At 39.8% G+C, this 72,089-nt stretch overlaps 1 protein-coding gene and 1 long non-coding RNA gene across 2 annotated transcripts; one reads left to right on the forward strand and one right to left on the reverse strand.

Moving 5' to 3' along the window:
- Window positions 1-1,098: 1,098 nt before the first annotated feature.
- Window positions 1,099-19,238, reverse strand: LOC105018513. Its single transcript, XR_828589.3, has 4 exons — window positions 19,164-19,238; window positions 18,686-18,758; window positions 18,438-18,493; window positions 1,099-1,225 (listed from the first exon to the last, which is right to left on the reverse strand). It is a non-coding gene; the product is annotated as an uncharacterized LOC105018513 (long non-coding RNA).
- An 8,604-nt stretch (window positions 19,239-27,842) lies between these two features.
- On the forward strand, window positions 27,843-41,724 carry det1 (DET1 partner of COP1 E3 ubiquitin ligase). Its single transcript, XM_010884009.3, has 6 exons — window positions 27,843-28,151; window positions 35,846-36,637; window positions 36,758-37,111; window positions 37,339-37,529; window positions 37,729-37,920; window positions 40,825-41,724. The coding sequence occupies exons 2-6, from the start codon at window positions 35,909-35,911 to the stop codon at window positions 41,012-41,014; spliced, it is 1,656 nt and encodes a 551-aa protein (XP_010882311.1). The 5' UTR covers window positions 27,843-28,151; window positions 35,846-35,908; the 3' UTR covers window positions 41,015-41,724.
- The last annotated feature ends 30,365 nt before the right edge of the window (window positions 41,725-72,089 follow it).

A 72,089-nucleotide genomic window follows, 5' to 3' on the forward strand; every position in this document is an offset into this window, starting at 1 on the left:
CACACTTGTTCTGACAGGGTGACTTATGAAGGAAGCAAACTGGTAGTGCAAACAGTGGACAATATTAAGCTAAAAGTACACAATCAGAATTGTGTAATGGTGTTAGGGTAAGGAGACAAAACGGGGTCTGCAGCCCCCGAGGACCCCTACTTCTCATGGCTATGCAGAGAGATGTACCACCCTATGTAGAGAGTAACACAGTGCTAATAATACAATGGTGTGTGGGACCAGGTCACTGAGGTAGACTGTGACTTGTTGTCAGAGACAAAATATACAACAACAAAATCACTAGTCTTCCACAGTGTCCAGGACCAAAGTGAATGTAAACTAATATAAAATAGCAGACATACTATGCAATCAATTAATATAAATTGCGATACTATGCAGACAAACTAATACCAAATAATTGACATACGATGCATTTATACAATAAACTAATATTGTAATACAATAATTAAGATATTATCCATACAGTAAACTAACCAGAATAGTAGGATTGTACAGTATATTTATGTTATGAAGACATTTGTGATGACGATTACAAGCATATAAAGCAAATAAACAATCCAAATTTGTCAAGGAAAACATGCATGGATCCCCTCTAGAGTGTTTATAATGTGGTTGTATCTGAAGCCCTTTCCACAAACAGCGCATATGACACACACACACACACACACACACACACAAACATACACATACAATGCACACACACAAACACACACAAATCCACAGCCTTTCATTTCTAAAGGCTATCACCTGTCCACACACCCTCTACCGTTACCCCAGTCTCTGAGTCCCCAGCCTCTGAGAAAGACAGTTATTCAACTAGGGACAATTTCCCAGTTTTAATAAAAGAGATAAAAGTAAAATTGCATCTATTGGTTTTCTAAAGCTCAGCCACTGATGGTAGAAGCATTGGGCTTAGAGGAGGGGGAGGACAGAGGATGTAATTGTGAAGGGCAAAATCAGAAGTCTGCATTTTATGAGACATTTGTCATTCAAGCCGAAGACAAAGATGACACAATCTGACCGATGATATGCAATGAATCACAAATCTCCTAAAATAGAACAAAGTAGAAGATTATTTCTTACCTTTCATAGTCCTTGCATCCTTTATACGTTTTGCTTTAGAATAATCTCAAGAATAGTTTATTTCAGTTTATTTTGATGGTGTGTTCCTACATCACAAGTCGACTTTCCCACATTGCCTCACTACTCCTTGTGGCTGATGGAAAAGGAAAACAGATTGGAACACATCATTCCTCAGAATTGGCCTTGCAGGATGCTTAACACGGTTGATCCCAGCATTCTTGTTTTTTACACAAGTGTTTCAGTCAAATGTGAATGGTGTAACGTCTATCCATTTAGCAGAATGTCATAAGAAAGGTGAAGTATAGCTAAACATACACAGAGCTGACCTTCCATCAGGCAGATAATGAGTGATTATGGAGATAGCCGAGCAGAGACTTCGACATGCTGTTGATCGCTGTCTGTCTGTCTTTGTCCCTGTCTGCCTCTGTCTCCATATCTGTCTGTCCCCGTCTCTGTCTGTCGCTGTCTCTCTGTCTGTCCCTGTCATTATCCCCGTCTCTGCCTGTCCCTGTGTCTGTCTGTCCCGGTCTCTGACTGTCCCTGTCCCCATCTCTGTCTGTCCCTGTCTGTCTGTCCCTGTCTCTGCCTGTCCCTGTGTCTGTCTGTCCCGGTCTCTGACTGTCCCTGTCCCCATCTCTGTCTGTCCCTGTCTGTCTGTCCCTGTCTCTGACTGTCCCTGTCCCCATCTCTGTCTGTCCCTGTCTGTCTGTCCCCGTCTCTGACTGTCCCTGTCCCCGTCTCTGTCTGTCCCTGTCTCAGTCTGTCCCTGCCCCCGTCTGTCTGTCCCTGCCCCCGTCTGTCTGTCCCTGCCCCCGTCTGTCTGTCCCTGCCCCCGTCTGTGTGCAAGGCCACTACTCGTCTACTGAAACATAACTCTGTGTGGTGCAGTGGGTAGGATGCCTGGCTATGGAACTGAATGTTGCTTGTTCAAGACATGGCCCAGATGTTTTGTGTAAATTAATAATGTATGATACATTTTTGTAGTCTTCGTAACATATGTTACGTTTTAGCCAATTTGTAATGTACACTTAACAAAATTTTAAAAGCAACACTTTTGTTTTTGCCCCCATTTATCATGAGCTTAACTCAAAGATCTATGACTTTCTCTATGTACACAAAAGGCCTATGTCTCTCATATATTGTTCACAAATCTGTCTAAATCTGTGTTAGTGAGCACTTCTCCTTTGCCGAGATAATCCATCCACCTCACAGGTGTGGCATATCAAGATGCTGATTAGACAGCATAATTATTGCACAGGTGTGCCTTAGGCTGGCCACAATAAAAGGCCACTCTAAAATGTGCAGTTCCATCACACAGCACAATGCCACAGATGTCGCAAGTTTTGAGGGAGCATGCAGTTGGTCCACCAGATGTCCACAAGATTGCCCACCAGACCAGTTAATCTGCATGCTCGCCGTTCTCATCGGGGTCTGACTGCAGTTCGTTGTCGTAACCGACTTGAGTGGGCAAATACTCACATTCGATGGCATCTGGCACTTTGGAGAGTTTTTCTCTGTACAGGGGAGATGGCAGTATGGCGTCATGTGGGTGAGCGGTTGGCTGATGTCAACATTGTGGATCAAGTTGCCCATGTTGGTGGTGGGGTTATGGTATGGGCAGGCGTGTGTTAAGGACAACGAACACAGGTGCATTTTATTGATGCCATTTTGAATGCACAGAGATACCGTGACGAGATCCTGAGGCCCATTGTTGTGCCATTCATCCACGACCACCACCTCATGTTGCAGCATGGTAATGCAGGGCCCCATGCTGCAAGGATCTGTACACAATTCCTGGAAGCTGAAAACATCCCAGTTCTTCCATGGCCAGCATACTCACCAGACATGTCACCCATTGAGCATGTTTGGGATGCTCTGGATCGGCGTTTATGACAGCATGTTCCAGGTCCTGCCAATATCCAGCAACTTCACACAGCCATTGAAGAGGAGTGTGTTGCACTGCGTTAGGCAAATGGTGGTAACACCTGATACTGACTAGTTTTCCGACCCCCGGACCCCCCAATACAGTGAAACTGCACATTTTAGAGTGGCCTTTTATTGTGGCCAGCGTAAGGCACACCTGTGCAATAATCATGCATCTTGATATGCCACACCTGAGAGGTGGATGGATTATCTTGGCAAAGGAGAATTGCTCACTAACACAGATTTAGACAATATTTGAGAGAAATAGGCCTTTTGTGTACATAGAGAAAGCCTTAGATCTTTGAGTTCAGCTCATGATAAATGGGGGCAAAAACAAAAGTGTTGTGTATTATACGTTTTGGTAGCGCATTTTGTTCAGTGTATTATACGTTTTGGTAGCGCATTGAAATGCGCACTGACACATATCACCCAAAATTTGGTGCCATAGATTTACATATAATAGTTTACGTATTCCAATGAGACTATGTTGCTCGGTCTGTTCCTGCCCTGTCTGTTCTTGCCTGTCCCTCTCTGTCCTAGTCTGTCCTTGTCTGTCCCTGTCTGCCCCTGTTTGTCCCTCTCGGTCCTTGTCTGTCCCCGTCTGTCCTTGTCTGCCCCTGTCTGTCCCTCTCGGTCCCTGTCTGTCCTTGTCTGTCCCTGTCTGTCCTTGTCTGTCCCTGTCTGCCCCTGTCTGCCCCTGTCTGCCCCTGTCTGTCCCTCTCGGTCCATCTCGGTCCTTGTCTGTCCCCGTCTGTCCTTGTCTGTCCCCGTCTGTCCTTGTCTGCCCTTGTCTGTCCCCGTCTGTCCTTGTCTGCCCCTGTCTGCCCCTGTCTGTCCCTCTCGGTCCATCTCGGTCCTTGTCTGTCCCCGTCTGTCCTTGTCTGTCCCCGTCTGTCCTTGTCTGTCCCCGTCTGTCCTTGTCTGCCCCTGTCTGCCCCTGTCTGCCCTTGTCTGTCCCTGTCTGCCCCTGTCGGTCCTTGTCTGTCCTTGTCTGCCCCTGTCTGTCCCTGTCTGTCCCTGTCTGCCCCTGTCTGTCCCTGTCTGCCCCTGTCTGTCCTTGTCACTGTCTGTCCTTGTCACTGTCTGTTCTTGTACTTGTCTGTCTGCTCTTAACTGGCACCTTTACTTGTCTGTATATGTCCAGTATGGACTAGAATGGAATAGAAGCAATAAACGGTCTGATTCTGATTCACTAACAGAAGGAGAGTGGCACCATGGATGTGCGCTCACGCACTCTCTCTCTCTCTCCCTCACACACACACTCACACACACAAAACACACAGAGAGACCTTTTAGTGACCTCAATAAAACCAGGTGACATTTGAAAGGGAAGGAATAACCCAGTGGATCTGGAGATTATTTGCGTTTCTGCCCAATGGAGAGTTATTATACTGTATAGTGGCTAATGTTATTCCCTGATGTTACACAGTGTGTTAGGCCAGAGGTCACCAGGTGCGCAGGCCCCACAATCTGGTTTTCACGCAAAACCGAAAAAGAGAGATTCTGTGATACAACTTCGGTTTTTTGGAAATTGACACATCTACACAACAAGGCTGCTGCAACTTGATCAGCTGTATGCAGTGGGCTACATCAGGAAGTAGCATTAGCTGCTGGGGGTAGAGGGATGGGACATTTTGTTTAATTAAGACAACACATTTTCTCCATTCTTTACCCTTTGGCCTATTATAAAACAATTGCAATACATTTAGCCTGAATTTGGGGCGTTTTATGTACGTCGCAGGCAGGGTCTGAAATTAACACCGGCCACTCGCCAAATGTGGGTAGATTTTATGTTTGTAAATCTCAGAAGGCCATCCACCACACTGGTGGGTACATTATTTTACCCAATTTTTTCTTCATTGTAATCACAGCGGCGGACAGCAGCGCAGAAAAGTTTAAAACTAAATATTTTTAAGACGATTTTTTTTACCAAGTTTAGCGCATTTTCCATCGGGCACAGTTTACTATTGCACGAGCATCAGAGCAGAGAAACAACATCCTGTGTTCTTTGAAGTATCAAGCTAATGAATGAGGTCAGAGAACAGTATGATGTGCAGTTCGCGAACGATTTGTTCATTTTGAACAAATCTTTTTAGTGACTCTGGACTCACAAGTCCTGACTTGTTCAGTTGTATCGTTAATTCGAATGTTTGACAGCAGATTACTACAACATGATCACTTACTTCATACTTGGTCCTCCAGCTCAGTTCTCTGATCAACTTCTATGTGCATTTGCAGAGAAAAATTGATCAAGACAGGAACATAATAAAGGCATGTTTATAACTGATAATTGAACGCAGACTATAATAATTAATATAGTTAGTTGATTACTGATGCGATGAAAAACAAGATGAAAACAAGCCTGCTTTTGCCTAAGTAAAAAAGACTTTTGAACGACTGACTTGGTCAGTTTCATCGTTTAATTGAACGGTTGTTTCGTTCTTTTGAACGAGTTCAACCCAACCACGGAATACGGTGTTAGTTTTACGTTCACAAAGAAAAATAGATCAAGACCATAGCATAATAAAGACATGTTTGTAACAGATAATTAGACAAGGTGGTATTAATGTAGTTGATTTTTGATTGTAATGATAAACACAGATGAAATCATATAATGAGAATTTTCCTAACTAAAAAATACCCATAAACGACTGACATGGTCAGTTTCATCGTTCAGTTGAATGGTTGTTTCGTTGTTGTTTAACGTCTGCCAGGGGAGGTCTACCCCGACCACTGGCTTCCAGCTCAGTAGCCTACTCTCTGTCCAACAGCTGTTAGTTTGAAGTTCTCAAAGAAAAGTTGATGTAGAAAGTAGCATTGTAAATACATGTTTGTAACAGATAATTTGACACATAGCCTACAGTAAATAAAAGCGTTTGCTTAAGTAAAGAAGACACGTAAACGGCATTATGATGAGCATTCGTTGGCCCCGGGGTCGGCTGTAGGCATTACTGACATAAATGAATGAAATGACTTGAAAGAATCGTACTTTTTACTGAACGATTCGACAAGATCCGAGTCAGTAGAAAGAGTCGAACTTCCCATCACTAGAGAACAGGATCTGGCTGTGTTTGTGCACGCGCTACGTTCGTGTTGACCTGTTAGTAAGTGGCTGTCACATTGATATGAAGGTAGCCATCGTCTGAGCGACAACCCAAATTAAGAGGCTAGCTAGATAATTGTCACAACTCCATAGCTACAATGGATTTACGTCATGCAGGCGTTTTAGTATTTTGCCTTCAAAATAAAAGTCTGCGGTGAAACATTATATTCATTCGCCAACAAAAATAAGACTTCGGATTTTCGTTTGTGATGTGTATTGTGTACTACGTAGGTTAAAATATAAATTAACAAATTACTATTTAAATAATGCATATTATAAGGTGGAGAACACTGAGAAATGGTTAGAGTATGTTAATGTAGAGAACTTTTCTAACATATTAAAACAGATTTTGATGTTATTGTTGTTAATTTGCTTTTACTCGTTAGCTTTGGAGAAGGATTGTGTTATAAAATGGGAGGCGATTCAATTGAACAGTTTTAGAGAATGTTTAATTGAGGGGAGTATTTATAGGTTATTATTGGGGAATGATGTTAAGAAAGTATTGTCAAATAATGTTAAGTTGAAAAGGAAGATAGACTGGTGTAAGGGGATGACGTTATTGCAATACATAAAAAACATGTTTGTAGCATCACATAGAAAAATTAAGTTTTGTGAGTATTGGAGGTTTGGAGATGAAGGAGTTTCAAGAGGCTGGCTACAGTATGGTGCTGAGGCTGGGTGACGAGTTCTTCTATGTGTGACCAGTATGCTTAACATAAAAGCAGAAACAACTATTTCGTCATTGGAAATAAAACGTTTGTATTCAACATAAAACCTTATCTCAATTAAATGTAATGAAATTACAATATATATATATATATTTTTTTTTTTTTACAAAAAGGCCGGTAAAACATGTGCTTGGCTGGTGGAATTTTTGGCAGCACATGTAAGCCTCTTGTTAAATAGCATGGTGGTTAGAGATTGAGACTACAGAACAACAGATCCAGTGTTTGACACCTATCATAGTCAAAACCCATTCTGCCTCAGGACAGAAAAAACGATTCTCTCGTCTTTTCACTTGACGAAAAAGGCAGTTATAGTCACCTATATTGATAGTTATTGTGTCCACGTCATACACAAATAGTAAGCTTTTAAAACGACCAATGGCAAAAACCACACAGTTTATAAATGCTATTTATGGTGGAGGTAAACTTACTAAGAAACGTTAGTCAGTTTAACACAATGCTTAATGGTGTGTAGCGACATATTCAAACTCGGTGAGACGTTAATGTGTGATAAAATGATCTAATGTCGAAATGCTCAAATTCGAATCCAGGGAGTCAACACTCATCATTACTTCCTATTGCGGGCCAGCTGAACAAGGCTTGCCTTGTTTCTTGTTCATCTACCTGTCCCCTTGGCATGTGTGCCAAAAAGTTAATTTCGGGACACTGGTCGCAAGGGTCAGGAGATCATAACAGGTTGGGCACATTGAGCCCAGACAAAAGGGAAGATCAGTGGTGCCCACTAGGCTGCCAAACCCAATGGGATGGTTGATTTAGTGCTGAGGGAGCTAAAATTTACAGTTGTATCAAATTGCCATGAAATCTGTCATTCAACGTCACAGAGCAGCTGGGTGGAAACAGATTTTTGGTGAATATAATATCTTACTGACAGTTAATATGCAACAGAAGTGATGTTCCTAATTTTATTTAAATACCCATCTACTGACTAAATAAAATATTGTACTACAGTGTTATATTGAATCAGCTTCATCATGGCACGTACGCTAATGAGTAATTAAAAACACAGAATGACTACACAAGTATTATAATCCAAACAGAAAGCTTGATCGTATCAATATCATACTGCTTAAAATAAAAACAGTGTTATGTTTTTTTAAATTAAATTAAAATAAGAAATACAACCCTGTTTCCAAAAAAGCAAGGATGCTGCATAAAATGCAAATAAAAACAGAATGCAGTGATGTGCAAATAATTTATCCCTGTATGTAATTGAAAATAGTACAAAAACAACATCAAATGTTGAACCAGAGAAATTGTATTGTTTTTGGAAAAATATATGCCCATTTTGAATTTAATGCAGGCAACACGTTTCAAAAAAGTTGGGACATGGGCGCATTTATTGCTTTGTTGCATCTCCTCATTTAACAACCCTCTGTAAGCATTTGGGAACTGAGGAGACCAATTGCTGTAGTTTTTAAAGTGAATATATAGGACTTCAGCTGCTCAACAAAATGAGGTCTCCTTTGTTGTATTTATGGTTTCATAATGCACCAAGTGTTTTCAGTGGGTGACAGGTCTGGACTACAGACAGGCCAGTTTAGCACCCGGACTCTTTTACTACAGCACCATGCTGTTGTAATAGGTGCACAATGTGGTTTGCATTATCTTGCTGAAATAAGCAAGGCCTTCCCAGAAAAATACGTTGTTTGGATGGCAGCATATGTTGCTCCAAAACCTGTATATACTTTTCAGCATTAAGGGTGCCCTCACAAATGTGCAAGCCGCCCATGCCATGTGCACTAATGCACCCCCATACCATCACGGATGCTGGATTTTGAACTGTGTGCTGATAACATCCTGGATGGTCCCTCCAGATCTTATTTATATATGGTTTCTTCTTTGCATGGTAGAGATCTAACTTGCATTGTGGATGCAGCGATGTACTGGTTTCAAAGACAATGGTTTTCTGAAATGTTCCTGAGCCCATGCAGTCATGTCCACTACAGAATCGTGTCTGTTTGTAATGCAGAGTTGCCTTAGGACCCGAAGATCATGGCCATCCAATAATGTTTTTTGTCCTTTTCCCTTGTGTACAGAGAATTCTCCCAATTCTCTGAATCGTTTAATGATATTATGTACCGTAGATGATAAGATCCCCAAACGCTCTGCAATTTTATGTAGAGAAACATTATTCTTAAATTCTTTGCCTGCTGCAGTCTTTCACAGAGTGCTGAACTCCTCCCCAACGTTACTTCTGAAAGACTCACCCTCCAGGATGCTATTTTTATACACAATCATGTTACTGACTTGTTGCAAATTAACCTATTTAGTTGTGAGAAGTTCCACCATGATATTTTATTGTATTGCACAACTTTTCTTTATTTTTTTTATTGCCCCTGTCCCAGCTTTTTTTTTTTTTATGCGTTGTTGGCATCGAATTCAAAGTGGGCATATATTTTTCAAGGAACAATACAAATTTTCAGTTTACAGTTTCAACATTTGATATGTTGTCTTTGTAATATAGGGTTTAAATGATTTGCACATCTTTGCGTTCTGTTTTACTTTCTATTTAACACAGCATCCCAACTTTTTTGGAAAACAGGTTGTACAACAAAATGCAATAAATGAGAATTTTGTCAAATATTTTGTCAGACTGTAATGGGCAAATTAAATCACATCCCCTCCAAATTCACATGAATTGAAAGTGACAGAGACCAAAGAGGTTGGACAAGGCAGAATACTGCTGCATGGATGTTTTACCAGTAAAACTTGAGGAGTTATTATTAAGGCAGGGATAAATGAGGTGGAGGTTTTTTCTTACAGGACTGTAATACCATCATATATATTTTGTTTGGTCCTGTTTGACCTACAGTATGCTCAAAAATGTGACCATTACATGATCTGTATTCTGTTCTCTACGAGCATGGAAGAGAACAAACACTTGTACAGAAGCCTTGGGAAACTCAAGAAGTTATGGTCTGAAGACTAATAATCTTTAAAAACTCTGATACACCGATGTTGCCTACTTTAAATTGTTGGTTTTCTAGCAAAACATTTTTAATTAACTGGATCTTTTCCTAACATATTTACTTGTATTTATTTGTAATGTAAATATATGTATATATATTTTGTTTTGGGTGTTGGAAATCTATAAATAGTCAGGGAGCGCAGAGGGGTGGTTGATCTTGTATTTCTAATTTACAATAACTATCAAAATCACCTGCCTGCTTTAACAATGACAGGATTGACAGGTGCTTTCAGGTAGCGGAGCCGTCACAAGTTAAAGTTACACTGCCCATTTATTTTATATAAGGCACTGCTTGGCTTAACACACACAATGAGAAGGCAACAATTGGACAGCGGTACTGGGAATGGCATAGGACAGAGAGTGACAGGCCAGCGTCGGGCTCAGAAGCAATGGTTAATCTGAGGCTTCAGCTGCTCACTACCACTGACATACAGAACAGACAGATGATGTATATTACTTTCAGACTTACATTGAACTAGGGAAATTAGCTCTCATCAGCTACGGTTTTTCCCATTAAAAACTATATTTGATATAATTGGGATTGCTGTTCACATGAATGCTGCAGACTCTTTTTTTCTGAGTGGCAGAACCTGTCTTTTCATGCACTTATACATTTACTCAAGGAAAGAGGGGAGTCGAAAATGCAGTTCTTTTATATCTCCACTCAGGAGACCTGGCTGAAAATAATAGGGCCTGTATTGAATAGTAATGTATTATTAAAGCAAGTTAAATTATGCTCTCCAGTTGAGGATGGAAGCCATTCATTCTGTACAATTAGACTGATGAGACACAGCATGCAGAAAGGAGCTCTATGACCAACCATAGGGAGCCGATCAGCAGTACATTCCGCTCGTAGGCCAGTTGAATTAAGACTAATGTTCAGTTATGGCGCTCCTGTCACTCTCTAAAATGTAATACAGTGAGAAAATACCATTTAATAACAGACTATGCTCCTTCATATTGGATGAATACCCAAATGTAAAATATATTTTAAAACTGTACCTATATTATTGAATAATTAAGCAACTAGTTCATTCTGATTGGCAATCTACTATAGTTGAACATTGATTTGGCTTCCCACGGTGAGCACATCCATTTTTCTGTCTACATAACCATGGAACAGAACTGATTTAAGGCAGCAGAACAGGCTGGCCATCTGAAAACAGATGATTTGTTTAATTGGCTTTTCACTCTGATAATCTTATAACAGATTCCTCTGTCTGAGCAGAGGAAAAAGCCCAGTGACAGGCAAATGTAATATACCCAAGAATACACAGGTAAACAGTGGTTGCTGTCTGAGTCATGGAAAACAAAATGTGTATAGGAAAATAATATGAATATGTTGTTACTGAAATAAATACTGTAAGAATAACATGCTATACATGCAACCTTCCAATGCATTTCGGTAAGCACCCAGGTTAGAAAAGTTGGGGTAGCAGAAGGCAATAAAAACAACCATCATATTACTGTTTTTCACCTTGTGAACAAATAAAGATCCATAAAATCGGATAATCCCCTTCCAGCCTGTCTATAAACCTTAAGGGGGCTCACATCTCCCATGCTCTCAAATTTCTAATTCCATTATCTTCTAATAAAATGACCCTGTCTTTTTAGAGAGGATGGTGTATACACTTCAAATGGCTGTCCATTCAGACCTTAAATTCATTAGTTGAACATCCCTCTAAAGGCTCTAGGAGGGAGGTGTGCCGTTACGGCCTCAGAACCAGCTTCCTCTTTTTTTCCTCCAGGCACGTGCCCTCGTTCACACTGTGTTGAGTAGCAAGGCTAATGGTGATGGTGACTGGGGGATGGAAGCTTGGCGTGGACATCTCCTGGGCCATCTATCAATGATTAAGACCATCATATCAACAAAACCAGCTCTGAAAAATGTAAAGACAAACAGTATCCACACGCCTTTCCTGGCAGGCGTGTGGATACTGTTTGTCTTTACATTTTTCAGTGATGGTCTGTTGAACTAGCTGAATTGTGTGCATTGTCACGTCCAATACGCAAATGGCTGAGGACTATTCAAGTAAGAAACACTGTCAAAGTGCAACGGAATCTACATCAAAATCCTCTTGGTTGCATTCTGATTTGAAATGAATATAGATTTTTGAATGAACACAATTATTTCTCTCCCATCACTTGCAGGACAGATTTGTGGTTAGCCCCAACAAGCAACATCTATTTTGACGACAGAAGTTACTCATGTAATGGCACATGACATAATTGCTATTGTTGTGAATCTGCTATGAGGAGAGTGAGGCTGCCAGGAAAGGCAGAAAGACAGATCTACTGTAATTACAGCCAGTAAGAGCATATGATTTGTGGTAATTGCCCTGACAAGGTGCTGAGCGTAGCTCCACTTAATTACCTGAGCATGCTCTTTTCTAGGAGCCCTGTGGGAAATGGGTTTTCATTTTTTCATTGCTGAAATTGGAAGGAGGTGGGGGTGGGAAATATGTTCTGCTCCCCTCTGTGTCTGTCAGTGACAGAAAAAATCTCTCATACAGTAAGCGTGTGTCTATTCTGAAGTCTTCTGTCTTTTAGATGATGTACAGGGAGACACACATGACCTGCTTTCATTATCACTTCAATGAATACATGTAACCTGTTTTCTTTATCAATTCAATTAATAAACATAACCTTCCTTATTGATTCAATTAATACACTTTACCTGCTTTCCTTATCAATTCAATTAACACACATATCCTGCATTCATTATCAATTCAATGAATACACATAACCTGCTTTCATTATCAATTAGACCAATCACAGATAACATAAAACTGCACTATGGGTTTTCTCTGAATATTTATGGTCAGAAGGGGTTTTGTAGTATTGAACAAGGACAATATTATTTTTTAACCAAGGCAGCAACAATGAAGTGGCTAAATTAGAATCATAGAGACACAAAACAACACAAAACCTTAGTAGTCCTTCTGTTGCAAAGTCAACTAATCAAATTTTCTATACACTATAAAATGCCATTTACTGATCTTGAATGTCCATGGCCACTACTGTGAAAATTGAACCAGAGTTGGCTACCCACAACTGGTGCAATCCAGTAGAACAGCAATATAAATGTCAGTCATGGTTTTAAAAGGATAAAGCATATTCAGGTAACCGGGCAGATTTTGAGGCATATTCCAGTAGCTCGCTCCCTATCCCCTCAAGACATACTGCAATTACTATCAAAAGCATTTCTAGACCATTTTCATAGACGTTACATGGAAGGATTACTATATTCTGTTTGATCTGATGGCGTTCTGTCAGAGCCAATGTGTCAGCGGCATTTGATCGGGGAAACGATCACTACTCATTGGTACAAGTATAGCGCAGGTTAAGTTCAGTAACCCCATGCTACGGGACCTTCCTGTGGAGAGGTGGCCAGCGGTGGGATGCTGCGTCTGGGGAGAGGGAGTCTAGTGGTGGGGGATAGGTGTGTTTGGTATAGGCTTTGTGACTCAAGGCCCCTCGCTGGGCTCGTCTCTGATGTTGAGTCTCTGCCCCAGTTTGATATTGCCCATCCTCCATCATCTCCTACCTCGCGCCTCATCCGCCAATCTGCCCATCCTCCCTCCGACTGCACTAGCGATGCCTTGATGTGCAGTTCAAGTCAATACACCAGGACACTGTGGCTTTTAGTATTCCAGCCGGCTCCTCCAACCGGGTTGTGCACCTGTGTACCACTCCGAACAAAGGTGGATGGCAACCAGAGATAGGAGCCATCTGTAGGATAACACCTGTCAGATCTTTAGGATCACTCCTTGAAAGTGGCGGTAACCAAAGCAACCTTAAGAAAAATGATTGAATGCAGTCTGAGCTGAGCTGGGTTTACACGCTTCATGCCAAGGCACGCTAATCATCCACTGAAACACAGACCAAAACTGAGGCAATAGAAAAGTGACACAATACTATGTCGATTAATTTACTGATACATCATCTTAATTTGAGACAGTTTGCTAAACGCGGGAAAAGGCCCCAAAGCAACATGAGATTTACATTTTTTTATGTAGATTATATTTGTCATTTTTGTTGTTCTTAATTAATTGAAAACCATGTCAGAAAATTCAAACGTCAGAAGCCTTTTCGAACATAGCCTTTTCGTCCTCAGCCATATGCAGCGTTGGGTAGGTTACTTTTGAAATGTACTCCGTTAAAAATTACCTGTCAAAAACTGTACTTAGTAACAACTCTTGATTAACCCACTCAAACGATGTAACGTAATCTGATTACATTTGATAACTTCTGGGATACTTTCATATTAAAAGAAATAATAAGCCAAATAGGAACAGCCAATTGAACAATACATACTGCTGAATCAATCAACTTTACAGTTTACATACCTAGGCATATACATCATTTTTTTCATTTCACCTTATTGGTTATGTACTGTGTTTGTGAAAAGTATTCAAACCTCTTTGAATAATCAAAATGTTGTTGTAATTTGGACTTGGATAATTCATTAAATAGAAATACATTACATCAACAAAAAAAATCTACAAGCAATAGGCTACCCAAAATTGCCAAAACGAAAAAATGTATTTGAGTCAATTTATATGAAAATGGAAAACTGCAAATTCAGACCCCATGCCGTGACACTCCAGTGTCCTTTTATTGTCCTTGAGATTCTTCTAGAACTGTGGCAAACTCAATCGATTGGACATGATTTAGAAAGACAAAAAAAAAAGTCACATTATTCTATGTAAAGACCAAAACATCCTTCGCTTTTCAAGTGTAAACTTTATGTTTTGACCCACAACCCAACACCGCAACAAGCTTACAGAAATCCGTGAGATCCGCAAGCACGTGCGCAAACGTGGACATGCGCACAGAAATACATTTTACCCACGAGAACAGAACCTGCAATTATTAGGGCCAATAGCCATTCATTTTTTAAACGCAATACTCTTAAATAAATTGAGATTAACACATGCATTCTTAGCATAGTCGATGTCATCAGCAGACAATGTTAATCAATTATCTCAGTTTTCTGAGGTCCAGAACAAGCAGAATCACATGGCCTACTTGTGCATGGGCATCGAATGGAAATCATGAGTGGTTATCCCTGGGCCGAGTGCTTGTCAACACACCTTTCCTTCTCCAATATCGTTATAAATTCCATAAATGTTTTTCTCTTGAAGGCAATGTAATGGTACAGCTATTTGTAGGCAAATAGTAGCCAACTCCCCTAAAGTCCTATCTGAAAACGTAAAAAGAAAAAATACCATGTAGGCCTTCGGCATATTATTGTTTCGAGAATAGTAGATTACTAAACCCCATTTTCTATGGGTAGGCAAATATTAAGATAGGCATACTCAGTTTCTAACTGCGAAATCCTGAGATAAATAAGTGCTTCGGTCACTAATCTCACTTATCTGGTTATGTGCGGCCAGCTTTGCGGGTATACCGATCACACACAGATCTAGGCACAGAACGTTAGGGTGGGAATACTATATTTAAGACAATAAAATAAAAACATCTAACACGGAAGGAGTCATAACTACTTAGCGCACGTATTCTTTTGCACATTTAAAAGTAAGCCAAGAAGTATTATTCATTTTTCCAAAAGTATTTGTAATCGATTACAATATTTTTGCTTGTAATTTAAAGGATTACAGTTACAGTTTTTGTAATCCATAACATGTAACGGATTACTCGTAATGCGTTATTCCCCAACCGTTGCTATATGTTTAACATTTCCTGAATTGCAAGTAAGTTCTACCGTAGCGGGGAGATCATATGAAGATCCTACGTCTATATTTACAATGCACCAATGGAAGTGATGCACTGTTGGCATGTCACTTCACGCCCCCAACCTAGACCTTTAAAGATAAGTGGGAATTCAATTGTTAAATCGATTCCAATTTAGAATATACTAGAAATGTTTTGTAAAAGTGAGGGACAGGCACAGAACAGATGTTCTGAATTAGTAATTTTAACAATATCAAATTACCATCTTGGACCCTCAAGGGTATAATTTACTGTGTTTCATAGACAAAGCTGAATCCACCACATCTTTGCATATATTGTACACATCAATGTATAAATATTACACAGATAAAGATAATGTAAATTGCTTCTATAGCCACAATTCAACTGTAAAATGTAATTAAAACTGTTGATAAAAACAGACTGTATCAGCCAACACCCATGACCCTTCATTGCACATCTATACATTCCACTTGTAATATACATATCCTTAACTCTTCTATTTGCACTACTGGTCTGATTGTAACCACATTTCGTTGTACTGTAATTGTACTTGTTCAATGAAAATAAAGTTGATTCTAATCTAGTGTCTCATACAATGTCCTTCAGAAAGAAACAAAAACACTTTTTACCCATGACACACAAGCATGGCACCATTACATTTTCCTTTGTGTTGGTAAAATGTTAGAAAGACATGCTTACTATGAAGCATGTAATAATCCATGTTATGTCTATCAAACGTAGCTCAACCTAATTGTTAATGGTAAAGAATATATTATCATCACGTTAAACTACATAAGAAACAGACAAATTAGTCTTATAAACTAATCAGTGTCATGTTAAGCCTGGTCTGTCAAACGGTCTGTATGGACTCTCTCACTCTGCTGCTTGGGGCACCTGGTTCATTCTTTGTTGTGCAGAGAACAGCGTTTATCCTTTAGACCCTCCAGTCATCTCAGTCTTTGAGGGCAGGATTGTAGGCCTGCTGATTGTGATTGCACTTCAAACCAGCGACAAATGGCACCCGCCTCACACGGGTCTTACCATGTTTTGTTGTTACTCTAGAATGTCCCTGACATTCATTTTTTTTATTTTTCTATAAAACAGGGGAGGTCTCATGTAGGGATAGTCCTTAGCAGCAGATTGCCTATTTTCTGAGGTTAGCTGCCAAGAGGAACAAAACACCATTCCATGGTGAGGTCCAGGCTGATGCTTTCAATGCTACTGGTTCCACATATTCATTTACACTATTTAGAAATTCCTTAAAGGTCCACCACAGTCAAAAACATAACATTTTATTTAGGTATGATATTTCCACTGAAATAATAACTAGCTATTTGAGTGTGCTCACAAAAGGTGATTGGGTATGTACTTTAGCAGCAGAAGATGATTGCTAGTGGACAATCCAACTGGCTTTATTTTCTATTAAATACATGTATTTTTATAATACAAAAGCTTACAGTCTCACAATCTGTCAGAAAAGGAAAAGACTTAGTTACTTTCTATGCAGGTTTAGTTTCATTTATGCCATGTGTGGGGTTCACACATCAGTGAATTCAGACAGGTGTTTTACCCTTGAGATAGCAACTGGTGATGAGTCAACATTCCTCTCAGTGCATACTACTCCTTTATCCCTGCATGCACTAGTTGGACATTATTAAGTCGTAACTAAGCTGCATCTAATTGCATTAATTGGAGATACTCACAAACCATCTTGTTTGAACACCTGCTGTAAACTGTTTTCTTTCCTGGGTCCAGATTGCCTATGTAGTGTAGGGCACATTTGTGGTCCCATTATGGGGAATGTGTTTTTTCATGTAAATGTAGAATCATGACGCTTGACATACAACCTGTCAGCCAGACTGTTCATTATAGTCACAATGCAGAACCATGGGAGATTGGAAATAAGGCTATTTGCCACACAAATTATGGAGAGCTGTAAGGCACATCTTTATAGCAAGGTATGCACGAAGTTACAAGGGCGACCTAAACTGTAAATCTGTACCGAATAGGAACATTTTATTGCACTTATCTTTAGCAATGTTTTATTTTGCAAAATAAATCCTCCCTTCGACTAGAATATCCCTGAATATTTGGACCAAATCGCAGTGCTGAAAATGATTAGCCACGCACTGAACGCTTCCTGCTCCACTACTCCACCACCACGGCGCTGTCCATGCTGAATGTGCATACAGGTTTTTTAAGTCGCTTCGAGCTCTAAAGAGAAGCACATACTTCCGTGTAACATACCTACATTTAGAAATATTAATACGGAGTGCCTAAATTAGCAAAATTGCTTTTCATGGTTGACCACAAAGTAAACGTAATTCCATAGTTTAGGCTGTTAGAGATAATCTCTACTCAGCTTTGGTAATTTACTAGCCAAAACTAGTTCAAAAGGTAACTCTGACATGAGACGGAAATACTTACACAACTCAAACAGAGATTCGAGGTTGCATGGGAGCATGCGGTCCCATATTAATGCAAATAAATGTCAAGTTGTCTGGGCCTATAAAATAGAATGATAAATGATGTCTGTCACAGACGCACGCACGCACACAAACGCACGCACGCAGATACACACACAACCCCCCCACACACACACACACCCGCACGCACACACACTCACACACACGCACACGCGCGCGCACACAAACACAGCCAATTCGCCAGTCCGCCAAAAATAAAATGTGCCCGCACACAGAATAAAAGGCAACCTGGGACATGATTATTCATCACATAAAATTAAAATGTAACCTAACCAACACGCTGATATCGGCATTGTTAAGTATATTAGTTATACAAGCACCTCAAATTGTACATTGATTATTGCCTAGGTAAATACAATTACATTAACCTTATTTATTTTCACGTGGGGAGAATGTATTACCTAATCGGAAGCCACGAGTATCGGAGAGGAACCAGAGAATATTTTCAGACTGTAGCCTATAACAGAAACAAAAAGCAGATTTTCTATCATTGTTTTTCTGTTTATATAACACATGAGACATCATATTGGTAATCCAGACTGACCTGTCATATGCCTATTCTTCCAGGATGCTAACAATCTTACAATATACATTATTATTTCTGATATAGCTACCTTCAGAAACAATTTCAGTACCTGCTCTACAGTACCTGTTGATATGATCGGCGTCCCGACGGACTTAATCTCTTGCGGTCTCAACACTTGTCCCGTGCTGGCTAATATCTGAAAGTGTGGTAAGCAAAAAAACAAAAACATATGAAAAGTCAAATTTGTGAAATAATCCAATGATCAACAAAGATGGATTCGCCTACAACAGCCTATATAAATGTGAATGCATTTAAACTAATTTCTGCTAATTTCAGTTTACATTCACAAGACTCAACTTCATTACATTGTAGACTATAACAAAATCATTCTTGAAAATCAACCATAATATTAGCCTACTCGTTTTTATTTGGGTCAAAGAATCCGCGAAGGGTTTTTCAGGCGGTTTGCAAAACAAGATGTAGCCTATAGTCGAGATCGTTATAAAGGCCTATGTTTTTTCTTTAACTATTGCTCATTTCGTATGTTATCAGTAAGCTTATATGAAACAGCAAGAGTCGGAAAGAGGTAAGAGATAGTTACCTTGGCGATGCTGTCCGCGTTGCTCCTAGAACTGGAACCGCCGGCATTGACAGTTCATCTTTGTGCCATGTGCTGTAAGACAACCTCCTCAGTTTATCCTAGGGACCTATCCCTTTAAATCCGACTCACCATCACAGGTGGCCTGTCAATTTCAAGAACGTGACGTCAGATTACGGGGAAATAAATAGAAATCCACTTTTCATAACAAAAGTCCTAAATAGGGTTATTTCAGAACGAGATGATAACAGAATCTGATCATAATATTTAGCAAAAATGACCTACCTGCAAAAAGAACATCAAATAAACAGCTTCACATTCTGTTATGAAATTGGTTGTACATTTAATATAATCAAGCAACAAGGCCTGAATTGGTGTGGTATAAAGATGTCTTTTTTTTCAGTCTATTCTTTTCATGTGTTTATATTACATTATAAACTGGCGATTCAATCCCTAAATTCAAACTGGGTCAAAGCTGTAGTAAACTGGTCATGCACCACATGACCACTTGGGTGTCTTGCTATTATAAACTTCTTTGCATCTCAAGAAGATGAATAAAAAACAATATTATGGAATCTGACTACTATATGGTAAATAATGTAACAGGTTTGACATCCTACTTGAAATATAAAATAACAGTGTTGACCATAACAGGATTGACAATTTCATTTTAAATCACCTGTAAATCCCCCCTGGCATGGGGGAACAGAAGCTTGTTGTGTTCAACAGGGAGGAAGAACTGAATGCAAGACCAATATTAAGAAAAATATTTTTTAAATGGAATAGTTTCACCATAATACATTCAGTTAAGGGCTCCCCTTAAAATGAAGGATTTACAATAATACATTATTACAATAAATAATAATTGGCAGAATTGACTTTTATAAAGTAACAAAAATAACTACTGTTTTACAATGATGGTGAATCTTGGAGTGGCTTTAAATTTTTCTAGGAGTCACATGCAGGCCTTTGCCAAAATACAGAATGTTATTACTTCAGCAAGGAAAAAAACAAGATTTCCCAAATTCTCAGTGTGTTCTATATTAAAGGGCACCTCACTTAATCTTACACTTTCAGAATGAAAAGAAGTCAAAACCATTACAGCATGCACAAACTCATAAAAAGGTTACAAAAGGTTTCTCCTGCTTTCCCTGCAGGTGATCCCTCTTTGAAGGAAAGCCTTATCTGGAACCAGAAAGGGTACTCCCTGGAATGGTAAACAGGTTATCCCACAGAGATAGCTGAAAAAATGTTTTGAAACCATTTATTCTCTGAGAGTGTAACTTTTACAATAGCAAAGAGCCCTCGTTTTATTTACAAACTGCTTGAAGGCATTATCAACTGTATTTGAGGTTTCTCCCATTATTTTTAATACTCATAACTATTAAGATTTCCATACCACCTGTTCTTTTCAGTGATTCCATTACCAGAAGATATGACATAGCGACATTATGTTCAGTACTTTACAAATTACCAGAGGGAATCAGGTGTAGCAACAAATATTTATTTTACAATGCTTTAGTCATTTATTATGTAATTTCACAATTTTAATTCATTGTGTTTGGACCTCCATCCAAATCGATCTTATATGTCTCTTTTTGAATAGGAATCCTTCATAAAAAAAAATCTCTCCTAGTCAACATCACCTTCACAGCCATAATAAGTGGTAATAAACTGCTCTATGTACAACAAAGAAATTGGAAAATTAAGTTAGACTTTTCTTTAACATGAATTTTACCCACTTATCAGATGACAGCTGAAAAAAGCACAGCCATTGTACATTTCCATGATTTTGAAGGAAAAAAGGCTACACAAGAGGTGTATTATCCGACACAAACGTGCCCATTGTGCTGAACACTATTGTGCTCTCCTCCCAGACTGAAAAATGATTATCTGAAATACTTAATTTGTGTCACCATGGTGTATGTGTTTGTGTCTGAGTGCGTGCGTGCACACAAGCCTGTGTGGGTTTGTTTTATTCATGGAAATCTGAGTGCTTAGAATACTGTATCTTGACAAATGTTTCCTTAGAAATACAGGTAAAGCGTTTTTTTTTTTCTGGGACATATATTTGAGGGTAATTTGAAACCACACAATGGCTTTTGTTGTGTTATTCCCAAGCTTGTTTGAGCCATGTTGCAGGGCTACTGAACAATGACATTTACAAGACTTAGGAGTGCTATATAGGGACAGCGGAAAAATATCTCTGTCTGTAGTTTTGTATGTTGTACATACAATGTTTGGCAATAACGGCATTGTTTTAATATAGAAATGCCATCACACAGTGGGGATAACCATTAAACCAGATTTAATAATCTGTGAAGGTCAATTGAATGTTGTTGGGATGTTTTCACCCTTCAGAAGCTGTTATTATTAATTTAATGGTTCTAATAAGCTGGACAGCATAACAGCAAAAGAGTTGTTGGGGTAAACTGACTATAAAAAACTAAAATGTAATCAATTTGATAACAGACTGAATATTGTAATCACAGACACTTTTGTAATTAGAAGATAACTGGGAATAGACTTTCAAAAGTAGACAGAATATTTGCCTGGGGTTTGATTCCCATGGGGGACCACATTGGAAATGTGCACACCCACTACTGGATGACACACTGGATGAGGGCATTAGAAAATGTTCAACATTTATAATAAGACACCTAATTTGCCTTTGAAGTAGAAAGTTAGCCAACTGAATGTAATCACAATATGTTACTGAGTTGGGATAATCCACAAAAAACACGACGCTAAAGGGTAGCCAAGTTCAGTGGCACTAGCAGATGTCGATCAGTGTTATGCAAACCTGCACAGAGCAATTCTTCGTTTTCCTAAATAGCATATAAGCAATTCACTGTGTTCAGTGAGATGGAGGATGTGTTCATCCATACCGATGACCCACCAAGAAGCCCTGAACACCTGGCACAAAGTGTCTCTTTTCCAGGTAACTGCGCTCATCAGATAATGACCTCTCCCTGGGTTAATACTTACAAACAAGGGATCGCTTTCAGGCAAAGCAGGGCTTACTGTCAGACTTTTAGACAGAGAGATTTTTAAACCATGACATAAACATCAGAAAAGTAAAAGAGTGCAAACAAACAGAATAGTCACATCAAACCCTAGCTGAGGTCAGAGTGGTAGTGTGCAATAGATGGACAAGTTCCAGTTGCACTAATGCATCTTATACACTCAGCGGCCAAGTAATAATAGAAAAGTGCCCATTACTCTTCTCAGCTGTATTCAGAAATGGCAGAAATTGCCACCCTCTACATCGATGGAGAAGTTGTAGCGCAGACATGCGCAACAGTTACATCCCCCACTGTGGTCCCCTTAGCTTTTGCCTGGAGAGGTAAGAGGGGTGTTCAGCTAGAGCCAGGCGCTAGTGCTTGACCTGTCACTGCCTCCTTTTAAGGTTTTTTGAAAACCCCTCTCATTTATCTCCAATGACCTGAATGCAGAGGTTAGCTTGAAATAGGTGCTGATAAAATGGTCATTGTTCTGTTGTTCTCTTCACTACACAGACCTTACGTGCTTCTTAAATGCTTAAAAACGTATGTAAAACTGAAAACCTATAAGGAAAAACTATAAGCAAAAGATCTATAAGGAAATATAAGTATTCGTATGACTACATTCAAGACAGCAGTGTTCCTTTTCTGCCTTCTTTATTTTTAATACATTATTAATTCAGCAGTCAGAGATTTCTGTGGTAAACCAGCATTTAAAATCATGCCATACTTGAAGAAAATTGAAAATGTTGAACAGTAGGGTTCCCTATTATACAAGAACACGGATAGAGCTTGGGGGGCTAAAACTATGTTCAGCCAGGAAATGGGGTTCTGAAAAACATTCAGAAACAGAAATATGTCCTGTGATGCGGATTTGTTCAAGAATCATTCAAACACTTAATTTAAAATCGAAGCTGCAGGTTCGGAAAGCATTTTTGTAAGTAGGTTATTTTAAGAAATGAAATTCAGACAGTAAAATGTCATGAAAATGTGATCATGTTCAAATTATATTTGGAATTCCATTTAATAATACACATTTTATGACTGCATACTAAATCCTCAAGTACTAAATCAATACAATAGTTAAACTTCAATAACTGCATCTAACAATGAATACTAGCAATTATCCTTAATCCAAACTGTCCCAATAGCAAATTTTGCATGTTTTCCATTCACAACAAACTAACAAAATGTACCTCCTTTGAAAACAAATTACACACTCCTACATAAAATGAATAGATGGTTTTTGTTTTGATAGAACAAAAGCCATACACCATTGGAACTGATTATCTGTGCATGCCTGAATACACTTACCTAAAGGATTATTAGGAAACCATACTAATGTTTGACCCCCTTTTGCCTTCAGAGCTGCCTTAATTCTACATGGCATTGATTCAACAAGGTGCTGAAAGCATTCTTTAGAAATGTTGGCCCACATTGATAGGATAGCATCTTGCAGTTAATGGAGATTTGTGGGATGCACATCCAGGGCACGAAGCTCCCGTTCCACCACATCTCAAAGATGCTCTATTGGGTTGAGATCTGGTGACTGTGGGGGCCATTTCAGTACAGTGAACTCATTGTCATGTTCAAGAAACCAATTTGAAATGATTCGAGCTTTGTGACATGGTGCATTATCCTGCTGGAAGTAGCCATCAGAGGATGGGTACATGGTGGTCATAAAGGGATGGACATGGTCAGAAACAATGCTCAGGTAGGGCGTGGCATTTTAAAACATCCCCCACACCATTACACCACCACCACCAGCCTGCACAGTGGTAACAAGGCATGATGGATCCATGTTCTCATTCTGTTTACGCCAAATTCTGACTCTACCATCTGAATGTCTCAACAGAAATCGAGACTCATCAGACCAGGCAACATTCTTCCAGTCTTCAACTGTCCAATTTTGGTGAGCTCGTGCAAATTGTAGCCTCTTTTTCCTATTTGTAGAGGAGGTGGGGTCTTCTGCTGTTGTAGCCCATCCGCCACAAGGTTGTGCGTGTTGTGGCTTCACAAATGCTTTGCTGCATACCTTGGATGTAACGAGTGGTTATTTCAGTCAAAGTTGCTCTTCTATCAGCTTGAATCAGTCGGCCCATTCTCCTCTGACCTCTAGCATCAACAAGGCATTTACGCCCACAGGACTGCCACATACTGGATGTTTTTCCCTTTTTACACCATTCTTTGTAAACCCTAGAAATGGTTGTGCGTGAAAATCCCAGTAACTGAGCAGATTGTGAAATACTCAGACCGGCCCGTCTGGCACCAACAACCATGCCATGCTCAAAATAGCTTAAATCACCATTCTTTCCCATTCTGACATTCAGTTTGGGGTTCAGGAGATTGTCTTGACCAGGACCACACCCCTAAATGCATTGAAGCAACTGCCATGTGATTGGTTGAATGTTCCTAATAATCCTTTAGGTGAGTGGATATGCCATTAAGTATACGCTTTCATAGAAAGTGGCTTAATGTCACACAGCAATAAATCTTTTATACATGGGTGGTCCTATAGGATTTGAACTCTAGCATTGCCCTAGTATTGCAAAAGTAATGCTCTATCAATTGAGTGACAAACGACAACATAACTGATGAAGTGTGTAACATAATTTTTATTTCAGTATGTTAAATTCTTAAAATATTCTTTATAGATATGGACACTGTAACTTCTAAAAAAGATTGAATTCAAAGATTTTAAAGGTTCAGGTGAGTAGAGGTACCTGAAAATAATTGAATGTGCCTTAGAAAGTTGAAAGATTCTCCAAAATGTCAAATAAAACCTTTTAGTGACATAGAAATGGTAAAACAACGCATTTCTGAATGTTCTTTGTGCTACAAGCAACCTTTTAAAACCGCTATTTCAGATTCAAGCGGAATTTCAGAAATATATTATTTATACAAAAAATGTTCAATTATTATAACAATCCATATGTCCATGTAATTTGACTTTAAAATTACTGACCTACTGTATGCTTCTACAGTTCTACATTTCTTTCGTATATTATTATATTCCATTAACTGGTAAACATAAGTCTTTGAAATTGTTCCTTAAGGTCTCTAGTCTGCTCACAGAATTACAGCCTCCATGTGCCTGCGGAGAAAATGTAGAAAGCAAATTGATAGAAATTCAGAATGCTCCATTCCTCTATTCCGCCAGAAAGCATCTCAATATCCTTTATGTTATGCCTGATTTCTGTAATGAGCTGATAATCAAAGAACTCATCAAAGAACTCTATCACTGAAGATATTATTGATAAGCTACACACATCCAAGTAGTTGAGCGCCAAGTATTATTATTTGCCATTAAAATTGGATAGCTGAAATACGTTTGTAGAGGAATGTCCTCAGTGTTTATATATAATTTAATTAATGTTATTATTATTTACTGAAGTTTTAATATGGATGTATATTTTTTATACTATAATTCCATAATAGAGAACCACCTGAACAATCTGTTCAGAAAATAAGGGGCAAATGGCATTCATCCAAATGATCATTAAAATACAATTATTTGAATAACTAGATTTTGACATTTTTTGCGATAGAATTAGGATTTTATATCATATATAACATGTATTATAAAAACATACAGAATAAAATTGTTTTGGCAAAACAATAGGGAATGGGGCACTGACTTTTAATACATTGGGAAAAGGAGAGGCAAAACATTGAAAGTATGTCTGATGACTTTATATAGATATATACATAAATGTACAGAATTAGCTCAAAGATCAATGACACTTTTCCATTTATTATTCCTGATGCAAGGGTCCTCTGCAGCTCAGTTGTCACAGCATGGTGTTTTTAGTGCCAGGTTTTGGGTTTGATATCCAGCTAATTAAAATACATGTAACTACCAATAGTGTTTTAAAGTTCCTCTGGATATGAATGTCTGCTAAATAACTAAAATGTAAATGTCCACATTTTATCAAAGATGAAGTGAGATTAACAAGAGTGAGCTTGCATTGATGTCTTCACAGATGAATGGCTTGTGTCTAACCACTCCATCGCATTGCTCTGAGTTGTGAAAATACATGCAATGCTTGTACAATTCAGGAAGTGCCCAGTTCCTGCTTAAAATTACTGCAGCTCCTTTAAGTTTGCAGTTTGTCTCTTGGTGGCCTCCCTGTAAAGCTTTTCCTTAACTGATCATCAATTTTGGAGGGACATCCTGATCTTTGCAATGCCCTGGTTGTGCCATCTTGCCTCTACATAATTATGTTCATCACGGTGTCATGATACTCTATCATATGAAATGCTTTTATAGCCCTCTTCGGATCTCAAGCTTTAATTAATAAGATCATGTAGATGTTTAGTAAGCCATGGCACGCTAGGAGTTCTCTTCAAACCTTCAAGGAAATCCCACAGGAACAGCAGAACAATTGTATTCTCTATTGACAATCACAGGTTATAGCAGGGGTGTCAAACCGGTTCCACGGAGGGCCGAGTGTCTGCAGGTCTTTGGGTTTTCCTTTAAATTGGTTCCCAGGTCAGACCTGAACAGCCAGGTGGGGGTAGAAATTAACCAATTAGTGAACTAATTAATCAATCAGGTACAAGGTGAGAGCGAAAACCTGCAGATACTCGGCCCTCCGTGGAACCGGTTTGACACCTGTGGGTTATAGCATGTAATATTTGTACATAGTTTGGATTGTGATTTGATACATTTGAACAACTATGTTATCCAGTCAAGGCATATATTTATTTTTAAGGGAAATTATCCACTTCGTTTTTCAGTAAATATTATTTTAGGTTACATCATCTTAATCAAGGTGAAACAAAGGCCTGTCATGACTTGAGTTCAGACTTTATATCAAAAAACGTTACACAGTACTTTGAAGTGGCTATGTGGTTTTTTTCAAAGATGGGGTACTTTGGTAGATACACTAAATTCTGACACATAGTTTAATATGTTTTTGGGCGGAATAGTCAAAGATTGACACGTTTCCTCTGTGCACATTTTTTAACACACTACTTGCTCAAGCAACTATCATGCTGTCAAGATCAAGCATCAACTTTTCTCATGCCTTTTTGTGTAATTTTCGAGTCTGAAGAGCAAGATCACATTTTGGACTGTACAGAACACTTACAGTAGAAGCCCAAGTGTCTCTCCATACTACAACAAGATGGTTTATAGTCTGTCTTTGCAGTGCGGTGTTTACTCTTTTCAACTAGCGCATTGTGAGGAGTGAGACACTTTTGCTGCCTCTCTTTACATCCAGTAACCTCTGCACTACCAGCAATAATTTGCTAGACATAGCCGGGAAAAACTGACAAAATTCATAACATTTTCGGAGGAATAAGAAAAAAGGGATAATTTACGATGATGAAAAAGATGATCATGTAGAATCCTTCAGTATATTCTGAGAGAGTTAACTCGCTCTGCCCTCTCAATGTTTCGGTAAAAGAAACGGCTATTAATTTAATCAACGTTATCATTATTCCAAATCAAGAATTCTAAGAATTGGTAGAACAATAATAGTGGTGAACTTCAATTAAAAGAGTATACTATTTTATATCTATTTTTAGTAAAGTAAAAAGAAATCCCATTTCCTATCCATATATAAAATGTTTATGCTTGCTAATCTTTTCAGAATTAGTGGTTCCTTTACTTTTAGAACCATCATTTAGAAATAGAAATGTGGGGTTGGGGAGGTAATTTAGCCTGTGACCAGGAAGTAGTTATTCCTGCGTTCTTGTGACGGACGGGGTGTTTCGCTGCTGTCGTCTAATGTAGCTAGCTAATGCTAACAATATTAGCTAAATAGGGTTGAAAAAGCACGAATTATGCTGAGAGTATATGTTTCAAGCTTGTCACACAATTGTATTTTTCCAATCAAGAAGTCAGCCTTAAGATTATAAGCTCACCAACGATATTCCATTTTATTTGTTTATTGCGACTGCAGTGCACTTTAGTAACGTAATAGCAAGCTAGCATAGCGTTACTTTTCTCGCTTCAAAATGTGCAGCATGCTGCAAGCAACAGGTATGTAATGCCAGTGCTAGATTCTGATTTATGCGGGCTGTCTACTGTCCATATAATGTTTTGACGTACTGAAAATGAAATCTCATTTTTCTATTTCGGAAAGTTCAGATATTAACCCATAGAATCCCATCGGTAACTATGGTATACTGTAGTTGTCATGCTATTCATGTTATCTCAAAGATAAGCGTTACAACACTGAAGTTAGCTTGATGTTCCATTTTTGACAAATATTCGGACATTTAAAGCCTAATGTCGCAAACGATTTAAACTACAGACCTCAGGTTATTCTCGTTATGAAAGACAATAAGTACAACATTTCACATGTCAATGTACAGATTTACCGATTCCGTTTCAAAATGATACAAGGTATTTATGGCACGATTGTAGGGAACCTGTGTAAAGCCAGCACTATCAACAAAGTGGATAATCACAATTTTCAGTTCTAAAAAACTCCAACTACGTCACCTACCAACATTAACCAGTCCAGATGGAAGTGACACATGCTTGTCATTTTGTTTGGTTGACATTTTTGTTAATACATTTGAGTTAAGGGCTGTTAAAGCTAGCGATTATTTTAAAATGGCATTCAAAATACGTTAATTGGCTGTTACCAGTGTTTGCCTTCAGTGGGCGCGTTCCGGTACGCGGTAAGGCTAAGGCCTTTGACTTGACTGCGTCAGGTTTTACGGCAGTTTCGTCTGGTGTAATGGCAACTCCGTCTGTTTCGTAAGGTAGTGGGGTACCTGCGGCCGGTCCGGCAAGTATTATGTCTGCTCTTTCAGGTGCAGCGGCAGGCCCAACATAAGAGGCTGCAAATGTCAGCTACCTTGTCAGGTCTAGCAGGCACTTCAGTACCTGCCATGAGTAAATCTTACACCTGTACTGCAGCTCCGTCTTCAAAATAATCAGTGAGGGAAATAAACTGTGTGATCTTGGATTTTAAATACAATCATTTCCAATGGACATTACACGTAAAAAGAAATTAGAAATACACTGGCCAGTAATTCTGAAAAACAGAGCTGGCATTATAAGAAAAAAAATTCTACTACACCGGATCAGATGGGTGGGTTAGGGACTGAGGGGGTGGAATTTGGTGCTGGGGAGGTATGGGGTGGAGGAGCAGCTGGTGAAGTGGGATGAAACGCATTATATTATCTTTTATTATTGTTTTGAGCCATGGTGGGTTAGAGCTTTTGTGGGATGGAAATGAAGCTTGGAAGGACAGAAAATTATTGGAGGGGGAGATCAGAGCATTTTCGGGAAAGGGAGTGGCACCCCATGCCAGTGTGTACATTCATATGTATGGGTGTATATATGTGTGATTAGCTTTATATCTATCTATCTATCTATCTATCTATCTATCTATCTATCTATCTATCTATCTATCTATCTATCTATCTATCTATCTATCTATCTATCTATCTATCTATCTGTGTGTGTGTATATATCTGTGTGTGTGTATATATCTGTGTGTATGTGTATATATATATATATATACATATAAGGTGCTGGTCATAAAATTAGAATATCATCAAAAAGTTGATTTATTTCAGTAATTCCATTCAAATTGTATATTATATTCATTCATTACACACAGACTGATATATTTAAAATGTTTATTTCTTTTAAGTGGGATGATTATAACTGACAACTAATGAAAGGCCAACTGAAAATTATGAACATGAAAAGTATGAGCATGTACAGCACTCAATACTTAGTTGGGGCTCATTTTGCCTGAATTACTGCAGCAATGCGGTGTGGCATGAAGTGAATCAGTCTGTGGCACTGCTCAGGTGTTATGATAGCCCAGGTTGCTCTGATAGTGGCCTTCAGCTCTTCTGCATTGTTGGGTCTGGCGTATCGCATCTTCCTCTTCACAATACCCCATAGATTTTCTATAGGGTTAAGGTCAGGCGAGTTTGCTGGCCAATTAAGAACAGGGATACCATGGTCCTTAAACCAGGTACTAGTAGCTTTGGCACTGTATGCAGGTGCCAAGTCCTGTTGGAAAATGAAATCTGCATCTCCATAAAGTTGGTCAGTGGATTAAAATCCTGCACAAGCAAGCGTATGTACAGGCCTGTCTGAAGTTTGCCAATGACCATCTGGATGATCCAGAAGAGGAATGGGAGAAGGTCATGTGGTCTGATGAGACAAAAATAGAGCTTTTTGGTCTAAACTCCACTTGCTGTGTTTGGAGGAAGAAGAAGGATGAGTACAACCCCAAGAACACCATCCCAACCCGTGAAGCATGGAGATGGAAACCTCATTCTTTGGGGATGCTTTTCTGCAAAGGGGACAGGACGACTGCACTGTATTGAGGGGAGGATGGATGGGGCCATGTATCGCAACATCTTGGCCAACAACCTCCTTCCCTCAGTAAGAGCATTGAAGATGGGTTGTGGCTGGGTCTTCCAGCATGACAATGACGCGAAACACACAGCCAGGGCAACTAAGGAGTGGCTCCGTAAGAAGCATCTCAAGGTCCTGGAGTGGCCTAGCCAGTCTCCAGACCTGAACCCAATAGAAAATCTTTGGAGGGAGCTGAAAGTCCGTATTGCCCAGCGACAGCCCCGAAACCTGAAGGATCTGGAGAAGGTCTGTATGGAGGAATGGGCCAAAATCCCTGCTGCATTGTGTGCAAACCTGGTCAAGAACTACAGGAAACATATGATCTCTTTGTACCAAACTTAATATTTGGTACAAAGGTTTCTGTACCAAATATTAAGTTCTGCTTTTCTGATGTATCAAATACTTATGTCATGCAATAAAATGCAAATTAATTACTTAAAAATCATACATTGTGATGTTCTGTTTTTTTTTTGTTTTAGATTCCGTCACTCACAGTTGAAAAGTACCTATGATAAAAATTACAGACTTCTCCATGCGTTGTAAGTGGGAAAACCTGCAAAATCGGCAGGTTATCAAATACTTGGTATACCCAATCGTGCCCAAAAGTTTGCATACCCTTGGAGAATTGGTAATATATGTACCATTTGTCAAGAAATCATGAGTGAGCAGGCAAAACATGTCTTATTTCTTATGGGATTCACATTCAACTGTAGGTCATAACAGAATGTCACAAAACATGGCAACAAAGTGAACTGACCCCTGTTCAAAAGTCTGCATACCCTTAGTTCTTAATACTGTGGGTTGCTCCCTTTAGCTTCATTGACAGCGTGCAGTCTTTTTTAATAGTTGTCTATGAGGCCCTGAATTCTTGCAGGTGGTATAGCTTCCCATTCATCTTGCCAAGTCATTGGTCGTCTTGCGTGAACCGCACGTTTGAGGTCTCGATGATATTAAGGTCAGGAGACTGTGATGGCCACTCCAGAACCTTCACCTTTTCCTGCTGTAACCACTGGAGGGTCAACTTGGCCTTGTGCTTAGGGTCATTGTCATGCTGGAAAGTCCAAGAGAATCCCATGTGTAGCTTTCATGCAGAAGAATGCAAATTGTCTGCCAGTATTTTCTGATAACATGCTGCATTCATCTTGCCATCAATTTTGTGCCTTTAGAGCTCACACCCCCTCAAAATATTAGTGAGCCACCACCATGCTTCACAGTGGGGATTAGGGTTGCATGATATTGGAAATAACTGACATTGCCATGTTTTGTTTTTGTGCCATATATATTGCAAAATGAAAAAATACAGGATGTCTTCAGAAAGAGCTTTGGCTATCAACCTGACAGTATGTATCCTTCATTCTTCCCCAGCCCCATCCTCTACAATAAAAATGTATGAAACTCATGACATTTTTTATATTTCAGAACAGGTTGCTAGGTAATAATATCTAAATGTCTAAGTAATAGTATAGCAACAGTAGTAAAATAGAATTCGCAATTGGGCATAACTTACCAACTGCAAAATGCAGTCTGTGGCCAAAGCACTGCAATCTGGTCCAATTGTTCAGGTGCATCCTTCACCATGTTCACGGCATTGTTTGTTGTAATACAGACTAGACGACTCTCATCTAGGCCCCAGTCAGCTAAAGCTTCTCTCAAGCCTGTTGCGATGTTCTCACTTGTATGAACCTCTGGGAAAATGCACTTTGCAAACAGCGACTTTTCAGGTGGAAGTCCTAATCAATAAAGTGTGCGGTCGGACTTATGTAGGCCTCCGTTGTCCGGCTGGACCACAAGTCCGTTTTTGCTGTATAATATTCCACTTGTGCCAGCTCTTTTTCACTTGTGCCTTGCATTTCTCATACAGCGCTGGGATGGCAACTTGAGAAAAATAGTTGCGGGATGTCATTACATACTGCTTGTCAAGTGACCGGATAATGTTTTTAAAACTCTCTTTGGTAATCATGTTAATTGGTACCATGTCTTTGGCGACGTGAAATGTTACTGAATCTGTGATTTCTCTCTGCCGTTTGGAACCTTTCTTGTATGGTGTAATACTGGCAAATCCATCCAAAATAGATCTTTGCTTTGGACGGCATTGAGATGCTTTGCACTCGTCATACAAAGATTAGTGGTGCCACCTTAAATGATCGAACAAATCGGTCATGTTGTAGCAACAATTGCAATGCACTCTCAACAAAGTACCTGTTTTTGGTCAACGTCATCCTGTCTTTAGGCAAAATATTTCCATGTAATTGACGATGAATTTCTTTTTGCAACCAAATTCTCAATTTCTGTCTTTTTTGCCTCTTCCTCGCTCCTCATTTGGCCACGCGCGAGCAGAGCCTGCATGTCAACTAAGTGCAGCAACGAATGGTGTTTATTATAATAATAATAATGACGACGACAGATAGATGGGCCTCTTTCCATCTATCTAAAGTTCCATTACCTTGTAACGCAGGTCTTTTGACAGTTCTTTTCTGCTCCCCATGGCTCAGTATCTAGCCTGCTCAGTGCATCCGTGTGAGAGCTGACAAACTCAATGACTATTTATACACAGACACTAATTTCAATTAAAAAAGCCACAGATGTGGGAAATTCACCTTTAATTTGCCATTTTCACCTGTGTGTCACCTTGTGTGTCTGTAACAAGTCCAAATATTCAAAGCTATGTAAACTTTTGATCAGGGCCATTTGGGTGATTTCTGTTATCATTATGATTTAAAAAGAAACCAAACAACTATGTGATAATAAACTGCTTCATGTGATCACTATCCTTAAATAAAAGACAGTTTGGGTGATTAGTCATATTTTCAAAATCAATCAGGGTATGCAAACTTCTGAGCACAACTGTACACTACTGTCCAAAATGTTGGGGTCACTTAGAAATGTCTGTTTTCCATGAAAACATACATTAACTTAGTTTGAATAGGAAATATAGCAAAATGAATAGGAAATATAGTCTTGACACAGTATAAATGTTTTATCTGAAATAATAATTGTCCTCTGCTTTTGTCAAAGAATCCTCCATTGCAACAATTATAGCCTGGCAGACCTTTGGCATTCTAGTTGTCAATTTGTTGAGGTAATCTGAAGAGATTTCAGCCCATGCTTCCTGATGTGCCTCCCTCAAGTTGGATTGACTTGATGGGCACTTCTTACATACCATAGAGTCAAGCTGCTCCCAGAAAAGTTCAATAAGGTTGAGATCCAGTGACTGTGCTGGTCACTCCATTATAGACAGTATACCAGCTGACTGCTTCTCTATACAGTTCTTGCATAGTTTGGAGCTGTGCTTTGAGTCCTTGTCCTGTTGTAGGAGGAAATTGGCTCCAATCAAGCGGCGTCGACAGGATATGGCCTGGTGTTGCAAAATGGAGTGATAGCCTTCCTTTTTCAAGATCCCTTTTTCTCTGTACAAATCTCCCACTTTACCATCACATTGCCTCCACCATGCATGACAGATGGCATCAAGCACTCCTCCAGCATCTTTTCATTTGGTCTGTATATCACAAATGTTCTTCTTTGTGATCTGAACACCTCAAGCTTATATTCATCTGTACATAACACCTTTTTCCTATCTTCCTCTGTCCTGTGTCTGTGTTCTTTTGTCCATCTTAATCTTTTTCTATTTATGGGCCTGTCTGAAATAAGGCTTTTTCTTGGCGACTACCTAGAAGGCCAACATCCTGGCTCATCACTGTTGACGTTGAGGCTGGGGATTTGCGTGTACTATTTAATGAAGCCGTCAGTTGAGGACCTGTGAGGCGTTTGTTTCTCAAACTAGACACTCAAATGTATTTGTCCTCTTGCTCATTTGTGCACTGGGGCCTCCCGCTCCTCTTTCTATGGTTCGAGCCAGCTTGCGCTGTTCTGTGAAGCGAGTAGCACAGCGTTTGAAAATATTTCGCATGGATAAGCCATCATTTCTCAAAACAGGAATAGGCTTACATTATTTAGTTCCTGGCCATTTTGAGCCTGTAATCAAACCCACAATTGCTGATGCTCTAGATACTCAACTAGTCTAAAGAAGGCCTGTTTAATTGCTTCTTTAGTCAGCACAACCTTTTTCAGCTGTGCTAACAATTGCAGAAGGGTTTTTAAATGATCAATTATCCCTTTTAAATGAACTTGGATTTGCAAACAACATGCCATTGGAACACAGGAGTGATGGTTGCTGGTAATGGGCCTCTTTACGTCTGTCGATATTCCATAAAAAATTAGCTGTTTCCGGGTTAAGTAGTTATTTACAAGGTCTATACTGTGTCTACACCTACATAATGTCTACCTAGCATCAAATAGATTTCTGGTCAATTTGATGTTGTTTTTTTGTACAAAAATAATTACTTTTCTTGTGATCCCGAACTTTTGAATGGTAGTGTATGTATATTTAAAACGTAAAAAATTCTTGAGCATGAGATTTCAATAGTGAATTATCCCTTACATAGAGGGGCACATGGCATATTATTTAATTTAACACCTTTTTTTATATTGATATTTATTTGTCATCATTGGTTTAAAATTCAATACCTTGCTGATCACTTGCACTTGAGGCTGTCAATTTTCTATTTGTAAGTTAGAGCTGCACATTACACAGAAAATTATGACAGAAATTACAGCCACCCCTCTAATGAATTGTTGAGATGGGGTGTGAAATAGAGCCACATTTAATACAGAAAATAAACAACACATTGAGTGAGTCATATTTTAGGCTTAAACATTAAGGGGCGAGACTACTTTTATTTCACCACAATAATTTCTCAGACACAGAACACTTCAATGAGTGGTAGTAACTTTTTCTGAAGAACCGGTTTCAGATTATTGGCACAATCAATATTTCGTGAAACCTCCCCTGTATTGAATAACGGCACTGACCACGACACAGGATTCCATTTGTAATTCCTGTAAGGCTTGGCAAACTTCAGCCATTTTAATTGTGTGGGTCCGGCACAATAAAGGCTTATTTTTTCAAATCCCTCCAAAGAGCTTGTTGACGGAGTTGGTGTGTAATTGTTGTTTTTTGAAACTTGTTAACCTCAATATTTTACTATAATGTGCAGTACTTAAACTGTGATCCTTGGATTCTTGCCTCTTCGTTGCCTCTCTCACCATCTCGCTCACAGTGCGTGGGGACAATATGCACATTCCTCTAATTCTTAGAAAGTTTGCAACTGATCCAGAAATCAGAAACGTTTTGGTTATTGCCCTGACTCTGCTTAGTGCAATTTTTTTTTTTTTTATTCTTTCTGATCTCTGTTGGTCCACAACCATCTGTCCCCTTTGAAAGTATCTGTTGCACTTTGAAAGTCTATAAATTTATTTGATTTGTATTATCTCTTATCCAAAAGGTGCAGTAAACAGAGTTTGCTGAGGAAGCTACCCATGGATGGGAGCTGGCAACAATCGAAAATATGGAAGATGATTCCCCAACTTTGAAACCTAGGCGCATTCAGAACCAGAATGTTGTCCATCGGTTGGAGAGGCGTCGTATCTGTTCTGGTCGTGCCGGAGCGCACTGGTACCGTGTGCGCTGCTTTCACCAGAACCTTTTTCCCAACTTTACTGTTGTCAATGTAGAGAAGCCTCCCTGCTTCCTCCGTAAGTTCTCACCAGATGGACGCTGCTTCATAGCCTTCTCCTCAGACCAGACTTCCCTTGAGATCTATGAGTACCAGGGCTGCCAGGCGGCTGAGGATCTGCTGCTGGACCAGGATGGGGAGACCCTGGCCAACGGCAATGACCAGCGTTCCCTCAACATCCGTGGCCGCCTCTTTGAGCGCTTCTTTTCCCTTCTGCATGTCACTAACGTGGCTTCCAATGGGGAGCACTTGAACAGAGAGTGCAGCCTGTTTACAGACGACTGCCGCTATGTGATTGTAGGATCAGCTGTGTATGTGCCAGAGGAGCCCTCTCCACATTTCTTTGAGGTGTACCGGAACAACGAGTCCGTGACTCCCAATCCACGCTCTCCTCTGGAGGACTACTCACTGCACATCATTGACCTGCACACCGGTCGGCTATGCGACACCAGATCCTTCAAGTGTGACAAGATAATTCTCTCGCACAACCAGGGACTCTACCTCTACAGAAACATATTAGCTGTTCTTTCTGTTCAGCAGCAGACCATCCATGTCTTTCAGGTACACAAATGTTCTGTTTCATCCTCAGTAAAGATTTTGCTATAAAACCTACTCAAAAGGTGTGCATCAAATTGAATGTAATTCTTCATGCATATTCTGCGTTCTGACGTCATCCTGTAGGTGACGTCAGAAGGGACATTCCTGGACGTGCGGACCATCGGCCGGTTCTGCTATGAAGATGACCTGCTAACTCTGTGCGCTGTATACACCGAGGCCCAGGGTGAGGGCCAGCCAGGCTTCTCCCGCCTCTACAAAGAGAAGACCATCAACTCGCTGAAGCACAGACTGTTGGTCTACCTGTGGAGACGGGCCGAGCAGGACGGCAGTGCCACCGCCAAGCGCCGCTTCTTCCAGTTCTTTGACCAGCTGAGGCAGCTGCGGATGTGGAAGATGCAGCTGCTGGACGAGCACCACCTGTTCATCAAATACACCAGCGAGGACGTGGTCACACTTCGAGTCACTGACCCCTCCCAGGTACAAATATTTGTGACATCTAGTATTAGTGGCTAGTATAGTAAATCCAAAGGCCTGCTCCGTCTGTCAGCGGTTCATTAGGCGCTCTATGTGTAAGAGGATTGTGTGTTAGTAACACAGTAGGCTATTGCTTAAAAAACAAACGTCCTCTGATTTGTCTCGTTCAGCCATGTGTCCCATGACTGGTTGCTGCTGTGTTAATGAATGTCTGCTTGCATCCCCTACAGCCGTCTTTCTTTGTAGTGTACAACATGGTGTCAACCGAGGTGTTGGCTGTCTTCGAGAACACTTCTGACAAATTACTGGAGCTCTTTGAGAACTTCTGTGATCTATTCCGGAATGCTACGCTCCACAGCGAAGCGGTTCAGTTTCCCTGTTCAGCTTCCAGCAACAACTTTGCACGGCAGGTCCAGAGAAGGTATTGTTGGTCTGGAAAAGAGGCCTACCAAATTTCTAAAATGACATCTTCATAAAATTGGGCAGAATCGGAATGTTACTCAACTCAACAATTTCAGCTAAATTAGCCCCATAACATTTATTTTTCTCATAATTATTTTGGGTAATTCAGAAACAACCTCTTTTGTTCTGTTGATAGAGTGCATTCTTTCTTATTTAAGGTTCAAAGACACCATAGTGAATGCTAAGTATGGGGGTCACACTGAAGCAGTCAGAAGGCTGCTGGGTCAGTTGCCCATCAGTGCTCAGTCCTACAGCAGCAGCCCCTACCTGGATCTTTCCCTCTTCAGCTATGATGACAAGTGGGTGTCGGTGATGGAACGGCCCAAAACATGTGGAGACCACCCGATCAGGTAAGCATTTTTTTATTTCTGTTTTTAGCTGTGCCTTGGTAAATAGGATATATAACCAATAGTCATATAATATCAGTTATAGTACAGAGAGAATGTATTTTTGATATACACAAACGCAATCTGATTATCCCAGGTGCTAAAAACTGTTAGCCAGTGTGCTTGTTGAAGCTCATAGGAACAAGCCATTTGTCATGAGTTTATTACTACTATTAGTAGTGACTATTATTACACTACTAGTCACGCTACGGACCCACATCTGTAAACTGATTTCATCCAGACAGTGCATGTTTGAGGAATAGAAAAACTAAGAACTCAAAAAAATCTATGACATTTGATGACTGATTTTAACCACTGCACATAAATTGACGCGTCCATGATGTGATGTTCCCACTGCTGTGTGCACAGCCTCCGTCTTGGCCGCTTATTTCCTGCTTTTGCAGTGTTTGTGTTCCAGTTGAACCAGTTTGCATTTTGATGGTAACTGCTGCTTTCTAGTCAGTTCACTCCTTTTCATGTGGTAATTTTCCATAATAGTTTGTTCCCCACAATTAATAATTTTGAATTACTTGTTTTACTGGCTCAGTGTACCCCCATATTCCTTTTGCTGGGAAGGCATACTGAACCATAGTGGCTCACATTCATCTCTAAATAGGTTCATAATTACATGGCTTCCGGTGCTTTGCTCAAGCAGGGTATTCTATCGAGTCCCGAGAGGAAGTTATGCACCCATGCCAATTTGGGTTTATTTCAGTCAATACTTTGGAATGCCTTATTGCAAGAGGAGGCCCTTGTTTCCATTGATCATTCTATAGATTCCCTTCCAAGACCAGACTATATCCAGTGCTGTTAGAAAGCATTAAGCCCTTCCCCCTCACTACCACATTTTGTTGTTATAGACATATGCCATGAAGATCCACATAATACCCCATACTGACAAAGCAAAAAGCCAATTTCTTGAAAATGAATAACTTAAATATCTCATGTACATTACTATTCAGACCATTTGCCAAGGCACTCCATCCTTGAGATGTCTCTAGAACTTGATTGGAGACTACCTTTGGAAAATCCAGTTCACTGTACATGTCAGCAAAGAGCAACTCATGAAGTTCACGGAAATCTCTGTAGAGAATCGTAACGAGGCATTGTTCTGGGGAAGGCTATAAAACAATTGCTAAATCAGACAGTTTCTAGGTGCACAGTGGGCTCCAGCCTTGTGTAATGAAATAAGTTTTAAACCACCAAGGTTTTGCCTTTTAGAGCTAACCAGGCAAGAAATGCTTTGGTCAGAGAGCCAGCCAAGAACTCTATAGCCCATCTAAAAGAGGTTCAGAGATTTTCTGACAGAAGTGCGCCCATCTCTGCCGCACTCTATCAATCAGGCCTTTATGATAGAGTGGCTAGGCGGCAGCCATTCCTGAGTAAAAGGAATGCCATGCCATCTGAAGGACACTGAGAGCATGAAGAAAAAGATGACCTGGTCTTATGAGACCATAATCAATATATTAGGCCTGAATGCCAAGTGCAATATTAGGTGAAAATAAGGTATTGCTTATCAGGCTAATACCATCCCTGTGGAGAAACATGGTAGTGGGAGCATCATGCTATGGGGATGCTTCTCAACAGCATGGACTTGGTGACTGGTCAGGATTGAGGAACGGAAATACAGAAAATACAGGTCGTTGAAGAAAACCTGATCCACAGCACACATGACCTCACAGTGGGGCAAAGATACATTTTCCACCACATCAATCAACCAAAATACATGGGACAAGTCTGTGTATGTCCTGGAGTGTCTAAACCTGTGGGTAGAGACATTAATGTAATCTATAATGAAATAAGTTTATTACATCAATAAAACATGGAAAAATTGAAAAGGGGTCTGAATACATTCAGAAGGCACTGTTTGTGTTTGGAAATTAGTCAACATTAAAAGTACTTTAAAAGACCAAAGAGCTTTTTGTTTTATGTTTCATTCTGTGTGGCGATATCCCTTACCAAATTACATGCTTAACTGGGCTATTCTATGGTCAATATTGCTTCTTAGGTTTAGATCTGTCATTTAAATAATGTTGCATGAGACCAGTTTTGAACATTGTGCCCTTATATTAATCTCATCTTTTACTAAAGAGCAATTCTCCCATCATGCAAACATTCTTCTGAAAGGCAGGATTTTATTTTGAGCCCTGACCCTTACAGAAAGATGAAACAATTATTGAGGGCTGACTGATGAAAGTAGCCAATAGATTAATAATTGACTTAGTTGTTGCCAATTACATTCTTACTTTTCCTTAGTGCACATCTTTCTATGCTGCCTGGTAGCCGTTTATGAAGCAGTTGTCTTATTAAGCTACTACTTATGCAAAAACAATTTTGCATAAGTGGGGAGTTATCAATATAATTTCTCATTCATAGGCTTTCTCCATAATGATTTTGGCGTATAGGACCAAGTCCAACATATCTCTCCGGGCCTTCTCAAATTTGTTTTCATATAGCTGCAGCACTCTTTCCGCCAGCTGGTTAGTGTTAGCACTTCTCAGCTAGCTGAACAATATTAAGTTAAATTGGAAAAGACAGTGTTGGAATAAACAAACTTCAATCTAGAAACACAAAAATACTCTTAATAAATACACTGCAAGCAGGATGTATTTTGCAGAGCACCTTCTGTTCAGACCAGTGAGCTCCTCTCTTTGTCGTCACATTGGTGTCAGCTAGGCTAATGTTAGCATTGGCACACAAAACTGCCTCTTAACTTCCTTCATAATTTTTAACTTGCTTGATAATGCATGCAGGGAATTCAAATGATTCAAGATCTGACTCAAGTAGAGAAATGGCTTAGTAGCCATCATTTGCAGTATCTTCAAACTTGCATATGTAAAATCTTAATGTATTTCTTGTTAACTGCAGGTTTTATGCTCGGGATTCTGGCTTGCTGAAGTTCAAGATCCAGGCAGGCCTGCTGGGACGGCCCATTAACCATGCTGTCCGGCGGCTGGTGGCATTCACATTCCACCCCTTTGAGCCGTTTGCAATCTCCGTACAAAGAACCAATGCTGAGTATGTGGTGAATTTCCACATGAGGCACGTCTGTGTATGATCGCAAACCAGTGGTCCTGACTTGGTGAGCTGTCCTAAAGCAGAGGTCAACGATTCTGCCCTTGTCTTGCCTTAATGTGAGGATCAAGATAAGACTGAACAGTGGGAGGAACAACTGTTGAAAGCTCTGGGACTATTCCTTGCACTCAACATCGAGGTTCCACATCACCATGTATTTTTATTGTTCCGAGTTCAAAATATGTATTTTTATTTTGCCTTCGTTTTATTTTTATTAATTGTTTAAACATTTTGAATATTTTGTTTTTTTATATATATATTTTTAAAATATACCTGATTGCCCTCGGCTCTGGTTGTGTTAAAATTGACTAACTTTAAACCATTATCATTTATTTTCCTCTTTTCTAAATATCCATTTAACCGTTGTAGGTCACATCTTCTACTTAGATACTACCCTTGGTTGCTAAGGTAGTTCATATTTGAAATAAAATAAAAATAAACATGTATGAGGACTGCTGTGAGGTGGGTACTATGGTGGTCCACCCATAGCTGTATCCATATATAAAAACCTTAGCATTAAACATGCTGTTTGCCAATCAGGTGAGATTTTTAAGTAGGTCATTTTGATGCTGATTTCTCAGGTGTCTGTTAGTACTATTGGGAGTGTGCAGTCATGCCTGTAATTTCCTCAACGTGTGTATTTGAGCTCAGATGTCTCCCTCGTTACTGGAAAATAAAATTCTCATCTCGTGAGGGAGCTGCATTCGTGTGATTTTCTAATGCATGGGTCTGCATGCAGGAAATCTGGAGTGAACATACTTGGCTGGAGAGTGGATTAAAGTGAAGATTTGTATAGGGTGTGTGACTGGGAAGATCTGTGTCCATATCTCTTTTCTCTTTTCACTCAGTTTTAATTATACTGCAAAAAACATAACTCTAAAATTATAATTCCAATGTAGCTAAGAATTTAGCAGTGCAATCAGCTTAGGTTTTCTCAACAGGGAAAGTGACATTTGTAGGGGACTTGATTGAGAACATAAAATGACAAAGATTGATTGCATTATTCACCCTTCTCCCCCCATTTTAATTTGATTATGCCTTTTATCAAGCTCTTCTACAGTTCCTTTAGAAAGTATTCAGGCCCCTTAATCCACATTTGGTGCTGTATGTGTTGTATATTGAATTTCTGATTGATTCAGTTTGTATTTTTTGGCGTCTACACGCTATGCCCCATAGTTTCTTTTGATCATCCTTAAAATGCCTTTAGAACTTCATTAGAGTCCATCTGTGGAAATTATATTGACTAAACATGATATAGAAATGCACACATCTGTATCGGTATATTATATCCCACAATTCACAATGCATGTCGGAGCAAAAACCAAACCATGAAGGCTAATGAAGTCTCCAGACTTTTTATGCATTCACCTGTGCTAGGTTATAAAACAATTGCTTAACCTATGTAAGTTCCCAGGAGCGGCAGGGACTGGGTAACTGAATAGATTTAGAGAAGGATGAATGGAGCAAAAGACAGAGAGGTTGTTGGAGAAAACCAGGACCTCAGACTGGGGTGAAGATTACTCTTTCAGCATGACAATGCTGGAGTGGCTTTTGTACAAGTCTGTATTTGTCTTCGAGTGGCCCAGCCAAAGCCCCGGCTTGAACCGCATTGAGCATCTATGAGGAGACCTGAAAATTGTAATTCACAGATGCTCTGCATCAAATCTGATTGACCTCAAGAAGATACTCAAGGAAGACTGGGAGAAACTGCCCGAATCCAGGTGTGCAAAGCTAGTAAAGAGATAACTGAGATAACTTGCACCTGTGATCATTGCCATAGGCACTATTTTGAGTACTGAATAAAGGATCAAATACCTATGTATTTAACTTTTTTATTTTCAATGAATTTGCACACATTTATTTAAGAAAAGTTTCACTGCTTTCATTTTTAGTGAGGTTGAAAATATTTAGACTTATTTATTGGTCTCATTTGAATAACTTACTGTATTTCCCAGTAAGATGAGTTCTACAGCAGGCTTTGAACACTTATGGATCTTGTAAAACCTATAGCATGGTGATAATATCCTTTTCATTTCTATGCTCATTCTTCAGTAATAATTACATTTTTAAACTTTTCTCATTAACCAAATGTAAAGTCTAAATGTGCACTACCGTTCAGAAGTTTGGGCTCACTTAAAACTGTGCTTGTTTTCACAAGAAAATAATATGTTGTTCAGAAATACAATGAAGACATTAAGTTGAAAATGACTTGTCGCTTAAAACAGCATATTGTTAATGGAATATCTGCATAGGCTTAAAGAGGCCCATCATCAGCAACCATCAGTCCTGTGTTCCAATGGCACGTTACTAATTTTAATTTGGCTAACCCATCATTAGAAAACCGTTCTGCAATTATGTTAGCACCACAGAAAACTGTTGCTGATAATCTTGGCTTCTTTAGACTAGTCTATCTGGAGCATCAGCAACTGTGGGTTTGATTACAGGCTCAAAATGGCTAGAAACAGACCTTACTTTCTAGAACTCTTCAGTCTATTATTGTCTCTGGGAAATGAAGGCTTTTCCATGCTAGAAATTGCCAAGAAACTGAAGTTCTTGTACAACACTGTGTGCTTCTCCCTTCACAGAACAGCACAAACTGTCTCTAACCAGAATAGAAAGAGGAGCGGGAGGTCCCGGTGCACAACTGAGCAAGAGGACAAATACATTAGAGTGTCTAGTTTGAGACACAGACGCCTCACAGGTCCTCAACTGGCAGCTTCATTAAATAATACCATCAAAACACAAGCCCCAACATCAACAATGAAGAGGCGACTCCGGGATGACCAAAAGAACCAGTCAGCTGGTATTTTGTTTATAATGGAGTAGCCAGCACAGTCACTGGATCTTAACCCTATTGAGCTGTTGTGGGAGCAGCTTGACCATATGGTACATAAGAAGTGCCCATCAAGCCAAACCAATTTGTGGGAGGTGCTTCAGGATGCATGGAGTGAAAACTCTTCAGATTACCTAATGAAACTGACATCTAGAATGCCAAAGGATGTAATTGCTGCGTATATTTCTAACCTTGTCAATAACTATATTTCCTATTCATTTTGTTATATTTCCTATTCAAACCAATTTTCATGGAAAATTAGGACATTTGTAAGTGACCCCAAACTTTTGAACAGTAGTGTATGTAATAAAGTTGCTGCCCAGCTGGTTGCCTGTCACCCAGCTCAGCAATAATCTGCAATCAGATAGTGGGAGTAAATCCACTGCATCTGAACAAAGGGTCAAGCATAGTGATATCCTGCCTGCCCCCTTCAGTGGCCCAGCTCTCTGGGGTTAACCTGTGAACAGACAGCAGGTGCTGTGGGATTAAGTGTTCACACTGCCTCTGGTTACACAGGGTAATTGAACACATTCAAACACCCGCTGGACAGCTGGGGGAGGTTTCTGCTGTTGGGATGGGTATGGGGGCCAGGAGGGGTTGGTGGATGGTGATGAGAGGATAGGTAGGGGTTCCAGCGTCTAGTTAATTTGTCATATTTCCTCATGTGGAATGAATTCAATCTCTTGTAGTCAGAGCTCATTATGTTTCACAGTGGAGTGAAATGTAGAATGGGAGTGAGACAGAGAACATGTTTTTTTCCTTCATTCTATTGAAGATAAACCCACCCTTAAAAACTTGAAGTTCACCGGTGCTGATCTATCTTTCTATTGCAAATGGTAGGCCCATATAATCCTCCCAAATTAAACAGGTTCTCCTTAATTGACTCCTTAAATCTCCTTAATTTGTGTCAATGGTTCGTATTAAAATTAAGAATGAACAGTGTGCAGGAGATAATGTAATAAACAAGCATTTTTGGTCTTATTTGCAGAAGTTAAAGGTGCGTTTTTTAAATTTTTTATAAAGACAGGATTGTGTCAGTCACCCCGTGTTTATTTACTGAATGTTTAGACACGCTGTATGATCAGGCCAGACCCTCATCTGGAACATGTGTTCTGTAGCACAACTAAGGAGCCAGCAGACTAGCGCTCCCCTGTTGACCTTGGTTGCTATGGAGACCCGGTGCATAGAGTTATAGCCACGGTCTGCCTAGTAACCCAGTCATTGCTAATTGCTGTTGTCTTGGCAACGCTGCGAGCAATGTAATCCAGGGAAAGGGCAACAATCATTGTGATCTGCTGCTTGCTTCTCATCTCAGAGATAAGGCAAGATGATGTTGCCATTCTTAGGTTTACAACTAGAGCATCAGACCATTGATTAGATCTGTGGTTTTCCAAAATGTGTCCTTGAGAGCTACCGTACTATACATTTTCACTCCTACATTAATCCAGCACTACTGATTGTAATAATTAGCCAGTTGATATAATGAATAAGGTTAGTTACAAATGGGATTGGAATAAAAACCAATAGGTATTGTCTTCAGGAATATGTTCGGAGAACAATTGAAATAGTCCCAGATTACATTTTATACAGTACTGCTGTTTACACTTCTATTATGAATATGATATCAACAGTTTTTAGAATTACTTAGTGTTCCATCTGTTCCAAGATCATCTCTCACAACACTTTGGATCCACGTTTCTATAGCATGGAAACCAGTCTTCAGAAATTCTATCCGACATATCTCTTGTCATTTTCAGTGAACATTCATGTTCAAACTAAAGTGCGTTGTGTTTTATGTTTTAATGTGTTTTGAACCAATTTTTTCCAGGTCTCTTAGAAGACTAATTAAGAGGAATACAGGTTGAATGAGAAATAAATACACAGCTCAAAAAATTAAGGGAACACAAATCACACATCGGGTCTCAATTAACAAAATCTATAAAAAATCGAAATCTTTACTCTACATTGTGTAATTTGTTGAGAACAAAATGATGTTCTCAACAACTCTCAACCCTCAATTCTTAAAGTTAGTGTAACAAATAAGTAACACAAAATGACAATTCATTAAAATGTTTGGCCTTTCCAAAATATTCAGTGACCAATATAACCACCCTACTTTTCAATAACTGCCATGAGCCTTATGGAGTCTCTCAGTTTCTTGATCTGTTCACGATTAACTTTCACTGAAGCAGCAACCACAGTCTCTCAAATGCTGTTCAAAGAGATGTATTGTCTTCCCTGACTTCTCAATAGGATTTAAGTCAGTAGGGGAAGGGGGCCAGGTCATTATTCGAGCATATTTGTGGCCTATGCTGGCTAGCCAAGTAGTGGAGTACTTGGATGCATGTGATGGAGCATTGTCCTGCATGAAGATCATGGCCTTCTTGAATGCTGAGGACTTCTTCCTGTACCACTGTTTGAAGAAAGTATCTTCCAGAAACTGGCAGTAGGTTTGGGAGTTGAGTTTCAGTCCGTCTTCAACCTGAAAGGGTTCAACTACCTCATCCTTAATGATAGTAGTCCATACTAGTACCCCTCCTACTCCTGGCTGGTGCCTAACTGAAGTAGTGCCATGTGTTAGTGATCCAACCCTGGGCCCATTCATCTGGTCCATCAAGAGTCACTCTCATTTCATCTGTCCATAAAAGCTTTGAAATATCTGTCTTCAGGTATTTCTTTGCCCTTCAACATGTGAATCTTATTCAGTGGTGGTCGTGTTTCAGCCTTCTTGACCTTGGCCATGTCTCTGAGCACTTGACACCTTGTACTTCTGGACACTCCAGGTAGGTTGCAGTTCTGGAACATGGTGGCACTGGAGGATAATGGGTTCCTGGTAGCTTGACGTTTAATTCTTCTCAAGTCTTTTGCATTTTTTGCACCCCAGTTGACTATTTGTAACAAAACCTTTGAATGTCCGGTGGTCACGCCTCAATAGTTTAGCTATTTCAGGAGTGTTGCATCTGTCTGAAAGGCATTTTACAATTTATGACTTTTCAGTGTCAGTTAAATCTCTTTTTTGGCCCATTTTACTTGAGGTCATGAAGCTGCCTAATTATTATGCACACCTTTGAATAAGGTGTTATTCACTGTTGCCACACCCTCCCTAATTACATCAACACATTTTACCTGAAAATGATTCAATCCAATGAGCATTCAAGTTTATATGGTTTGGAGTTGGAAAATGTGCATAGAAATAATGATACGATCAGAATACTCACTTGCCTAATAATTGTGCACGCAGTGTATAAGGTCAGGAGTGCTGCCTCATTTCAGCCACTCCAGCAAATCCAGCCACTACCGGCTGTGGAAGTCCAGGGCATTCTCAGGAACAGAGCTATTCCCCTGTTGCAGCTCACATAACAGGTCCGCCGTGGGACGACCAGTGGCCGAGTGGTTGAAAACCTCCCTGAGGTGCGTGTGAAAATGGGTCTTAAATGGGAGTTCAGGGGTATGAGCCGCCCCCAAGGCAGTGGCCCAATCCAGGGCTTAGCCAGGCGGCAACGAGATCATGAAGACCACTCTGTCTTTGTCTGTAGGGGATGACTCAGGGTGATGGCTAAAGTTGAGATTACATGGCATAAGAAATCACGGACACTTCTCTGGAGATCCGTCATATTAGCCGGGGCGAGGACGTGGAAGGTGTCCACTGTGGACCGGTTCGACCAGTGGATTGAGGGAACGTCGGCAGGGGCTGGCGTAGCAGTTGGCATGACTCGTCAATTTTGCGTTCAACAATCCGTTATTGTTGAACGCAAAATGTCAGCCTTTCCTCCTCCAGAAATTCCTGATTTATTGGGCTTAGTCTTTTCAATGAGTTTCATTATTCATTCATCCTTACCATTACTTTGAATACACCAACAACGACTGAGGTAAGGGCTGGTGGCCGCGAACCCCACAGACGTGTACCACTCTGGGCTAAATGCAGTCAAAATCAAACATGTCATATTACATGTTGTCCAGCAGATGTCCCTGCTGTGCACCGTGTTGGAGAGCTTCCAGAAATGAAGCGTTTTTTCCAAACAAGCCTCAATGGTTTGGAAAGCCTCGGTTTCCCATCCCTACTAAAATGAGACACAGACCTGAACTAAATAGGGAACACAGAATATGGTTGGTTTAAATTCAGGAGATTGTGACCTGAGAGAAGAGTAGCGTTCAGGGACACCATTGGCATTGTCTAAGGCCAGAACTGGAGAATGACCCCACAGTAGTTTTTCAATAAAGGTATAACTGGCAGATCATAATAGAAAATGTAATACCTCTCAGACACGGAATGAAAAGTTCAACCCCTGATCATTTATGTTGCATTTATTGAATCACCCAAGGAGTGTTGGTCCAGACAATCTCCAAGAGCAAGGTGTAAAATCATCCAGGAAGTGGACTTTACTAAGAATCCTTGAACTTCCTGTCAAGCATCTCTTGACTTAAGATCAGTGTTCATGACTCCACCATCAGAAAGACATGTGGCAAAATTGAATTCATTGCAGAGCTGCAAGGTAGAGATCACTGCTCATATAAATTCTCAAATCAGGATTGCCAAAAAGTGCATCTACAATTTAAATGTTTTCTAAAAATGTTATATGGACGCATGAGTCAAACAGTGATCATTTTGGCTGACATGGTCCCTGCTATGTCTGGTGAAAACCAAACACTGCATTTCACAGTACGAACCCCATAGCAACGCTGAAGTATGGAGATGGTAGTGTCATGGTTTGAGAATGTTTAGCTGCAGCTGGTCAACATAACAATGATCTGAAACACACAAGCAAGTCTACACAATAGTTTTGGGGAAATACTTTTTACATTTTTTAATAGCCCAGCCAAAGCCCAGCTCATAAACCCACAGATGTTGTGGCAGGATCTGAAACAAGCTATTCATTCTTGGAAATTCACGTCATTAAGGCAAAGAGTTGCGCACAATTCCTCCATGCCACGCTGTGAGTCTAATCAATCCATACAAAAAACATTCTGCTGCTAAAGGTGGTGTAACCAGGTATTCAGTTTAAGTGGCCAATTCTTTTTTCAAACAGGATATTGCATTAGTTCAAAAAATAAAATGTGTATAACATTTTGTGTGACATTTTCCTTGGCAGGATGAAGATACCTGGTTGACAGTGAGGTATCTACATGTACAGTATCGAAAGAGTAAACTGCTTCAATTAGCCACTTTAGTGTGTGTACTTGTCAGAGATCTGTGAGTTGTTTTGGAAAATATGCATGAGCAGTGCTCCGAGAATTAAGACAACCTGACCCCTTTGCTTGCAGGGACCCGTGACATTACTAATGTTACGAGTAGATTAGAACATGATGGGTTGATATGCTTTTTCTATTATTGGTTAATGTGTACACAAGGCCAAGCAGAACTTGTGGAGAAATGGAACAAATGCCCTTTAAAAACTTTAATACATTATGTCCACACTCTCAACATCATCATGACCATGTTTCAGTGTCTTTCTTCCTCACAAATATTTCTGAACTCAAAATCAATGTCACCATACAATAATGGTTTATGAGTAAAATTATATTTTAATAAAATATTGAACGGAACAAAATGTCAATGTAACTTGAATAATGTGAGAGGATTGTTCAGGGGTTTGAATCATTTTGAAAAGTGTAGTACAATATGTATTTACGTTGAAAATAAAAATAATCCATAGTTCAGGACTGTGGGAAGGTTTCAGGCACCTGAAAGTTAAACTTAAGCCATTTATTTGTGTAGTAAGTGTTTCTTCGTAAAAACTATATATACAGTACCAGTCAAAAGTTTGGACACATCTACACACACTCTTGGCATTCTCTCAACCAGCTTCATGAAGTAATGGCAGACAGGCAGTACAGGTCAATCATGCCTTCTGAGCAGTTTCTTTTCCCATGCTGTGGCCCTCAGCAGTCTTCCATAGAGGCAAATAGGACAATGTTCTCCACACCAAGCCACCTCTGAACTGTTAACTAAACAGCTGTACTAGGCTCATCTTTCTGCGATTAGATACCATGTAGGGGCTAGTACTGTAAATATCTACATCAACTGTTCATTCATGTATTATTACATACAGGTCCGGAAATAATTGGACACTGACTTAAGTCTTCTTTTGTCAGCCAAAATATTTTCAAGTTACAGTTATATAATGAATATTGGCTTAAAGTGCAGTCTCTCAGCTTTCATTTGAGGGTATTCACAACCAGATTGGAGGAAGGGTTTAGGAATTACAGCTCTTTAATATGTAGCCCCCTCTTTTTCAAGGGAACAGAAGTAGTTGAACAATTGACTCGAAAGCTGTTTCATGGACAGGTGTTGGCTACTCCTTCGTTATTTCTTCATCAATTAAGCAGGTAAATGCATTTTAATTTGAAGGCTGTTGCTGTGAACCCACAACATGCGATCAATGGATCTCTCAATGCAAGTGAAACAGGCCATCCTTAGGCTTGAAAAAAAGTCCATCAGAGAGATAGCAGGAACATTAGGAGTGGCTAAATCAACAGTTTGGTACATTCTGATAAAAAAATTACGCACTGGTGAGCTCTGCAGCACAAAAAGGCCTGGACGTCCACAGAAGACAACAGTGGTGGATGATCGTAGGATCCTTTCCATGGTAAAGAAAAACCCTTTCACAACATCCAGCCAAGTGAAGAACACTCTCCAGGAAGTAGGCATATCATTATTCAAGTCTACCATAAAGAGAAGACTTCACGAGAGCAAATACAGAGGGTTCACCACAAGGTGCAAACCATTCATAAGCCTCAAGAATATAAAGGCCAGTTTAGACTTTGGCAAAAAACCAGCCCAGTAATAGAACAGCATTCTTTGGACAGGTGAAACTAAGATCAACCTGTACCAGAATGATGGGAAGAAAAAAGTATGGAGAAGGCTTGGAACGGCTCATGATCAAAGTATTAAAAATGAACAAATTTATTTATGATTATGTTAAATTGTCCAATTACATGTGAGCCCCTGAAATAAGGGGACTGTGTATGGTTGCAATTCCTAAATGTTTCATATGATATGTTTGTTCAACCCCTTGAATTAAAGCTGAAAGTCTGCACTTGCATCTCAGTTGTTTCATTTCAAATCCATTGTGGGGGTGTACAGAGCCCAATTTATAAAAATTGTGTCAGTGTCCAAATATTTCCAGACCTGACTGTATATATCCAATATCTCATACCCACTGTGTTATTAAAACTCTTATTTTACAAGGTAATGCATATTAAATGAGAACATTCTCTTTGACAGCAAAAAACTGATATTTATGAGCCTTTTAGTTACTGGTCAGATGCTCTAACTACTAGGCTAACTTAGCATCATGTAGATTTTGGGTATTCTTCCTGTTGTGTGCCACTAGTTGTAAAGATAAAAACAATGAGACATTCTCTGTATTGCTTCAGATTGGATAACACATTGGGAAATGTTAAATTCATGATAAATTAATCATGAATGTATTTGGATGAGTGGTTGGGTTCGTTGTCTTGCTGAGAGTTTCTGTCTCCTGGCAGAGACACACAGGAGCTGTTTTGACTAAAATGCTGTGATACTTTCTTGTATTCATGTTACCACTGACCTCAATAACAAGGGCAACATGACTAGTGGAAGCAAAACAGCCAAAAGAACATGAAAGATCCACCACCATTTACAATACGTAGGAGGATACTTTCTGCATTTGCAACCTTGTTCCCATTCCTAACTTACCGCATTTGCGCATGACCAAATACCTTTATTTTAATTCATCCTCTAGCAGGCAGCTAAAACTGTTCAGCTGGTTTTGAATTTGTTAATTTGTGTAACGTGGGACAAAATGCCCCATTTAACTCTCACAAAAAACATGAAATGTCACCATTCTTTTTTTTCAACACCTTCTCTGGCTGCCACAAGTCTTAATCAACTGCAAATTTCCTGTATCATCACGCCTTTTCAGCCAACTATTAATTTTTTTTTTTCTGAATCTCATTTTAAACATTGCTGGGATTTAAAATATTGCCTTATATATACAATAATGAGTAACTGTATGAAATGGCGTGTAAGGAAAAGGAAATTTGGGTAAAATTCTTAAAAACCCTTCTAAACTTCTATTGGGTTAAGAATCCCTGGGGGGCGACTAACCCCAGTAAATAGACATTATCTTCTATTGGTATAAGAATCCCTGGGGGGCAACTAACCCCAGTAAATAGACATTATCTTCTATTGGGATAAGAATCCCTGGGGGGCAACTAACCCCAGTAAATAGACATTATCTTCTATTGGGATAAGAATCCCTGGGGGGCAACTAACCCCAGTAAATAGACATTATCTTCTATTGGGATAGGAATCCCTGGGGGGCAACTAACCCCAGTAAATAGACATTGATCTTAGGGGGTTGTCTTACCTACACCACCCTATTTCCCAAATAGTAGTCAGTGTAATCAAACAATAAGGCATGAGAGCTCTAATATATGGCCAATATACCACAGCTAAGAGGTTTCTGACACTTAGCTGTGGAATATTGACAACTTACACACAGTATATAACACAGTATATACCACAAACCATATGCCACAAACCTCAGAGATGCCTTTCTTCTATAATAAACCAGTAACCAGTGGAATTAGAACAATAAAGTTATACTAAAGCCCTCGTACCTTGTTAATAGTTGTGATGTCATGCTTGGGGTACTTGGGGTTCAGCGAATCAGCATTCAGGAATCAAACCACTGAGTTTATGGTTAGGTTTTTAGCTATTTATTTGTAGTGACATTTATGAAGGTCACCAAACATTTGCCTCTTTATATTTGTGAGTTCATGGTCATTCACCATGGTGATATCTGACAAATCAATTTTACATAATCGTTTATAGATGTTTTCTATGAGTTATTGTATTAATATAAAATAATATAATTTCTAGTATTTTATTTTATTTTAAAATATAGCACCTGTGTTGTTTATTTTATTTAGCCTTTTTTGAGCATTGTCAAGGGTACCAATCATGAAGGTGATTGTGTTGTATGTCAAGGAAGTTGTGATCTTACTAGGTGCAATTTCAACATTTCCTAGTGCTTCAACTGTCTTCCAATTGTAATGTCAGTTGCCAATACGCCCTTGTTACTTATCATTACTGAGTATGGTAATCTTGCTAGTTATCTATATCTTGTAGTAGGCTTAATCATGACCAAATGTCTCACCCCCGGAGTCCCCCCAAAGCCTGCAGTGGCAGGTGGCACAGCCATCAAGAAATACTCTCAGGCATTTCCCTGCAACAAGGCTTCTTAAGGTGACCAGCCAAGTACTTTTGATTAAAAACTAAAAGCACTTTATAATGTGTGCAGTTCATTTCCAGAACATCGTTTTTAGAGGATCTTGGGACTAGTGTCTGTAAATAAAACAGAGTGATAGATACCAACTGTGCAAACAGGTTAAACACAATTTTTGTCTTGTACAATGCCAGTGTTGAGAACAAGAATGTATAAAGAGTTAACCAGATAAATGTATTTCCTCTTTTTGTGAGACTGTAACTGCATAACTGGGTACAACATATCCTACCTGTGTATCATAGTGGAAGCAAACGTGTAAAAATACAATGGAAAGGTACTCAAGCAGTTTTTACCAAACTAGTGAAGTCACTAATTAAGACCTAAATTACCAGATAAACAAATTAATAAACCAAACTTAACTGACACTTTTACTCTTCCTTTTTATTTCATTGCTCAAACAAACTGGTCATTTACGTCTTAATTAGGAACTTCCCTAACCTGGTGAACACAGCCGAACACAGCCAAGTAGTTTTACTTGGTACCTCTTACAACTGTAAGGGGAAGTTTGAAAGATATCTCAATTTACTCAATATAATCTAATCAATAAAATCCACTGATCTTCCCCAGAACTGATCAATAATTCACACCACTTGTTGCGCATTTCTTGAATACTTTGTCAACATTTGATATCAACCAGCTTAGAGGTTTTCTGGCATGGTCCAAAATAAAAATCGAGAGTAGCACTAGTTCATTTCATTTGAACACCACAATGCTTGATTGTTCTGACTTCCCCGGAGTAAAACCATAAAACCAAAAGACACTAAATGAGTTTCGGGAGTGAAGATGAACAAGCCTAATATTGACAGCAAATATTTGACTTGGGTTTGCCAGCCCCGATGGTTGTCAAGTCTTATCAGAATCTCCAGCTGTCTGTAAATTGAGAGTGGTGGGAGACGCACTCACACAGACCCTCAGGGTCCCCGGCACCACCACACGGGGAGGCAGACCTAACCGCCTCCTCGTGCAACCATCGCTGACTTCATTTCCGTCTCAGGCACACACCTGATTTGTCCTCAGCGGGGGCTTCTGGTGGAAGTCCGCCACAGGGCAGCAGTCCCACTTGCACGGCTAGGCTAATATTATAACACCAACAAAAAACATGTGCACGTTACCTAAATAGCATGTCCCACACAACAATGATCATGCCCCTCCCATTTAGGCAATGCTCTCATTCACCCATGCACATGCCACAGTAAACGTGAGCCTTGATCGAAATGAATAGTCACTCGACTGAAATAAAAGAAAAATAATGATAAAACCAAACCCAGATCTAACTGTTTCTAATATGTATTGTCTGGGTTAGTGACCTGGGGGGGGGTATTGCCTGCCGTCCTCACTGTTCCCAGGTTAAATGGAGGTTATTACGTTTATTTTAAAGGAACAGCTGGGCGTATAGGGCATGGCTAGTTCAGATGTGGAGAGGAAGAGGGAGGAGACAGAGAGAGAGAGGGAGTGAGAGAGTGAGAGAGAGAGAGAGAGAGAGAGAGAGAGAGAGAGAGAGCGTTATGCCCTACCTGGGCAAGACACCATGGCCTGTATGCTATGATATGACTCACCAGTCAGACAGAGACACCAGTCTGCTAATGAGTTAGCAGGCAAAAGAGAGCGGATGCAGGCCTGACATGGCTGTAGAGGTGTTATCGGTGGCTCGCCGGGAGGCCTGGTTCCAGACCTCTTACGGCCACACACGCCTGCTGTTCTCCCTTCACCACAGGTCCTGGCTCTGCTGTACAGGGGAACAATGAAAACACGCATACTGAAGAACAGGGGAAGGGCTGTAAGGAACTCAACATAATTATGCATTTTCCCTGACATGAATATAGGCTAAAATCAAACGTTTTGGTACCGTAAACACTGGACGAGTCTCACAGCCTCCGCCTAATGACAGATCACAGTAATGCACATGATTTTGAATGATGCATAATGAGGACATAATGAGGACATAATGAGGACATAATGAGGACAGGATGCATAAGGGATGGACATAGGGAAGGGGGATAAGGGGAGGGGGAAAAGCCAGAATCATTTGAATATGACCACTGAGTCAACAGAATAATTCAACACCATCTGGTCAGGATCCACAAGTCCTGGCTAATGAATGGATCTCAACGGCTACCTGGAGAACAGCATACTACTCCCTTTTTAGTGCATTATTTTCACCTGGAACCCTGTCCCCATGGTCAAAGGAAGTCCACTGCCAAGGCAATAGGGTGCCATTTAGTCTGTAGGCGGAGACACCTAAGGAAACAGTCAAGATGAGAGGTCTTCAGCTCTTCTCACTGAGAGCGTAAACTCACGAAGAGGGCACAGCACACAGCAGAACAATCGCACAGATTGATATTGGCAGCTCTGGACGTGGGGGGTATCGCTTTGCTCCACAGGCTGTGGTCATGACATTGTGGGTGAATGAACGTCTTATATTGTCTGTATCGATACACATTTTGGGCAAAAGGGTATTAGCCCAACACCCCCCCTCCCAAAAAAAATTCTACCTCTACCAGTTCTGACCCAGTCCATTCTGTGAGGATGTCGCCACCTTGTGATAAAATGAGGGAAAACATTCACAGTTAGTGGGGACATTTTATTAGGATTTTCAGTGAGGTGGTTTACTCAGTTTAATATTCAATATTAGATTAGATTAGATTCAACTTTATTGTCATTGAACAGTACAAGTACAGCACAACAAAATGCAGTTTGCATCTAACCAGAAGTGCAAATAGAAGTGGGCAGAAAATTTGCAAGTATTTACAAGTAATAAGTATGTGTATATTACAAGTGGAATTTATAGATGTGCAATGAAGGTGTAACCCACTTATAGGGGTCAATACATCAACTCTAGGTTCATAGGAGATAAGGAGAGACAATAGACCACAGTTGAAGGGACACAGACACAGGTGTGAATGGTAGTATGACACAATATATTTAGTGACAAAACACCAAGGCATGCATACATTTCTACACAAATACAGAATAATTCAGATATAAATAAAATGAAATAAAAGAAGTCCTTGTAAAGATACTAGGTATTTTGTGTAAGTCGCGTAGTTATGTCCAGTCGGTCAAGTTGTCTGTTATGTCAAGTTCAATGAGTTTGTTTTTGGGGGGCTAAGACAGCCCTACCACACCGCAGAAATCAAGAGCTCAAATCCAAACAGATGAGTCTTCTGATCAGCGTGCACTGGTTTCACTGGATCTCTGGGTGGCTCGCCATCAGTTGAAGCACCAACTGAGCTCATAAAACCAGGGCCTCTATAAGACATGACCAAGAAAGAAAAGTTGAATTCTGCACTCATTAAAGGCTTAAAAACAGAACTCCTGCCAGACTCCAAATAGCCCTTCCAGATGCACAAACTCTCAATTCAGTCACAAAACCATAATCTTCTAAACTATAATCAAATGTCCACTGACTTTTATCCGACCGTATCTATTGGCAGTATGGCTTTAGCCTCGGTTTCTATCGCTCTGAAATCGTCTCGAAAGTTGTCCTAACTAAATCAGTGAGGGCTGTCAATCATCCTCAGAGGCGGGACATTGTTTAATTAACAATTCAATTGATTGAAAGATATTAAACAACAATCTCAACTATTGTCACAAATGTAACACTGGGTTACAAAGGCAAATGCTGTACAAATTGCAATACTTAATGTGCAATTAAGGCAAATAGAGGAGGGTAGAAAATGTATTAAGGGTTAGTATTAAGTATAGGGTTAGGGTTAGTATTATGTATAGGGTTAGAATAACATTTAGGGTTAGGGTTAGTATTAAGTATAGGGTTAGGGTTAGTATTATTTATAGGGTTAGAATTAAATTTAGGGTTAGGGTTAGTATTAAGTATAGGGTTAGGGTTAGTATTAAGTATAGGGTTAGGGTTAGTATTAAGTATAGGGTTAGAATTAAATATAGGGTTAGGGTTAGTATTAAGTTTAGGGTTTGGGTTAGTATTAATTATAGGGTTAGGGTTAGTATTATGTTTAGGGTTAGGATTAGTATTAAGTATAGTGTATTTACAAGTGGGATAATAGTTGTGTGAGTACAAATGGCAATTCTAAATGGCAATCTATTCTAACGTGTTTGTTAACATACCAAACTTATGGCTGTAGATTGACAAACATCTGTATCTAAACAAAAGTTAACCTTACCTTGCCCTATGTAACTGTTCAGCACATTCATATTCATATTATATATTGAGGATGTAATGAGGAGATGAGAATATTCAATAGACATCTACTAGCTGTGAGTTTGAAGTTGTATGTGAAATATAAAAACATTCATACATAAAAACACTTTCCCAGCCTTAAACATAGTTTCCAAACAAGCTGTAATAGGTAGTATGACTACAGATCCAGAGCCAATGTTTTATTCTTTCATCTGCTAGCTCTTCTCTGTATTCCAGTATTAACATTCGTGATGTTGCTTTGTCACTGTTTCAGTGGCAATGAAAGATATCTTGCCAAAAACAGTGACAAAGCAACATTGCTCTAATGTTGTACCACATTAGTGTACCCACCAAGTTTCATAAAAAAATACTTTTTCCAGACAATATAAGCTTGTATTTTAGCAACTGAACTTTTTTTTATGAATAAGTACTTGAAAAAGCCCGGTTTACAATTTTTTTCCTGAAGGGACAAACTTGGAGGCGACGTGACATGTGAAACAAGCTCCTCAAATGATTCAATAGAGGCTATCCATATTTTCTTATTCTAAGGCCAATTTGCAATCGCAAGTGAAATAATGAATTGATATAGCTGGCTAGCTGGCTAGCTGTCTGAAATAATAACAAAGAGAATTACATCCCTTGTTTGGTTGAAAGAGAGGGAACCTGTGACTGTCATCCCATTCAACCTTTAAATAACCGATGCTTGGATTACACTTTTCCCCAATCTCAGTGTGAGCACAATGCAGGTCTGGTGGAACACTTGTCATTAGAGAATAAGGAAATTCCCGGTGTGACTGCTTTATTTATCTTAGTCTATCAACCAATCAGCTCTTAGAACACCTTCCCCTGTGTTTCTTTTACACCCAGGCACCAGTGGCTTCCCCCTGTGTAACGTTGTGGTTGTGGGACAGCCGAACATGCTGTGTAGCTGGGCATTATCAATAACGCATACTGACTTGGGGCAGAACAAAGCAAGTTCTACTTCACAAAAACCTGTTCAGTGCTATAAAACTGTTTTACTACAGTAGCTAGTTAGTCAGCTTCAATGTCAACAAGTCAAGAAGGCCTCCATTCTAGTTTTCTCTTAATGTGGATCAATTCCCTACTGTCTATCTTCCATTGAACGAGTGCAGTAAAATATGTGCATCTTTCACTACTCCGTCCGGGCCTGGATGGGGCAGATTGCTGACTGGTAGTGGAAGAGGGCTAAGTTTCTGCCCCCTGCCTTCATGTCTCGAGACGAGGCTCTCAAATCGCTACGATCCACAGTCCTCCACATGCCTTCAACCACTCCCTCAGTCCGCCCCCACAGAGCCCAGCAGAAGCAAGGCTGCTGCCTTCATGCGTCCCCAGATTATGGAACATCCTCTGCTGAGTGCTCTGAGGCGTGTCTCACAAGACTGTTGGAGCTGAGAAAAAGCGTGAGGTCCTAACCTGCTGGGGTTGGTCCAACTCAACCTTCCTCAATACTGGTTTCACCAGGATCTGTCATGATCACAAATACAAGGACTGTGTTAGCACATTATGGACTTATGAATGTATTCTGATAGTTATGAATTATATGTGCTGGGTCAGTTGGCTATAAATAATGAATAGTCTGGCCCACCGGTTGCCCTTTTCTTGTAGCATGTTTAATCTAGCTATAATCTCTGGAGATTTTAGATGATTAGATAAGATTCAACTTTACTATCATTGAACAAATACAGTACAACGAAATGCAGTTAGCATCTAACCAGAAGTGCAAATAGAGCAAAAGATGTACAAGTATTTACAAGTATTAAGTATAGGTATATTTCAAGTGGAATGTATAGATGTGTAATGAAGGCAAATGCAGTACAAACAGCAATACTAAATGTGCTTTCAAAACTTTTTCCTGAAGTATTGACTGCTGCCCATGTTCTACCACTCCATAACTCTATTTATCTTATAATTTTGTAAATTATATTGTCAGGTGAATTAACAGTGACGCTCTTTTTGTACTGAAATATATTCTGCATCAATCAGGTGTCAGACCTGAGGTTCAGCACTATAACTGAAACCCCACTAGTGGTAAATGTTGTTATCAGTGCCCTGGATAATAAGATCAACTTGGCACAACTGGAGGTTTCACCTGAAGGAAACTGTCTCTGTTCATTATGGAAGTTTATTTTGTTTTGTGAAATACTACAATATTAATATTTTCTGTTGGATTTTGATCCTATACATAAATGTAATTTGATGTGTGAAACTGTGTGAAATGTGTTAAAAAGTGCTTTCTGTTGAAATTAAGTTATTACTGTAAATAAAACAGTTAAAAAATATCCACAAACAGCTGTGCTGTACAAGTAACAACCAGCACATAAACAGGATTTGTGAACTCTCCCATGACATTTTCTAGTAAATAATATAATGCATGTACTGTCTTGCTTTTATAACCACTTAGCAACTGTCTGAATTGAAACTGGGTTATCTGATCAATCAAGTAACTTTCCAATGAAATATTAAACATATGCCTGTGATGTCACATGTCACCGCTTTACAGAAGTGACAGAATTGGGGATGGCCAGAGTGTTTGTCCCACCACAATTGAAATGTTTTGTTACAGTCCTGAGTATGAAAACAAATTCCCCCCATACATACTCAGACTCTGCATAGAGGTTTTCACTGACTTCTAGTCTAAATTATGATTTTATCTTAGCTACTCCTAATCAAGATATTTTAGGAGGACAATTGACAATCTTCTGTGAAAATTGTTTATTTCACTCAATTAAAAATCTGATTTGAAATTATTCTGGGTTTTTTTGTATGTGAAAAGTGCTGATGCTAGACTGTGCCACTGGATGGCAGAAGGTTAACACAGTTCTGAGGACAAACTGTCACTGCTGTACTTGCCAACACTTGACCAGTTCAGAATAAGCAACATTAAAGTGGAACTGTGTATAATCCTGACTTTCAACAATAACATGGCTTGTCCACCTCCTATTCCCTAACCAAATGAGACCGGAAGAGTAGCTAGTCCAGGGTGGTTTAGGGAGGGAAGGATTGTACTGTGATTGTCTAAAGTGAGTATAAGGAGACTACAAGTCAATGCAAACTGACAAAGGGACTGGCAAGAAAGTTAAAATGCATAATATCCCATAATATCCCAGGCACTTGGAACTATTTTTGAAACATTAGCTTAAAACATTAAGTACAGATATTTTCTTGTATTAACAAGAATGGTGGTACAGAAAAAATATGATATTAACCTTGACCCTTTACGGTAGAAACTACAGTTAGAAGAAATATAGTATGTGGGTAAGATTCCATGTGCAGTGCTCCATGCTGATGAACATTTTCAGAGGGTTTTATATTCTAAGCTTCATTAATTTGTGTTAGTTTGGAATGAAAACACATTGAATATATATATTTAGCCGTTTATAAGAAAATAAATGTCAATCCATTGTCTGAGCTCTCTCATTGCCAGAGCATCTATCATCAAGACAATTAACTAAACTGTAGATAGTGAGCTGCTCAATATTCTATATTAATCCCTCTGACTGAAAGAAGGCCTAACAGGTAGAGACTGGCTTTGTGATGGGCTAGCAAAATCAGATGGGCATAGCAAGTATTGAGTGTTTATTTGAACAAAACCCCCAATATCAGCAAGGAAACAACATATTAGCAAGTGCAAACGATCAGATATGATAAATCCAGAATCACCCTCTTCCCCTGGGCTTTTCATTTGCACGTTGAAGCTGTGCTTCTGCTGTTTGTATTGTCCCAAAGCTAAGAGAGTGAAAATGACTGAGGTTGTAGAGCAGGGGTTTGCAACTTTAAAAACGTACAGTTTTTTACTTGGTAGTGAACTACACCGGCTGGTCACAGGTTACAAGAATAAATTGATTAGGTTACCCCTGGTGTAGAGACTAATTACACCCTCCAGTGGCCACTTCAAGCAAGCTTACAATGATGCCTTTTTCACAAGCATATGGGAATCCCATAAGGCACCACATTACCTTGGAGTTTGCGTAATTTCCCACAAAGGAATGGAGAAGTTTGCCTAATTATAAGACACATGCTTTTGTGTACGTCTGATTTTAAAACTTGACATTAAAGATTAAAACTTGAGTTAAACGTTTAACTGTTACGGTTTACATATTGTAAAATTATCGGATGGATTCATTAACTTTAATAGTTTTTTTATTACTCACTGAAAGTGGAACTTGAATTGCCTCATTCAAGTCACGAGTGTGTCCCCAAGTTGATGGGTTTATTGATCGCCTCATCGCTTTTTCCAAGTCAACAACATGGGAAAAGAGAGGCCCTCCAAGCACGTTTGTAGGGGTAAGGTGCTGTTTTGGAATTCAAAGGAGGATGTGTGAAAATGCTAAATAGCTGCCGTGTGAGGTAGAGTGATAAATGTGATTGGTGCAATATCAGGTGATGCCATCAAATGATGCCGGATGCAAGTTTATGTCTAAACTGGCTCGGCTTTATTTGTACAGTGTGTGTGGGAGGTATTTAAATTCTAAAAGAAGCCTCTTATTTATCCAGCATGGATGAACAATTATTCCAGTATTTTGGATTTGGACTGCCACGCTAACAAACAGCATTTCTTGTCTTCTAGGAACATGGTTATTATGATCTACTGGGAAACTAAGATAAATGTACATACTAGAAACAGGTGAGTGTAGGGTCTGTCTGGAAAAAAAATCCCCCATGACTTTGGTTTATGTTTAGGTTTTTTTCTGTCTCCTGCACTGTATGACAATACTGAACACCTTTTCTCCTCTTGATCCGCCTCCCTGTTGAAAGCTCTTTGTGAGCTGAAAATTCCATTCCTTTTGACAGAATGTTATTGACTGCTATTCCTGTCAGAGGTCTCGGCCCACTCTGTCTCGTTGTCACCGTTATTTTTAGCTTCTATTCTGGGTTTGGCAGTCGGCACTCTTTTAAGAGTGATGGACCACACAGTCTCCGAGCTGCAGAGGTTAGACAGGAGGACTGCTAGGTAAGGGATGGGCACTAAGATGAAGGAATCAGCAGAAGTGACTCTGAAATATCGAGGTAATTGTCTTCTCCATCTGATGTTCGTTTCAAACCTCCCATGGAAAACATTGCCTTTACACTAGGAAAGAGGCAAATTGACAGTTTCTTCTTCGACATACAGCGATTGACTTGAGAAAATATGAAAAATGTGAAAATATCAACATTTTAGTTTATTCCATGTTCTGAGGCCATTCATTGTTTATTTAGTCGCATTGTTTTCAACTGACTACAGCAAGCTTATATTTTGCAATATTCTTCAAGAATCAATTTAATAAATGTATGTAGCAACTCAGGATCTAATAAAAAAAAGTGCCAGGGTTAGGGTTAGTGCTATAATTAGAGCAGGAAGCCAACGTGATGATCTGAGCTCAGGTATTATCACACCACTGTCATAACACTTCCACGACATAATGACAATTATTGCCCATTTAAGAAAATAACAGTCCTCCGATTTACCCTGCTTTTGCTCTGTAAAAACTCTGTAGCATAACCCCTTTCTCTCTTTGATGCCTGATAGGCATTTACAACGTCCCTTTTCTCTGGCTTTTAGCGTTCATCTCCCATCTGCAGCAGCACAGCAGGCCCTTCCTCTCATCCACTCGTCAGATCACGCCCCTCCTCTGCTCCTCTCACGGAAGAGCACTAACATATTCTCTTTGTTAGCATCACCTGCCACACAATTTGCCTCTGCATCATTGACCTTGAGCCTGTTGCCTAAAATAGTCCCAGCTCAGGTCCACCATTTTCTCTCTCTCTCTCTCTCTCTCTCTAGACTGCGGCGTTGCCACATTCGGTCCCAGCACATAGCAGGGGTGTTGGTGAAATCTTCCACTTTGCTGTTTCCTTTCTGGTCTTAGTGATCTGCAATCTCATTCGAAATACGTTTCCCTATAAGTGTTTCTGTCTAGTCGGTTTTCACAGAGGGAACATAATGGTGGATGCTGTTGTAAGAAAAGAAATGTAACAAAGGAAATGTCCTGAACCACAAAACTACAAATGTGCTATACAGCTGGGTAACAATCATGAACCAAGCCGACTTCTTGATGTTGTTGCTACTCTCCCAGCCGACCTGACGCTAACAGTCATTTCCAATGTGTTTGTTTGATAGCCTGGGTCCTCCTTATGATAGGGGTTCACAGTAGATTGGTAATGGGAAGATGAAAGATGTGGTTAGATTGGGTGGTGAGGGAGTCCTGCCTAGAAGGAGATAGAAAGCACATGATCTGTGAGATTGTGTGAGGAAGCTGGGGGGATTCAGGATTGGTTCTGGTGCCCACAATCTGGGGACAAAACACTGCTATTCAGTCACTACACAACTGCATGTTTGGAAATAAATATCATGACTGCAATCTGTTGCACAGTTCACTATGAAGTAGACCGATACAGACGAGGCATGTTTTCAGTATTTGTCCAGTAGATGAACCACTGTCAATTGTTTCCTTACTTCTTCAACGTGGATATTTCTCGTTGGGTGTAGTGTTACCTTTCCCCTGACCACACACTAAGCATTGCTCCCAGTTTTTGCGTTGCTCGCGTTCCCACTTTCTGCACCTGCATCTTGACTCCAGCCATTCCGTCATTCCATTGTTACAGTCACAATCCCAGCTTTTGGCCATTTGAGTGATGGTTCGTAACATGCATCTGAGTGATAATATTTTTTGGTGACAAGAAAATGAAAGTGGTGCCACATATTTCACCATAATTGCCACACTCGGTTGTGTTAGATGTTTTCCATTCATATGATTGGTGTTTGAATGAGATTTTCAGCTCACTGTTTCCGTTTTCATCTGCATTCTGGGAGAGGCTTCAGCAATGTTGCATGTATTGGTTTGCTTTAAGTAATTGCTATTTGCTATTAAGTAATGCTAAGATCAGTGCATTTGCCATCCCATAAATTTCACCGTTATCTGAGAAGTTGTTCTCTAATTTAAAATGTGATTATGTACTGTTTTTTGATTTTACATCCTACAACCTAATTGAAATTCTGTATACAGTGGGGAGAACAAAAATGTTATACATTGCCGATTTTGCAGGTTTTCCTACTTACAAAGCATGTAGAAGTCTGTAATTTTTATTACAGAATCAAGACGCCGGAATCAAAAAAAAAAAGATCCAGAAAGCCACATTGTATGATTTTTAAGTAATTAATTAGCATTTTATTGCATGACATAAGTATTTGATCACCTACCAACCAGTAAGAATTCCGGCTCTCACAGACCTGTTAGTTTTTCTTTAAGAAGCCCTCCTGTTCTCCACTCATTACCTGTATTAACTGCACCTGTTTGAACTTGTTACTTGTATAAAAGACACCTGTCCACACACTCAATCAAACGGACTCCAACCTCTCCACAATGGCCAAAACCAGAGAGCTGTGTAAGGACATCAGGGATCAAATTGTAGACCTGCACAAGGCTGGGATGGGCTACAGGACAATAGGCAAGCAGCTTGGTGAGAAGGCAACAACTGTTGGCGCAATTATTAGAAAATGGAAGAAGTTCAAGATGACAGTCAATCTCCCTCGGTCTGGGGCTCCATTCAAGATCTCACCTCGTGGGGCATCAATGATCATGAGGAAGGTGAGGGATCAGCCCAGAACTACACGGCAGGACCTGGTCAATGACCCAAAGAGAGCTGGGACCACAGTCTCAAAGAAAACCATTGCCGTCATGGATTAAAATCCTACTGCGCACACAAGGCTCAAGCCAGCGCATGTCCAGCCAGGGTAACTAAGGGTAACTAAGGAGTGGCTCTGTAAGAAGCATCTCAAGGTCCTGGAGTGGCCTAGCCAGTCTCCAGACCTGAACCCAATAGAAAATCTTTGGAGGGAGCTGAAAGTCTGTTTTGCCCAGCGACAGCCCCGAAACCTGAAGGATCTGGAGACGGTCTGTATGGAGGAGTGGGCCAAAATCCCTGCTGCAGTGTGTGCAAATCTGATCAAGAACTACAGGAAACTTATGATCTCTGTAATTGCAAACAAAGGTTTCTATACCAAATATTAAGTTCTGCTTTTCTGATGTATCAAATACTTATATCATGCAATAAAATGCAAATTACTTACTTAAAAATCATGCAATGTGATTTTCTGGATTTTGGTTTAAGATTCTGACACTTACATTTGAAGAGTACCTATGATAGAAATTACAGACTTCTACATGCTTTGTAAGTGGGAAAACCTGCAAAATCGGCAGTGTATCAAATACTTGTTCTCCCCACTGTAGGCTGCAGATATACAGATGCTCTAGTGATATAGTGATATAGTATGTACCCAACACATATCTAAATGATGCAGATATACACGTACCCCTGTGATGTCATGTATGTACCCAGCACTTCAAATGCACTTCTCCAACAATAAATTAAAATGTTGATTAAACAAAGACTCATATCCCCCTTTTATTATTCCTGACACTATATCATTTGAGGATAATGATTATATAAACATGTGTCATTAGAGACCTGGTACATTCTCCTGGGCTAATATTTTATTACAGTTGCTGGAGAAGTTACAATCTATCATTAATTTCCGTAGTTATAATTCAAAGCTGTTAATCTTTAATATTTCTTTAAGTGCCTAGATATCCGTGATGGCATAACCTTGTCCAAAACCTTGTCTGGGAGATGTGGATTTAAGTAAATGGTATTGCTGTGTAGTTGATTTGATTTAGCTTTTATACACGTGGACATTAAAATGATATTTAAACATTTGTCATGGAACATGGATGTATTTTTATAGGTTTTCTTCTATATGTGAAAAGAGCCAATACTGCCCTCTACTGGACACATGTCCCACTACAGTTTCAGAGTGCCAGCTCATGTCATTCCAATCACTTAATTGCAAAAGGAAGATGTAGCCACACACTGAGAAAATCCACTCCTCCTCATGTGAGGGGGCATCATGTTATATTTAAAAACAACAGACCTTGATACAGCTTTACAATTTCGAAGCAGAATTAGGTCATAATGTTGTTACACAAGTATCTTGAGAATACTACTGGATCCATTCAGAGGATCCTTACATAAGTAAAAAAATATGATATCTTCGAAAATAACTAACATGTTTATGGTCTACATAAAATCCAGTCCTTTAGTGATATAAAATATGAGTGGATTAAATACTATACCTACTCCAATTGTGGTTTGATATAAATCAATGTTTCATCATGACGATGGAAATAATCAAAATAAATCCCTGGTAAATGAATTACATAGTAATGGAGGTAAAAATGCACAAACTAGCATATTGCAATACAATAATATCTAGTTCAGTACTTCTAGGACTATTTGTAATTGTGAACATGAATGCAAGCCATATGTCTGGTCATAAAATAAATCAATTCTTTGGAAAGTAAGATGTATTGTTTTGTTTCTGAGCTGCTGTTTCTGTTTTACCAAACACTAACCCATTTTTGTCATGAAATCCAAATATATTTGAACAGTTACTTGTTTATTGTTGTATGACAGCTTTAGCAAATACACACAAATACATAAAAAAGTAATTTGGCCTAATGTTAGCCAATTCTGTAATGATTGTGTGACTCACCACATTACCTAGTCTGTTTCAGTTTGAACTGCACAGTACAGTATAGTAGAACACAGTACTGTACAATACAGTTTAAACAAAGTACTGTTCTGTACTGTGATGTCCCAACTTGTGAAACATAGTCATCTAACATTGGTACAGATCACGTCACTCAAGCGCTGATCCGGAATGATCATATACAGTGGACATCAAAACTCTACACACCTCTATTGACAATGCAGCTTTGCTGATGTGAAGAGAAATTATGTTAATATTTAGGTTCATTATATTTAAGATAATTTGTCTAAAAACACTGTCAATGCCTTGGTTACACAGGCACTGTCAGTATGCTTCCCCCATTTTGTTTACAAGGTGGAAATCCAGTAGAACTCTGACAACGTGTGGGAAAGGGAGTCGTCTGAACCACTGGCTGACAACTCTGCATGCCACCCCACACTGGAGAGATGTAGTTGATGTTTTATATGTGTTAAAAGGCACAGTATTACTCCTATTGCTCAATATGTCAATCAGGTGTTGAATGAGAATGTAGAAATGCTGTTTATTATATTTCTGCAACAGATTTTTTATCTGGTCTATAGATTTACAGTGTAGGGCGACCTGGAAGCCTTGTAGCGGGCTGATAATAACTCCAAAATGAACTATTGCTATTTCTAATTCCATATGAAATCAACAGGAACATTCTCTCATGGATCAACCTGAGCATCGAGTAAAACTTTAAGGTCCACTGTAAAACAAACATACGTTAGTAGCATCGCCAGCGATCTCGCACAGACAGATCCAACTAACCCTCTGAGCTGTCCCATGTTGAGCCTGCTCTGTGTGACTGAGGGAGAGAGACCTCGATGCTAGTCCAGAATGCAGTGTCCAAGCCCCCCAGGCCCCATGCATCAGGCACCAGAAACAAGGCTAACCCTGTACCATCTTCAGTCTGATCTGTCACCCTGGGGGCACGGAGCTCTTGGCCTTGCCCCTCCTCCAACTGCCCCTGTGTCCTGCTCATGTGACATGTCCCAGGCAATTCTCTATTGTGTGAAAGCTCACTGACACCTCTGCCGCAGAGTTTGAAGATGAGAGCAAGACATCTGTCGACAGTGTGGCTGTAAAACATTTTGCCCCAAGCTCTATCCTGACAATAGCCTTATGCTCTAGTGACCCAATCTGTAGCAGTAGGCATTTTTTATAGTTATTCACAGTTTATATGAAGCCATCTTTCTTTATATTATGCTATACCCATCCTCCAATCAAAGCTTACAGAATTTGGAGTATATTTCCTTTGCATTTGTATTAATCACATTTCTCTAACCTGAGGCTCTGGAGTGCTTTCAAAGAGCAGGTGGGAAATATTCATTAGGGGCAGAAGCAGCTCACGGTTCTCTTCTACACACCAGACCACGGTTCTCTTCTACACACCACACCACGGTTCTCCTCTCCACACCAGACCACATTTCTCTTCTCCACATCAGACCACGGTTCTCCTCTCCACACCAGACCACGGTTCTCCTCTCCTCACCAGATCACGGTTCTCCTCTCCTCACCAGACCACGGTTCTCCTCTCCTCACCAGATCACGGTTCTCCTCTCCACACCAGACCACGGTTCTCCTCTCCACACCAGACCACGGTTCTCCTCTGCACACCAGACCACGGTTCTCCTTTCCACACCAGATCACGGTTCTCCTCTCCACACCAGACCACGGTTCTCCTCTCCACACCAGATCACGGTTCTCCTCTCCTCACCAGACCACGGTTCTCCTCTCCACACCAGACCACGGTTCTCCTCTCCTCACCAGATCACGGTTCTCCTCTCCTCACCAGATCACGGTTCTCCTCTCCACACCAGACCACGGTTCTCCTCTCCACACCAGACCACGGTTCTCCTCTGCACACCAGACCACGGTTCTCCTTTCCACACCAGACCACGGTTCTCCTCTCCACACCAGACCACGGTTCTCCTCTCCTCACCAGACCACGGTTCTCCTTTCCACACCAGATCACGGTTCTCCTCTCCACACCAGACCGTGTCACCCTTAGTGGAAGACTCACTGACGCCCGACCAACACCTCTGTTGTGTAGCTTGCCACCATGCCAGCAGCTTAACAACAACAATGCACATGGCTGACCCATTTCATATGGATGTATTATCTCTCCCCCTTGATGGAGATTCTACATAACTGGGGCAAAGATTTCTTTTCTCCACGCTTTTGTTTTGCTGAGCAGACAGACCCCAAAGAGAAATCCCATTTCAAATTAAATTTAAATGACCCCCCCAAGCTCATAAACAGTAGGTCTCCTGACAGCTTAATTTATAATTCAGTGCTGGAGAAGAGGCTCCAGGGCCATCAGAAAGTATCGGAAGACAAGAGAAGGAGGGGGAGGTAAAGGCACAATTCGCTTGAACCCCCGTTTTCTTAAGTTACAATGACCGCAGACTCTCGATATTAACTGCAAAAGAACAGGCTTGGGGCATAAGGGACAGAAGAAACAGGCATATCAGAAACACATACCAACAACACCATCACGTTTTGGTTTCTCTGTCGACACGATCGAGACACCTCTCATCTGTTTCTTATACTTTCAAATAAACATTTTCAATGCTGTTGTATATTTCTGTCCTTAACAATATTGCTGAATTATCCCTTTCGATATGAAGTTATATGATGTATTGGATGTAAGATACTGAAAGCAAATCCTGGATATGATTGATCAAATGTAGGATACAAAAATCAAGTCATTGTTTTACTTATGATATGGTTTATTGTTTATTATCTAGAAAGTATCAAAGCTAAAGTTCATTCATGATAGTGTCTTGTTTATTAAAGCCAGGCCCTGGTTTCATACTGCTGTGTTTATCTTTGGAATGTGTGTTGTTTATATATAAAGACCTTGGGTTAAGTTCTGTGAGGACAAAGCATCAGTGAATAGTAGGTGTGTGCAGACATGACGTATTTGTTCCATGTTGTTGTTCAATTACCTGCATGGACTGAAAAACTGGGAGGGATTTGAATTACACCTCCAGGATGTGTTAGCAGAGATAATGTTGATGGACAGTATTAATACAGGGAGCTGTAAGGAGTAGCACACTGCATAGAGTGATGTCAGCAGCCAGGTCTGCTTGGCAGTCAGCACATTTAGTGAACGGAGGGACGTGAGGGGACTGTGTGTGTGTGTGTGTGTCTTGTGTTTGCATGTACACCTGTGCTGCATTCATGCTTTGTCTGCAGCCTAGAGAAGTGGTGTGGGAATTCATCATACCAGCCTATCATCATTAATAAAAGGGAGGTGTTGACATGTAGAACATTTACCATGAGGGATCTGCTTTAATAACACATTCATTATATTATTTTTACTTTCTTCCATTCTACCCTCACAATATTATCAATGAAGAAATAAAGGAGAAATGAAAGGTACAGTATAGCCATTCATCGTAATATAATATATGTCTCAGGTAATGTCATGGAGAGCAAGGCATAGAATCCTCACCTTAATGGACAGATGTGATACTGAAAGGGGGAAGTCGGAGACACACCGTTGATTAAGAAGGTGGAGCTGAAGAGAGACGTGTTGTTAATAAAATGGGTACAGAAGATGGGAGACATACTCTTGATAAAGAATGTAGAGCTGAACAGAGACATATTGTTAATTAATTGGGTAGAGATGACGAGGGACATACTCTTGATATTCTAGAATTTTCTGTAAGAGATGAAGTTATGATAGAGAGGGTGGAGTTGAATGAACCATACTGTTGATAAAAAGGGTATACTGTAGCTAAGGAGAGACATACTGTATGTGGAGAGGTTTGAGCTGAAGACAAAACTAGCTGTGGTCAGACTGAGCAATTGAGAAACCAAATTGAAAGACAAAAAAACTGTTTAAAGGGTTGATATATAATATACTGGTATAATGTACCAGTAGCATAAATACAAGCAGAAATTACCAGTAGACATCTGGAGTAATTTCTATTTATGGTTTCAAATATTCTTTTGCTAAAAAATAGTTCAGAGTGCCTGACACATTCCCCATTATAATGTTCACGCCGGTCCGTCAAACAGTTTCCATTGACTTGAAATATTCTCCTACTTGCTTCAGACACTTTCAGTATAATCCTTCCCACCCTCAGCCACTAGTACTATTCTTGTCTCGTTGAGTGAGGGAAGGAGACAAATCTTATTATTTTTTAAATGTTGGAGGCAGGATTCTGCACAGTGCCCCTTTAATTGTGATCAGTGGTACTGTGCAGGTGTAGAGTGTGCTAATTGTCAAATGGCGATAAAGTTAAACTCATTTCTACTTTTTATCTGTGAAATTGGATGGACATTTTCTAAGCAGGGACATGCATCTCTGCTGTCTTGCAATATACGACACTCATTGGGGAAGCATTGAAATCATGGATACAAATTAAATCCTTGTCCAGGTCAAATTGTTGAGCTGAAAAGAGACCATGGTTGCCCTGGGTGAGGAACAGTAGGCTAGGTGATAGGTAGATATATCTATCTATAGAAGGGGCATAGAGACATTTCAGTCATATCAAAAAGTATATATATTTTTTTTACGTTTGTCTTTGGACACTATTGACGGATGAAGGTAATGTAATTTATAAAAATGCACTGAAAGATTATGCTTTGTGTAACAACACTTAGGGGGTGACACCAGTCACTTTTTTCAGAGGATCACATGTTCGAGCCCAGCGTGGGGTGGATGGAGCGAAGCTATTACATTTGCAATCAGGTTTGTTCGGTCTCTTTCTGAAAGCTGACCCATGCACTTCCACATTGTTTGTGGCAAGAGAGACGTGTAGATCCATTGAAACTAACCCGTGGGTCTTACTGATTTCAATGAGCATCTTTCAGTCAGTTCCAGGGCCACATTTTGTGGGACGACCTGTAAATTGACAGTGGTCTGGGCTTTTCTTTATTGTAGAATGAATGCAGATCCAGTCAACAGATGAATTTATGTACTATAAACTGCTTGGAAATGGCATTGTAACCCCTCCAAAACTCATGGGCATCAGTAATCTTTGTTCGGATTGATCTTTTGATCTTGGCATGATGTGTTACCACATGCCCACATGGTTAAGACCAAACAAGTCAGAGTTTGACAATGATATGCAACTGTTTTGATGTACCTGATTCTAACTTTTTATGGGATGGCAGAAGCAGAGATGTTCAATCTTTTTCGCATAATGAAACTACGTTTAATTTTTATTAAATAAATCGATTCCAATTTTCTTGTTATTTTTTTAAATAGATTAT

The sequence above is a fragment of the Esox lucius genome, chromosome 19 (genome assembly GCF_011004845.1).
Source record: "Esox lucius isolate fEsoLuc1 chromosome 19, fEsoLuc1.pri, whole genome shotgun sequence".
Taxonomy (NCBI): Eukaryota; Metazoa; Chordata; class Actinopteri; order Esociformes; family Esocidae; genus Esox; species Esox lucius.

What these genes read in the sequence shown, in the direction of transcription:
- det1 (XM_010884009.3), top strand. Translation starts at nt 35,909, where the DNA reads ATGGAAGATGATTCCCCAACTTTGAAACCTAGGCGCATTCAGAACCAG. An exon ending in GCACGGCAGGTCCAGAGAAG is followed by an intron (nt 37,530 to 37,728) that starts GTATTGTTGGTC and finishes TTCTTATTTAAG; the next exon opens with GTTCAAAGACACCATAGTGA. An exon ending in TGTGGAGACCACCCGATCAG is followed by an intron (nt 37,921 to 40,824) that starts GTAAGCATTTTT and finishes TGTTAACTGCAG; the next exon opens with GTTTTATGCTCGGGATTCTG.